This window comes from Mesoplodon mirus, assembly GCF_964341445.2.
Source record: "Mesoplodon mirus genome assembly, chromosome: 6".
Classification (NCBI taxonomy): domain Eukaryota; kingdom Metazoa; phylum Chordata; class Mammalia; order Artiodactyla; family Ziphiidae; genus Mesoplodon; species Mesoplodon mirus.
The window spans coordinates 121,072,206-121,144,294 of NC_138982.1; positions in this window are offsets into that span (position 1 = coordinate 121,072,206).

Sequence of the window (72,089 nt, forward strand, 5' to 3'; positions counted from 1 at the left end):
GGCTCTAAGCATGTGGGCTTCAGTAGTCGTGGCATGTGGGCTCAGTAGTTGTGGCTCGTGGGCTCTACAGCGTAGGCTCAGTAGTTGTGGCACACAGGCTTAGTTGCTCCCAGCATGTAGGATCTTCCTGGACCAGGGATTAAACCCATGTCCCCAGCATTGGCAGGCAGATTCTTAACCACTGCACCACCAGGGAAGTCCCACTGTCGTTAATCTTAATCACTGGTTGAGGTAGTATTTGTCTGTTTTCCCCACTGTAAAGTTAATCTTTTTCTCCCTTTTCATATTGTAGTATTTGGAAGTCACTATGTGAAACCCATACTTAAGAAGTAGAAAGTTATTTTCCATCTACTTAAGGACACAGTATCTACATCAATTATTTGGAATTTTTCTGCACAGAGATTTTTCTTTTTTCCTTATTTATTTATTTAATCACTATATTAGCATGGGTTCATAGATATTTATTTTATACGTTGAGTTTTAATTCAATACCACTTTTTTTGGTTGCTCGAATTTTTCTAGTTTTGGCCATTGGCAGCTCTTGGCCCGGGGATTTTTGACTTGATTATAAGAGACTTTCTGGCTGGCTGAACATATTTTATGTAAAACTTGAAAGTTGTTGGAAGCCAAACTTTTTCTGTCAGATTACAAAAGTGATGAAATCAAGTATGCAAAGAGAAAGGAAAGAATTAAGCAAATGTAGCTTAAAAAGCCAAAAAAGAGCTCAAAGCATATAGCTTTTTGCCCTCACTTCTTTTGTTAGACCTACATCCTGAGACCCTGGTTTCCCAGCCTGAGATTTTGTGTGCCTCCAGTTTTCGCAAACAAAATCATCTTTTTTTTTTTTTAATTCGATCTATTTCTTTGAAGAGTTAAAACAACTGCAGGAAGGTACTGCATTATCCAGGTGAGGGCACAGGTGACAAAATTTTGAGAAATAGGTATTAATGTGATCCCTTTGATAACTAAAGACCCACAGTTCAGTTGCACTTCCCTCAGTTCCTATCCTATTCTGCCATCCACAGTCTGTCCTGGAGGCCTCTGATGATGATGACTGCTACAAACATGCTTAGCTCTGCCCACCCTCAGAATTAATAAGGTCCAGACCGGGTGGTACATCAGGAGTCCTTTGCTTCTAAATTGAACTTAGAGCCCCTGGAGTCTAAATAAGCCCTTGCCAGAAGCTTCCAAGGTAACATGGAAAACCAGCACTGATCAAAGGACTCATAGCATGGGTCCCTCTCACTTGGATATCTCAGGAAAACTGATGCTGATGGAATTGGTCTGATGTAATCCGAGACTGCGTCTCCACTTAGGTCTCCATCTCCTGGTCTGCCAACACCTCTTCTGCTGCTCTGGTCAGTTTTACTGGAAATATTCCTACTACCTCCACTTCATCTCCTCCCACTCAACCCAACTTCTTCTTTTCTGTAATATATTTGGTCCCATTTTCTTCAATTCTTAGTGGAAAGTCCCAAAATATCACATTGGTCCTCGGTGTTCGCATATTAGACTCTACATTATGATGACAGTATAAGATTTGAAAAGAAATTTCATCTATTTCAACAAACTTTTAAGGTAGATATTATTCCTATCTCACAAACTAGGAAACGGTCATTCAGAGAGATTTGTTGACTTGTCTGACACAATATAAAATGAAGCTGGTGTTCAACTCCGGTCTTTGGATTCCAGGAATAGTGCTCATTCCACAATACCACACTGCATGCATTAACATGTTACTGTGTTAAACTGAAATCTTATACTTTGGTTGAAGGGAAGATACAGTGACCTTATGTGATAGCCTTCTTAGCATAGCAAAGAAAACCATCAGATCTGCAGGTATTACCAACACAGCATCCATCTAGATCATCATTTTACAGAAATGTTGAGAGCAAATTCTTCCTTTCACAAATATTTTGTAGTAGGTATGAGAAAGTTAAAGGATCAATCTGGCTTATTATTTTTAATAACATAATAACAACTGAAAACATGATTCCAACTCTATCTTCCTTAGATAAACTATAATTCAAAACACTGTTAGGTACTTTAGGAGTTGGACTGGATTTTGTTTTTAACTGGAAGTTAAAAGCCAGCTCCATCTAAAAGTTATATTAAGGGCTTTAGTACAAACTTGTCTGGACTGGGAGATTTACTAAAGGCCATTTATTTAATAGTTATGCATATTTCAAATAAAGTTGCTGAATTAGCATTCCATTGCTGTTCCAACAATTTCAGTGGTTTAAAACAATACAAATGTATTATCTTACAGTTCTGGAGATCAGGAATCTGACCCGGGTCTCAACAACCTAAAATCAGATGCTATGTTCCTTTCTGGAGTCTCTAGGGGAGGATCCATTTCCAAAGTCATTCAGGTTTTTAGCAGAATTCAGCTCCCTGTAATTGTAGGACTGACATCCTCATGTCCTTTCTAGCTGTCTGCTGAGAGCCCTTTCCTGCATTCCTTTGCTCTCAGTCCCCTTCCTCCATCTTCAAAACCACCAGTGGTGGGTGGAGTCTTTCCCAATCTTCAAATCTCTCCTCCTTCTGTCTTGTCTCTCTGACCCAGCCTGGAAATGTTCTCCACTTTTATATACTCATTAGATTAGAATGAGTCTCCACAGGTGATCCAGGACAATCTCCTCATTTCAAAGTCTATTGCTTTCATCACATCAGCAAAGGTTCTTTGGCCATGTAAGGTAACATATTCACAGGTTCCAGGCATTAAGGCATGAGCCTGTTTGGGGGCCATTACTCTGCACATCACAGCTGTACTATCACTGTAACTTTCAACCACATAGACTTTTAAACTTTTAAACTCCTCACATTTATTTGCTGTATTAAAATAAACAAAAATGTTTTAAACATTTAAACATTTCTTAATTCCCCCCCAAAAAAATGTATGCTGTGTACATAAAATTTAAGAAGTGAATTTATACAAGAATTTCATTCATATTAAATTTTCTAAAACATTTTCATGAACAACACATTTGATAAGTTCTGTTTGCCTTCTTTTCATTTCTTCATACAATCCTCCACTGACTTAATTTGATTTCAGAAGGATTTAGGGCTGCTTTCTCTCTTCTTGAATGTTGAAATTATGCTGTCACAGCAGTAGAATTCCTGAGGAATAAGAATCACTTGTGCTCTTTCTATATGAGGAAATTAAAATTGTAAATTTTACAATACCAGAGATTATTCCATCTTTGAACAATGACTAGTTAGCTTTCAGTAATGTTATCTCACTCCTACTCAACCTTAATAAAACATATAAAATACTGCTTAACTAACAATAATTGATTTTTCCAGTAATCAGTTACCCAGAAAATGTGTTATATAACTCTCTACTTCTCCTTTTCTTTGTCAATACTTAGTAACTTAGCAACTTAGCTCCTATATTAGAAAGGTGGGAAGAAATTAAAGGTACAACTGAAAATCAGTTGGTATTATTGTAATTCTTTAGTAGCTCTGGTAAAGGATGGATATTATGTTGCAATTCTAATATGTGGATTAAATGAAACAACTATTTCTTTTCTTGCTTTGTCTTCAACTCTCTTCCTCACAATCATGCACAAATAGCTTCAAATATCATGTCGATGCAGGTGACTCTAAAATCTGTACTGCCAGGCAGTCGAATGGCCCATTCTTCCCTTCCTAAAAGCTGTATTTGAGCACCCCTTATTAACTCAAACTCAAAACATCAGAAACGTTAGTCATCCATTTTACTCTCATTATAATTACTGTACTTAGAGAGTTGAAGAGGGAGAGAGCAAAGAAGGCTGGACAAGAACTCTTTGGTAGAATGTCTGAGAAATTCACAGAGATGAGGAATTTGCTCACATAGTATCGGAAAGTGAACCAGTTCCCTACAGCAGTGTTGACTTCTACACACAACTCAAAGAGAAAGAGAACTGAGATGAGGTCAGTGGTAAATTAGCAAACGGCTCTTCTAAAAGTAGTGACAATTCATCCTCCTGGAATAATATATGAGGGCTATTTGGGGAAAGATGGAAAGAATGGGGTGAAAAACAGGGAATGCAGCCAGAGTGATGGATTGATGCCCTCAAGATATAAATCTGATCATGTCTCCACCCTCCATCTCTTGAGATAGGGTTAGTTCACAACGCAGGCTACTGCCCTTGGAGTCTCCCACGTCCCGGGCAAATGCTCAATATTCTTAGCTTTATAGAAACATGGAACAACGTCTTTGTTCTTGATAATGTTTGATGAGATCTTTGTGCACCAGCAAGCTCTTTAGGCCTGCAGCAGTGGAGACAGTGCCAGAGAGTCCAGGCATTAGCCAATGGCATGGAGACTGCCACACTAGAGTGCAGCATGAAGAGCTGGTCTGCCTGTGAGCTCTCTAGGGAGGAAGACACACACAGCCAGCTTCATGGCTTCTACTCCCCCTGGTGCTGGCATCAGATCCAGGCAGGGGAAAGAGATACGGATAAGTAGTAAGTTAGCCACCACATGCAAAGATCTTAAAGTTCAGAGAACCTAGGGAATCAACTATTCTAGCAATGCATTGCACAATGCCTCCTTAATCATCCTGGAATTTCTCATTCCACTCTATCTGCTTGTATTTACCTATTGCTATCTAGTAAATTATCCCCAAATTTAATGGCTTAAAACAACAAGCATTTATTATCCCAGTTTCTGTGGGTCAGAACTTAGTTATGTGATTCTGGCACAGAGTCTCTCATGAGGTTGCAACCAAGACGTCAGCCAGAACTACAGTTGTCTGAAGGCTTGACTGGAGCTGGTTCACTTCCAAGCTCACTCATCACTCATACAGCTATTGGCCAGAAGTTTCAATTCTTTGCCATATGATACTTTCCACAGAGCATAAAGTAAGTGAGCTGAGAGAAAGAGCAACCACACACAAAAAAGTAAAATATATTATGTGACTCTCACAACCTCTGGGAAGGCCAGAGCATCAATCTTGGGAATTCCACAAGCAAAAACAGCACCCAAACCAATAGGACTGCCCCACTGGTGATCTCTCAGATGGCATTACTGGATACAGATACTGCAGTTCAAACCACTGATACCAAACACTAAAAACCAGAATCCCGGGCTTCCCTGGTGGCGCAGTGGTTGAGAATCCGCCTGCCGATGCAGGGGACACGGGTTCGTGCCCCGGTCCAGGAAGATCCCACATGCCGCGGAGCAGCTAGGCCCGTGAGCTATGGCCGCTGAGCCTGCGCGTCCGGAGCCTGTGCTCCGCAACGGGAGAGGCCACAACAGTGAGAGGCCCGCGTACCGCAAAAAAAAAAAAAAAAAAACCAGAATCCCACCACAGATTTCCCTAAAAGCCACATGCCACCATTTCCCTTAACAGGAAAGAGTGGATTCTGTATGGCACACAATACTCAAGGTGAATTCTTCCATGTAAAAATGTGAAGCACCTCATTAGTGAAGCCAGTACCTATGCCCCAAGTGCAAAAGGAAACTGGGAAAATTCATTTCTGATTTCTAGCTGGGGGAATATTACCCCCCAATATAATATGGAAAATTTCCCAAACTAAAATAGGGTACTCTAATGATGCTGACAAAAACAAAGCCTAAAAGGGTGTACTCCACTTAGTTTCCCAAAATCAAAAAATACCCTCTTCTATACTTAAAATTGCAAACAACAACAACAAACCTAATTCTTAACAGAATACCACTATCTTTCCTATAATTGAAAATGAAGGTATCTCCTTAACAAGGAATCAATTTTATAATTTCACCATATAAATATATACCATATGTATATATTTATATATGTATGTGTGTGTGTGTATATATATATATATATATATATATATATATATATATATATATATAAAATATCCGTGGTCTATGGATATTATCTTTAGATCTATATCATGATAATGTCCCCATAATGACATTCTGTAATCAGTGGACTAATTTGTAAAGTTACACACTACCAGCACAGCCTATATAAAATAGTAGAATATTTGTTGGAATAATGAAATAACTGAGAGAGCAAGGATAGAAACAGAAATAGATAACACAGTTCTACAACTGGTCATAAAGCTATGGTTGACAAGGTAAGACTTCCTCCACAGCATCTTCCATGCTCCTTTGTTCTAAGCCAGCATCTGGGGAAATAACCCAAACTTTATTCCGACTGGGTTGCACTCCTTGGTGCCTGAGTGTATGGGATTACTGCCATCTAACATGCATCTTTACCACTTGATGTGATACAGAGCAAAGTGACCTCCTGGGTTCAAGACACTTGTCTCACCCACTCCCAATATAGCAGCAGCCCTGGTACTTCTTTTTTTTTTTTTTTTCTTTTTTTAACATCTTTCTTGGAATATAATTGCTTTACAATGGTGTGTTACGTTCCGCTTTATAACAAAGTGAATCAGCTATACATATACATATATCCCCATATCTCCTCCCTCTTGCATCTCCCTCCAGCCCTCCCTATCCCACCCCTCTAGGTGGTCACAAAGCATCGAGCTGATCTCCCTGTGCTATGCGGCTGCTTCTCACTAGCTATCTATTTTACATTTGGTAGTGTATATATGCCCATGCTACTCTCACTTCGTCCAACCCTACACTTCCCCCTCTCCATGTCCTCAAGTCCATTCTCTAGGTCTGTGACTTTATTCCTGTCCTGCCGCTAGGTTCTTCAGAACCTTCTTTTTTTTTTTTTAGATTCCATGTATATGTGTTAGCATACGGTATTTCTTTTTCTCTTTCTGACTTACTTCACTCTGTATGACAGACTCTAGGTCCATCCACCTCACTACAAATAACTCAATTTCATTTCTTTTTATGGCTGAGTAATATTCCACTGTATCTATGTGCCACATCTTCTCTATCCATTCATCTGTCAATGGACACTTAGGTTGCTTCCATATCCTGGCTATTGTAAATAGAGCTGCAATAAACATTGTGGTACATGACTTTTTTTGAATTATGGTTTTCTCAGGGTATATGCCCACTAGTGGGATTGCTGGGTTGTATGGTAGTTCTATTTTTAGTTTTTTAAGGAAACTCCATACTGTTCTCCATACTGGCTGTATCAATTTACATTCCCACCAACAGTGCAAGAGGGTTCCCTTTCTCCACACCCTCTCCAGCATTTATTATTTGTAGATTTTTTGATGATGGCCATTCTGACAGGTATGAGGTGATACTTCATTGTAGTTTTCATTGGATTTCTCTAATGATTAGTGATGTTGAGCATTCTTTCACGTGTTTGTTGGCAATCTGTATATCTTCTTTGCAGAAATGTCTATTTAGGTCTTCTGCCCATTTTTGGATTGGGTTGTTTGTTTATTTGATATTGAGTTGCATGAGCTGATTGTAAATTTTGGAGGATAATCCTTTGTCAGTTGCTTCATTTGCAAATATTTTCTCCCATTCTGAGGGTTGTCTTTTCGTCTTGTTTATGGTTTCCTTTGCTGTGCAAAAGCTTTTAAGTTTCATTAGGTTCCATTTGTTTATTTTTGTTTTTATTTCCATTTCTCTAGGAGGTGGGTCCAAAAGGATCTTGCTGTGATTTATGACATAGAGTGTTCTGCCTATGTTTTCCTCTAAGAGTGTGATAGTGTCTGGCTTTACATTTAGGTCTTTTATCCATTTTGATATTTTAATCCAGGTACATTTAAGGTAATTATCGATATGTATGCTCCTATTACCATTTTCTTAATTGTTTTGGGTTTGTTATTGTAGGTCTTTTCCTTCTCTTGTGTTTCCTGCCTAGAGAAGGTCCTTTAGCATTTCTTGTAAAGCTGGTTTTGTGCTGCTGAATTCTCTTAGCTTTTGCTTGTCTGTAAAGTTTCTAATTTCTCCATCAAATCTGAATGAGATCCGTGCTGGGTAGAGTAATCTTGGTTGTAGGTTTTCCCTTGCATCACTTTAAGTATGTCCTGCCTCTCCCTTCTGGCTTGCAGAGTTTCTGCTGAAAGATCAGCTGTTAACCTTATGGGGATTCCCTTATATGTTATATGTTGTTTTTACCTTGCTGCTTTTAATATTTTTTCTTTGTATTTAATTTTTGATAGTTTGATTAATATGTGTCTTTGTGTGTTTCTCCTTGGATTTATCCTGTATGTGACCCTGTGCTTCCTGGACTTGATTAACTATTTCCTTTCCCATATTAGAGCAGTTTTCAAGTATAATCTCTTCAAATATTTTCTCAGTCCCTTCCTTTTTCTCTTCTTATTCTGGGACCCCTATAATTCGAATGTTGGTGTGTTTAATGTTGTCGCAGAGGTCTCTGAGACTGTCCTCAATTCTTCTCATTCTTTTTTCTTTGCTCTGCTCTGTGGTAGTTATTTCCACTATTTATCTTCCAGGTCACTTACCCATTCTTCTGCCTCAGTTATTCTGCTATTGATTCCTTCTAGAGAATTTTTAATTTCGTTTATTGTGTTGTTCATCATTGTTTGTTTACTCTTTAGTTCTTCTAGGTCCTTGTTAAACGTTTCTTGTATATTCTCCATTCTATTTCCAAGATTTTGGATCATTTTTACTATCATTACTCTGAATTCTTTTTCAGGTAGACTGCCAATTTCTTCTTCATTTGTTTGGTCTGGTGTGTTTTTACCTTGCTCCTTCACCTGCTGTGTGTTTCTCTGTCTTCTCATTTTGCTTAACTTACTGTGTTTTGGGTCTCCTTTTCACAGGCTGCAGGTTCGTAGTTTCTGTTGTTTTTGGTGTCTGCCCCCAGTAGCTAAGGTTGGTTCAGTAGGTTGTGTAGGCTTCCTGGTGGAGGGGACTAGTGCCTGTGTTCTGGTGGATGAGGCTGGATCTTGTCTTTCTGGTGGGCAGGTCCATGTCTGGTAGTGTGTTTTGGTGTGTCTGTGACATTATTATTATTTTAGGTACCCTCTGTGCTAATGGGTGGTGTTCTATCTTGTTAGTTGTTTGGCATAGGGTGTCCAGCACTGTAGGCTGCTGGTCGTTGAGTGGAGCTGGGTCTTAGCATTGAGGTGGAGATCTCTGAGAGACCTTTCGCTGTTTGATATTACATGGAGCCGGGAGGTCTCTGGTATACCAATGTCCTGAACTCGGCTCTCCCATGTCAGAGGCTCAGGCCTGATACCTGGCCAGAGCACCAAGACCTTGTCAGCCACACAGCTCAGAAGAAAAGGGAGGGAGGGAGAAAGAAAGAAAGAAAGAAAGAAAGAAAGGAAGAAAGAAAGAAGAAAGGTTATTAAAATAAAAAATAATTGTTAAAAAAATTAAAATGTAAAAAAAAAAAGAAAGAAAGAAGAGAGCAACGAAACCAATAAACAGAACCACCAATGATAACAAGCACTAAAAACTATATTTTTTAAAAAAACGGACAGACAGAACCCTAGGACAAATGGTAAAAGCAAACCTATACAGACAAAATCACACTCAGAAGCATACTCATACACACTCACAAAAAGAGAAAAAGGAAAAATATATATATATCGTCACTCCGAAAGTCCAGCACCTCAATTTTGGGGTGATTCGTTGTCTATTCAGGTATTCCACAGATGCAGGGTACATCCAGTTGATTGTGGAGATTTAATCCGCTGCTCCTGAGGCTGCTGGGAGACATTTCCCTTTCTCTTCTTTGTTCGCACAGCTCCTGGGGCTCTACTTTGGATCTGGCCCCGCGTCTGCGTGTAGGTCGCCTGAGGGCGTCTGTTCTTTGCTCAGACAGGACGGGGTTAAAGGAGCCGCTGATTCGGGGTCTCTGGCTCACTCAGGCTGGGGGGAGGGAGGGGTGTGGATGCGGGGCGAGCCTGTGGCGGCAGAGGCCAGCATGACATTGCACCAGGCTGAGGTGCGCCGTGCGTTCTCCCGGGGAAGTTGTCCCTGGATCACGGGACCCTGGCAGTGGCGGGCTGCACAGGCTCCCCAGAAAGGGGGTGTGGACAGTGACCTGCGCTCGCACACAGGCCTCTTGGCGGCGGCAGCAGCAGCCTTAGCGTCTCCTGCCCGTCTCTGGTGTCCTCGCTGATAGCCGCGGCTCGCGCCCGTCTCTGGAGTCATTTAGGCGGCGCTCTGAATCCCCTCTCCTTGCGCACCCCGAAACAATGGTCTCTTGCCTCTTCGGCAGCTCCAGACTTTTTCCCGGACTCCCTCCCGTCCAGCCGTGGTGCACTAACCCCTTCAGGCTGTGTTCACGCCGCCAACCCCAGTCCTCTCCCTGCGCTCCGACCAAAGCCCAAGCCTCAGCTCCCAGCCCCGCCCGCCCCGGCGGGCGAGCAGACAAGCCTCTCGGCCTGGTGAGTGCCGGTCGGCACCAGTCCTCTGTGCAGGAATCTCCCCGCTTTGCCCTCCGCACCCCTGTGGCTGCGCTGTCCTCCATGGCTCTGAGGCTTCCCCTCCCCCGCCCACCCGCAGTCTCCCCCCGCGAAGGGGCTTCTAGTGTGTGGAATCTTTCATCCTTCACAGCTCCCTCCCACTGGTGCAGGACCCATCCCTATTCTTTTGTCTCTGTTTTTCCTTTTTCTTTTGCCCTACCCAGGTATGTGGGGAGTTTCTTGCCTTTTGGGAGGTCTGGGGTCTTCTGTCAGCGTTCAGTAGGTGTTCTGTAGGAGTTGTTCCACATGTAGATGTATTTCTGATGTATCTGTGGGGAGGAAGGTGATCTCCACGTCTTACTCTTCCATCATCTTGAAGGTCTCCCCCCGGTCCCTTTTCACAACTAATTTTTCACTCTCAGACAACACTGCAACCCTGTATATTTGCCTATTTATTCAGTGGCATGAGCAGTCAAAATGGGCAGGTGTTGGTCTCAACTTCCAATTCAATGATACTATTGTTATGCCCTCTGGTGAAATATTCTTATTCGGGTGGGAAAACCTCAATTTCAAATCTGTAGAAACATATTTCGGTCTCTAGGTGTCTCTAGGAAGTCTTTCTTATTCTGGTTACTTAAACTTTCAGACAAATTAAGCCAGAATTATTGTGGGAATGGCAGCAAACTATTGTTAACAAAAAATTGATGTAAGCGTACGAGATACCAATCTTATTTGCACTCTTCATTCTCAGATCCATGTATTCTGACTTTAGGCCAAATATATATATAGAGAGAGAGACAGAGACAGAGACAGAGAGACAGAGAAAGAAAGGCAGACAGAGATGTAATTAAGGTTATTAATCAGCTAGCTGACCTTAAGATATGGAGATTTTCCTGGATTATTCAGGCCCAATGTAATTACATGAGCCCTTACAGCAGAAGAGGAAGACAGAAGAGTCAAAAGAAGAGATGTGACAGAGACATGCACAGAGAGATCTGAAGCATGAGAAGGACTCGAAGGGCCATTGTTGACTTCGAAGGAGGCCATAACCCAGGGAATGTGGGCAGCCTCTTGCATAATCCCAGCTGACAATCAGCAAGGAAATGGGGACCTCAATCCTACAGCAGGATGGAACTAAATTCTGCCAACAACCTGAACAGGCCTGGAAATGGATTCTCTCCTAAAGCCTCCAGAAAGGGACATGTCCCTGCCAACCTCCATCCTCACCCTCAGGGGTCATTTTTTTTAATTTTTATTTTCTATTGGAGTATAGTTGATTAACAATGATGCATTCGTTTCAGGTGTACAGCAAAGTGATTCAGTTATACCCATACAAGTATCCATTCTTTTTCAAATTCTTTTCCCATTTAGGTTATTACAGAATATTGAGCCGAGTTCCCTGCACTATACAGTAGGTCCTTGTTGGTTATCTATTTTAAATATAGTAGTGTGTACATGTCAATCCTGCCAACATTTTGATTTTAGCCTTGGAAGACTCTAACAGAGCACAAGCTGAGCCATGCTGTTCCTGGACTTTTGACCCAAAGAAACCCTGAGGTAACAAGCAGGTGTTGTTATAAGCCACTAGATCTATGGTAATTTGTTACGGCAGCAACAGAAAGCTAACACAATAAGGCATTTGGTAAGTCTCCAGAGTATTGGCACAGAGACAGCATCATCAGAGAAGGCAAGTGGAAATACAGAATAAATCATCTAGTCTACCAAGAATAAATTACTTCTCCTCTATGATTCTCTGTGTCCAATGTAATCAGCTAAGTGGCTGGCCGATGTCCTAGGCGTATAACATACAGCAGTTCAGAGTTGGTTGATGCAGGTAGCAAATTGGACACTCAACCATGACAGCTGCCATGTCAGTTACGGTATGAGAAAGTCTATTTCATTGTAGCCATGCATAATCTATGACCCTTGATTACAGTCACAATCTACCTTGTATATGAACCCATTAAGCAAGTACTGGGGTAACTAGAAAAAAATAGAATAACAATTCCTCTTGTCTACTCAATCACTGAGTTCCTCTTCTGCAGTGGGACACTTCTCATAAACATACACGTGGGGCATAAATCTTCCCATAATCCAAAAGATAGATCTACCTACCAGTTCCTTAAGTGTCCTAGTCACCAATCCTCTAGTGTTATTCCATATAACTCTCTGAAAATATTCTGGATGTAGAGTCATTTTGTCAAGCTATCTCTGCTCCTAGCAAATTGGGCAAGGAAATGTCCTTGTCCAAGTTTTGTACACTGGGAGGATTTCTCTTCCCCACTCTCCTTAGGGTTACCTCGAAGTCTGTAACTGGGCCAAAATCCAGTTCTGGCTGGTACATAGCCATCAGTAAATAGGCTCATTCTTTTTCTTCCTTATCAACTCATCTAAAGAAAGCTCCTCTGTGATCAGAGTTGAGGGGGAATGTGACTGTGCAGCATATTGGAAGTACAAACCACCTGTTTATTCAATTTAATTTGGTCTTCTGGAACTGAAATACACCCTCAACTTGATGTTAAAGGGCTGCTGAACCACCCAAGTGTATGGCTTAGGCTCAGATACCACCCAGTCCTTGTTGGGCAATGCAGGTCCTAGGAACACCTAGGGTGCCATGACCAGGAATTTAATCTCTATTAGGAGCAAGGAGAAAACCAAGAGCTTCTTCTCAAAAAAAAAACAGTTATCTGTCAAAGAGAGCATTACAATTCCCTTAGAAGTGCCAGCCATAGACTTCATTCATACAGATCTACCATGGATATTTGGATCCCCTGGGTCTTAAAAGACACAGCAGATCTGCTGACCCAGGTAAAGAGCCCTCTCTTGCTCTGGAGCCCATTCCAAGCTGTAATGGAGTCCATTTCAGGCTACTTGGTTAAAGGTTTGGGGTAGGTATATATGTCCCTTCTAAACTCTAGAGAAGACCACCAAGCATTGTGCTGGTTTTTTAGCAGTAAGGGAAGCAAATCTCACAAATATTGAAAAACAAACAGAACCAGATGTTTTGCTCATATCTATGCTCTGTCCAGCAAAGATTTCCATTTCACAAATCTGAGGGGAAAAATTAAATTTTTTAAAGTACAGTATCTAAAACTTTGATCTAGTGTCAATCTCTGTAAGGGAGAAATAAGTAAAAAAATATTTTAATGCAATAAAGTAGAGCTTAGTAATATTTATTCAGGGAGTTATCTTATTATCTAAGTTTTTAATCTCATGGACTATTGAAAAAGAGATTAAAAGTTTTAAATTTTTTCATTTCAGTTTTAATTTAAAAATACATCAATCCAGTTACTAAAGATCATAAATGTGTTTGGAACATTTGTTTTAAGTGTATTTAGAACAACTAGGTATGTGAATCTATTTCTTTGACTGCAAATTTTGTATCTAAATACAGATCAAATATTTGCAATGAAAATTTGGTGTCCAAATGGGTGGGTTCTGAGTATAAAACACTAGATTTTAAAGACAGTATAAAAATGTAAAATATTTTTAATCAATTACATGTTGAAATAATATTTTGGATATATTGAGATAAATATTTTTAAGAAATTTTTTAAAGAAAAATACAGAGATTAGTAAGGCACCTACATGAAGATGACTCAAACTCATAAAGCATTTCATATTTTTCCAGTACCTACCACAGTGTCTGGCTCTTTTTATAATCTCAATAAATGTTTCTTTGAATGACTGATGGGATCCTCATGAATGTGGTAGAGCAGAAATTGTGTGAACATTGGAGCCTAAAAACGTCTAGATCCAAATCTCATCTCTAATACTTATTAGCTCTGAGACTTGGGGGAAATTAGCTAGGATAAAAGGCCCCTCCAAAGATGTCCACCTTCTTGTCACTGGGACCTGGAAATATGTCACTTTATATAATAAAAGGGACTTCTGTAGATGTGATTATATTAAGGGTCTTGAGATGAAGAGATTATCTTGGGTTATCCAGGTGGGCCCATTGTAATGACAAGGTCCTAATAAGAGGAGGGCAGAAAGGTCAGAGTCAAACACAGAGCTGTAATGACAGAAGCAGACATTTGAGGAATGTGGCCCTGCTGAAGCCTTGATTGTAGGATTTCTGACCCCCAGAACTGTAAAAGAATACATTTGTGTTGTTTTAAACCATTTAAATTATGGTAATTAGCACAAATGAAAACTAATTCAGGCACTCTGAGCCTTAGTTTCCTTCTGGGGAAAACTGAAAGATATTTATACTGGGAGGATTAAACGTAATTTTAAAGCACTGGGCACATAGTAGGTACTCAATAAGTGGCAGCTGTTATGACACTCACTGTATTGTCAGAGGTGCGGCTTAGCATTGATTAAAACCCTGGGCTCAGAAGTCAGACGGACAGGTGTTCCTTTCCAGGCTCCACCACTGTTCGATTCTAGGTTTCCTCATTTGTAAAACAAAGTTGTGTAGGCTCATACCATAACACTGTTGTGAGGATTAATTAAAACATGTCATATGAAATACTGAGCCCCATGCCTGACACAAGGTTAGCCCATCATAAATGATGGCTACAATTACTAGTGCTTCTCCTACTACTACTGTTTGTTTTCACAATTTCATTACTGACGCACCCAAAACTATCTGTAATTTTAAAAGATGTCCTGTAATTTCCTGCTACCATACAACTATATCTTGCCATAGTCACTCACTCTGAACTTCAAAGACCAAAGTTGGCCTGGGGCTCAAATGGTAGCTCCATCCTGAGCTCACCTAGATTTAACCTTAACCATTAATTCCTCCCGTTTCATTCCAAGAAGAAAAAAATCTCTTTATTAAAATGACCAAACCAGGCTTCAGTAAACATTAACAAATACTAAAACCAATAATGCTTTTAGCTTTAGTAAACCAAACCCTTAAGATACAATTACATTTTTCTTTCTTGTCCTAAGTATGTCTTTACCAGCTTATTCTCAGCTGATCTTTATATATCAATACAAGCATTTCTGCCTGGCCTTTATATAATTTAAAATGTATATTCTATTGCTCTCATTTTGAAAGATCATGAAAAGTCCCTTTAAAAGCCCCTGTTTCAATACCCCTGTTATACTCATAGTAGTTATAAATTACAGTTATAAACTAAAGATAAAATATAATAAAAAATATAAATCAAAATGTTCAACATGCATAGCCATGACTTATTACTACTTTTAAAACACTAGTTTTAAAATGAGAAATTGAAAAAAAAAAGGGAATTACTTATTTTAATGAAGTTTTTTTCTGATAATATGTTCATCACCATCATTGTTACCATGAAAAATAAGAAAAAGGAAAAGAACATTCCACTCACGTGGAAACAATTCACTTTCTATTTTATTGTTTTGGCCGCTCCAGGCAGCTTGCAGATCTTAGTTCCCTGACCAGGGATTGAATCCACGCCCTCAGCAGTGAAAGTGCTGAGTCCTAACCACTGGACCACCAGGGAATTGTCATTCCTTTTCTGTTTTAGATGGAAGGTTAATGGGTGTGTATTCACAATATTTATATTTGTACGCATTCACATCACATGAGTTTATCAACATAGGAAATGTATTTTTTCAATGAACTAAATTTGAATTACTGTATATAAACTTCTTCAACCAAATGAGGACATTTCTGAGAGTAAAATGGGGCACTTTTAGTAATTATATCCGGAAATATATGTAAACTGGGACCGTCCTTTAAAGGGTTGCTTGGCTCTCTGGGTTTCAGGCTATCTTAGAACAGGAACCAGAAGAAGAAGGAGCCAGAAGCTTTTAGATACTCATCAGCATTCTTCCCATCCCCATGATTATCTTCTTTCATGCTCTGTTTCTGGCATAATTTCAAGTACATTTATTATTCAACATACTTTGCTTTAAAATCTATTACATGCTAAGTAATTTAGGGATTAATAATAATTCATAATTTTTCATCTTGCAAAACTGAAACTGTACCCATCAAACAACATCTCCTCATTTTCCCCTTCTCCCAGCCCCTGGCAACCATCATTCTATTTTCTGTTCCTATGAGCTTGACAAGTCTGATATTGAAAGAACACAATGCCTGTCTTTTCCGCTTATTTCCAAATGTCTAATGATTGCTCTGATAAGCAGAGCAGTATTCTATTTTCCCTTACACACTATTCTCTGATGTGAAGAAAGGGGCAGGAGACATGGCCACATGTCCACTGAGTGCCCACAATGTGGCCAGTCCATGTGAAGAGGTGCTCTCTGTGTGAAAGACACACCAGATTTCTAAGACTAAGGACAAAAAATTCATTAACTCATTAATGATCATTTTTAGTCACTATTTGATAGGTTAAATAAAATACATTATTAGAATTGATTTCACTTCTTTCTCTTTACTTTCTTAATGTAGCTACTATAAAATTTTAAATTACGTTAAAAAAAAACAACAAAAAAGAAAGGGGCAGGAGAGAGATAGTGGAGCTGAAGGAAGAGGGTGGAATCATTGGAAACAGTGCCGACTATATGCACTGTTCTAAATACATTTAACTTTATTGTCCTAACAACACTTTGAAGTAGATGCTATTTTTAGCCTCATTTTTCATAAGAAAATAGAGGCACAGCGAGGTGAAGTAACTTGCTCAAGACCACGAGGCTAGTAAATAGACTAGGTCCACAGAGTGGACACTCCGAACCAGCGCCGAGGGGTGGCCTCATCCACATCTTGTGGCCCAACAAGGATTTGTTTCCACCAGGTAGGTGGACATTGTGGAAGTGACCTGGGATTAAACCACTTCACCAGTGCTCAGCAAGCAGGCTGCCTATAAAGCATATGTTCATACGTTTAGGAGAAGAAACCAATGAAGAGAGAAAGGTTGAAGAACTAAAGGGGACAATAACTGATAGAGCAGAGTCTAGAGGTGAGGCTTCCATAGCCCAGATGAAAGGATTGCCTTTTACCAGGAAAAAGAACAAGAGGTAAGGATGCAAGTAACTTTTTGGACACACGTTGGAAACTGAAGTGGTTCACACCTAATGAAGCAGCAAGCAAAACCTGTGCTGAGGGGCTTCCCTGGTGGCGCAGTGGTTGAGAGTCCGCCTGCCGATACAGGGAACACGGGTTTGTGCCCCGGTCCCGGAAGATCCCACATGCCACGGAGCGGCTGGACCCGTGAGCCATGGCCGCTGAGCCTGCGCGTCCGGAGCCTGTGCTCCGCAACGGGAGAGGCCACAACAGTGAGAGGCCCGCGTACTGCAAAAAAAAAAAAAAAAAAAAAAAAAAAAAAAAAAAAAAAAGTGACAGTATTTCTTAAAACAGAGACCACATTTTTTAACCATATGAAACTATTTCATTTCAAGAGATGTGAGAATGTCATCACAGGGCAACAGGAAAAAAACAAGTATGTTTCTGTGAAGGAACTTTGAAACTATTCAATTTCCTATATCCACATAGAGGTTAAATGAGCTCTGAGTCATGTCGTATAAACATTACATAGCAGGTTCCAAATTATATTTAATTTCAGAAAATTGACATTTTATCAGTGTATTTCCTTCCCACATAAATCTCACTTGCTTACCAAAAAAAAAAAAAAAATAGAAATTTAGAAATATAGAAATTTTTCTCAGTCATTAGCTGGAAATATTTATGTTAGAGCTAATGAGATAATCAAATGCTTGTTTAAATACTTGAGCAACCTGACTGTGTATATAACTCTTCATTATTTTTGGTTGCTGTGAACTCTCAAAATACTGAGCATACCTGCTGGCTAGGTTTTCAGAAACATTTGTATTATCAGACGAGCTAAAACTATTTTAACTATGTTTGTAGAGATGTTGTGGCAGCCAGAATGCATAAGAGGAAAGCTTTTTCAAAACAAATAAAATTGCAGAGATAAAAAGAAGCAGCTGGTAGACCTCCCAGACCTCCCTCCTGCCTTAAGAAAATTTGCTAATATAAATATACCATTTTCAAAAATCTTTAGGAACGTAAACTACAACGGTTTGGTTGTTCATGTACCTCAATTCTTTTTTTTTTTCCTACCACTATAGAAAATTCCATGGAGTTAGGCTTAAGGCAAACTTCGAGTCTGATCATTATTACATCTCTACCTTGAAGCAGTCTGTCAAAATCTCTGAAACATCTTCATCTGTGCAATGGAAGTTCCCATTTCTGAAATGATTACAGATCATGCTTAGAAAGTGCAAAGCATATGGAAAGAGGAGTTACGCACATCACCCTGTATTTTAACCCTCACTTCATTATAATAGGGGGAGTGAACTTGGACAGATGACCTCCTAGAGCCACAGTCCTTCAGCAATAGTAAGTATACAATAATAACAACAACACCCAAAGGGCTTAGATGAGGGTCAAATGAGTTTATAATTTAAAACACGTTGTTCAACTATAAGTAGATAGGTAGATAGACCGATAGATAGACTGATAGATAGATAGATGATAGGTAGATGATGATGATAGATAGATGATAGATAGATGATAGATAGATAGATGATGATGATGATAGATAGATAGATAGATAGATAGATAGATAGATAGATAGGAGATAGAGAGGAATAAGATGCTGCAGAACACAGTTTGTACTCTCAGAAATTACCAGTGTAAGAGCAGAAACAATATGGATTCACAAATAACTGTAGCACATGGGAAGACTACAACTGCCAAAAAAGTAGTATATGGGAGCATCTATCTTTGTTCCTGATTTATTCTCAGCCAGTTCAGGCATTCTGGCCTCACTAACTTGTGTTTTTGAAAAAGAAATATTAGCAATCAGCATTGTTAGGTACAGCAGGACCACCTACACAATTTGAGGGGCCCAGGACAAAATAAAAGCAGGTCTCCATGTTAAAATTATTAGGAATTCCAAATGCTCAGTTTAAAATCTGAGCATTAAACCAAAGGCAGAGGCAGCTCTAAGGGCAAAGCCCTGTGCAATAACTCGAATCACAAGCCCACAGAGCCAAGTCTGGGTACAAGCAAGAGGCTGATTCTGGCTAATTTCAGCACAATCATTGAATTTCCAAAAAGGCTGCATACAAGGCTCAGAGCTGCACAGAAAGAACCATCATGAGAAACTACAGCCCTGTATTTATGTATTAAAGCTATCTCAGCCGCTGCCTTGACTACTTTGTGTTGCTGCTACTGTAGCCTGGGGAATTTAATTCTATTGCAACCACTATCGAGGCTAAGAGAAAATTCTCCATAGTCCCTGGCTTTCTATGGGTCAGTAGCTCCTGATTCAGTGTCTGGGGTAGAAACATCCGATTGACAGAGCCTAAGCCACGTGCCTGTTCTTCTAGTTGCAGGGGATATGGGAAAGCACGTAACTGGCATTTTCCTCAGATAGCAGCAGGTGGGCTATGCCTCCCTGCAGGCCACAGAAAGTAGGGAATTCCCCAAACATGAGATAGAGGGGATATGTACTAGGCAGCCAATAAAGATGACAAAAGTCCATTAGAGAAATAAAATAATTTCCTCCGGCAGATAAAGTTATGAAGTTTGGTGCACTGGTTTATTTCACACTGAAACTCACAAGTTTATCTTGTAACGGTGGCCCTGATATACCAGATGTGTACAATATATAAAATATATACATAGATGCTCTCTTCTTTACAGCTTCTTTCCATTAGAAACGACCTTAGAAGTCCCCAGTTTGTTCTCAGTATTTTCTCAAAGATAAGATTGATCTTAAGCCAGTCCCTTCTTCTGACCAAAATGATCATTCATGACTTGCAGCGATAATGCATTGTTTTTTGCTGCCCATTCATACACTTCAGGATTAGGATCTTTCACCCCAATCACTTGATTCTGGTGGAACTGCCCATCACCCTCCCATACCCCTATATTCATGTTAATGCCAATGAGACCCAGGCCAAACCAATTATAAAAACTCCTTTTCCTAGCCACAGTGGCCCAATACTTTAATGTGCACACCAACAACTAGGGATCTTTTTAATATGAAGATTCTGATCCAGTAGATGTGGGATCACCTGAGAGTTTGCATTTCTAACAAGTTCTCAGACGGTCCTCTGCTACTGACCTATGGGCAACAACACAAGCTAGGACCTTACTCTCTCCGGGGGGTCTGGGGTTATGCACTCTAATCAAACCAGGCCAGTTTGTCAACACAGAGAAAGCCAAGGCATGAGTGAGCAGATGGGAAGAAAGGGAATGATCACTTTGTCTCCACTTTGACCTACTTGTACCTGGTGCCAGTTCCTCCTCACAACAGTCACACAGGCCAATAAATCGACTTCCTGTTTACATAAGGCTGAGTTGGATTTCTTCACTTGCAATCAAAAGTATACATAGAGGGACATCCCTGGTGGAGCAGTGATTAAGAATCTGCCTGCCAATGCAGGGGACACGGGTTTGGTCCCTGGTATGGGAAGATCCCACATGCCGCGGAGCAACTAAGCCCGTGCTCCACAACTACTGAGCCCGTGTGCCACGACTACTGAAGCCCACGTGCCTAGAGCCCGTGCTCCGCAACAGGAGAAGCCAACGCAATGAGAAGCCCGTGCACTGCAACCAAGAGTAGCCCCTGCTCGCCGCAGCTAGAGAAAGCCCGCCTGCAGCAACAAAGACCCAACGCAGCCAAAAATAAATAAATAAAATAAATGTATTTTTTTTAAAAGTATACATAGAAAATAAACTTTCTTTAGATATAATCTAACATTGTCCAAGTTGCCCTGTACAAAGCCATTCCTCATTTGCTGCATTTGCAACCTACTTACTTTAAGGAATTTTGAATTCTGACTCAAGATTATAAGAAATAAGTAGGAACAAATAGATACTTGCCAAACTAGTTGTTGCATGTTTAAAATTCACTTAGTTTTCTATTAGAGTACTCATTATCTAAGTAAAGGCAATACAAAATCTTTTAAGGTTTTTCTTTGATCAATTAAGTAAAAAAATTGTATTCTTCAGAGATGTTTATTCCCACTTTACCAGCTTTCTGTAAGTGTTTCTCCACTGATTTTCTAGAGGTGAATATACCTCTGGAAGCAGGAAAAGGGGCGCAATACAGGTCCAATCTGTTGTAGGGTACAGTCATTTGCAGAGCTAAACTAGTAAATGACATGCTGTTGGGCCCTACAATTCCACCAAGCTCATGTATGTCTATCACCTACACCTATCCACAAAAGTGTAAACTAATTGTTTTTAATTCACGTTAAAGATGAGTTGAGATCATTTTGCATTTTGAAAATTAGGTTTTTTGTTAACTGCATTGTCGGTTAAATCAGTCTTCCTCTGTTTACATGGTATGAATTATTAATCACCCTTGAAGAATAGATGGGTGGCAATTCTGAAAACAAGGTTAAATAAATACTTGGAGACGTCTTCCCAGTGAAAAATGACTCATTGTTCTGAGAGGTGATAATGTCACAGTTCTCAGAGACAAAATAGATTTTCCCATTATAAGTGCAAACAGTAATTAGCAAATTCACAAAGCACGGTTGTTATCCTTTTATTAGAGCAACGTATTCTTAGTTCAAGCAGCAGTTTATTAAAATCTACATTTTGTGAGAGGCCAGGATAAATCAATTCAGCAAAACAGCTTTAGCGGCTCGTCTCTAACTCACAGTCTGTATATGCTTCTTCGTCCTGGAGACCTTGCCGGTTCCCTTGGACCGAGGTGAGGTTTTTTACGTGGACTCTCAAAGCACCCACTTACCCCATCATCCGCAGAACCGCCCCATACTTGTTCAGTTTTCTGAATCTCTCCCTGCCTCTTCCCAAACCCCTCTACACAGTTAAATGTTTAGCACAAAGTTAATGTTTTAAATATTTGCTTACTACGCAGACAGGAAAGTTGGAAGTTGCTACATTACAACCAATTTAATTCATTTAATGTGAGGAGTACCTTACGCTTGTAGGTTGCTAAGAGTAATGATGCAGTCTGCCTTGCGAAAATTTTATCCTTCATTGAGTTTCTTTTTTTTTAATGTAAAAACATGAATAGATTTTGTTTTTCCTATATAAAATAAAGCTACCCAATGCTGCTGAATTTGGCTAAAAAAATTCATGAGTGTTGTTCTTGCATTCCAAAAACTTCAAATCCAAAGTCATAACCAAGGATTTAACAGTATGAATGACGTTAAAAAACAGGTTGCGTATCTTTTAAACACTGTCCCAAGGTACAGGAAGGACTTGCGTTACAATTCTTTTCTGCCACTAAACTATATCAACAACTACCACTAGGGGGAGCTTCATCTCTTCTTATTTCCAGTGAACAGGCTGCTGCGTTGAAGGCACATACGGCAATATCCACTTTTCATTGTATGTACAGTTAATTTATCCTCAAATTTTGTATTAGGCCCTATATATCTGATATCTATAAGCCAACAATTTCATTTATGTTTATTGAAGACGATCCAATTTACTCTCACTTTCCTAGATGGAAGTTAATTCTACATGTAATTATTTTTCCATTTTCATGGCTCCATTGACATAAAAAGAAAAAAGTATGTTCATAACCAAAGGTAATAAACTTTTCCATTCCAAAAACAGATAAAAATTATGTATCTGCCTAAATAAATTAAAGGAAACAAATGTTATAAACTGTCTTTAACTTAATGATGAGCTTTCCAAACTTTGATAGTGCACAGCACACTCAGCGTTGCAGTAACTTCTTCATCGTGTCCCAGACAAAACAAAAAGCCCGTGGGCTTCCCTGGTGGCGCAGTGGTTGAGAGTCCGCCTGCCGATGCAGGGGACGAGGGTTCGTGCCCTGGTCCGGGAAGATCCCACATGCCGCGGAGCGGCTGGGCCCGTGAGCCATGGCCGCTGGGCCTGCGCGTCCGGAGCCTGTGCTCCACAACGGGAGAGGCCACAGCAGTGAGAGGTCAGCGTACCGCAAAAAAAAAAAAAAAAAAAAAAAAAGGTGGAGGAAGGGAAAATTTTGCACTCTGCCTAGGCTAGAACATCTATCTTCTCCTGCCCTCAAACATCAGGGCTCCTAGTTCTTGGACGTTCGGACTCGAGCTGAAACTTACACCATTGACTCCCTGGTTCCCAGGCCTTCAGGGCTGAACTAGAACTACACCACTGGCTTTCCTGGGCCTCCCCCTTAAAGACAGGCAAACCATGGGACTTCTCAGCCTTCATAGTCACGTGAGCCAACCCCTCACAATAAACCTATTTCTATATATCAATAGACATATACAGACGTATGTCCTATTAGCTCTGTTTCTTTGGAGAACCCTCATACACGCAATGTACACTCGAACTTCAGAATCAGATTATAAAGCATCAGCCTCATTTCCTGTTTCACTCGGTTATCATGTGCTATCTTCTTTTTACCACAGCAACTACTGAACACTCATCCTCATAAAGATACGACTTCTATAAAAGCAGTGTAGCATAATCAAAAGCTGAAAGTAAGCTACCTTGAGCTACTAAGTCACATGGTGGCCAACAGATGTTGCTGTGTTTCCAACAGACTTTTAAAATATCTCACCTGTGAGTTCAGGGCAGCCCCCTGGACAGCCTCGGTGCACCATTGGGAACCACAGACTTAATGACCTTCTTCTCAGAGATGAAAATTAAGGTTAAACATATGTTTGTAAGAGCTTTCTAGATATGTCAACAGTTTCTCTATTATTCGTACTACAGAGAAATTATGAAAGAAAAATAAGGAGGCTATTTCCATTCAGGGTATTGAAATAGAATCTTATTGTAAATGCCTCATAGAATGTAAAAATATTCTAAGGACAAAATATTTCTTCTCTGTCCATTTTAGCCAAACATCAGCTGCATAGGAAGAAAAAGAAATCCAAGAATGAAAAGACAAACTTAAAAAAAGTTCAGTTTGAAAAAAAATCAGTATCTAAGAAATAATTCCTTCAGGTTTATTTTCAAAAAAAGAGGGCTTCCCTGGTGGCGCAGTGATTGAGAATCTGCCTGCTAATGCAGGGGACACGGGTTCGAACCCTGGTCTGGGAAGATCCCACATGCCGCGGAGCAACTGGGCCCATGAGCCACAACTACTGAGCCTGCGCGTCTGGAGCCTGTGCTCCGCAACAAGAGAGGCCACGACAGTGAGAGGCCCGCACACCGCGATGAAGACTGGCCCCCGCTCGCTGCAACTAGAGAAAGCCCTCGCACAGAAACGAAGACCCAACACAGCCAAAAATAAATTAATTAATTAATTAATTAAATTTAATTTAAAAAAATTTTAAAAAGAAAATTTAAAAAAGAAAAACTTTTTATTCTCCTTTCCTAATATATAATGGCATTTCAGTATTGACCTGACATCTATGCCAAAAGATGACACAGTACATCCATTTCCTCACACATAGGAAGTTAGTCTTCAATTTAAAAAAAAAAAAAAATGCTCAAGTAATAAAAGGTCTTCCTGTGAATTGCATCAGATAGAAAAACAAAACCAAACAAAAATTTATTTTTACTTCTCCCTGAAACCCCTCTAAAATAACAAAAATTATTTTTTTAAGGGCATAATCCCACAAAAACAGCGGGAGCAGGGGAGGTAATGATAGCAGATGATTCTTGTCCACAAGATACCGGAAGATGGAAAGCTAATAACCTAGTGGTAAATGACTTAAGTTTCAGCTTTGTCTGCTCTGCTAAGTACCTGAAGAACAAAAAAGCCAACTAGAAGAAGCTGAATCGTGCCACAGAAACCCAGAACACTTCCCACAATAAAGAAATCAGGGGTTTCTGAAGGTGTTGGGTCTGCAAGTAGGGCTGAATATAGGAGAATCTGTTAAAAGTCTGAATAAAAAACTAACAGCCATTTTAGTTCCCTCCCTCTGTCCAGGCAGGCACATGACTACATATCACAGAAGACAGTAGGTTCCCTATTGATAACAGAGATATTCAATGTGTCTACTTGCTGAAGTGAGATCTCTAGTCCTCTTCCCACACTGGGCCCTCTGAGCCCTGAGAAAGCTGACTTATACTACATCATGCAAGATAGTGGAGAAGTCCTCTGGGGAAACTGTCTGGCCCTATAAGTAGGGACAGGCAGGAGTCCCCAGACCAGACAACCAGTTCTCGCCTGATGGCTCCACGATCAAACCTGACACTTGATGAGCTTTGCACGAACCCAGAGCTTCCAACCAACATTTTAGTGTCCCCACTCCTTAATTTATTTTGAAATAACTTATATTAAAATTTCCAAATTAGATCAAAGACCTCCTGCATTTTTTAATATAGATTTCCCAGACGTTAACATTTTACTGAATATTCATGATTGTCAACTCTCTCTTCACACACACCCCCACCCTGCCACATGTGTTTGTGTGTGTGTGTCTGTGTGTGTTTGTGTCTGTGTGTGTGTGTCCATGTATGTGTGTGCATGTCTGTGTGTGTTTGTGTGTGTCTGTGTTTGTGTGTGTGTCTGTGTATGTGTATGTGTGTATGTGTTTGTGTATATGTGTATGTCTGTGTGTCTGTGTGTTTGTGTATGTCTTTGTGTGTGTGTGTCTGTGTGTGTGTGTCTATGTGTGTGTAGGGGAGCATAACATACCCATTATCGTTAGTCATATTCTGAAGCTTTTAAAAGGAAGCTTCACACGTGATGTCCCATCACCCTTAAATAATCTAGTGTATATTTCCCCAAAACAAGGACACTCACACACTCAAATTTTGCCAACTGTCTAAAACTGCTTCTTTTCCTTTTCTCACCCAGGGGTGTCCCAAGGAATATGTATTGGATTTAGTTCTTATGTCTCTTCAGATCCTTTCAACCTAAAACGTTATTACTCAGTCTTTGCTGTGCTTACCAGTTTTTAAAGAGTACGGGCATCACATTCTATAGGATGATGCTCACAGTGTGTCTCAGGACCAGGTCATATATCTTTGACAGGAACACCATGGAAACCATGGTGTGCTTTTCTCAGTGAATCTCATCAGGGTTTTCAAACTTAGCAAAGAAAAAACAAAAACAAAAGCAAGTTCTAAGTCTGAGAAATTTCTAAACAGTACAAGAAAGACAACGAAGCCAGAGTTTACTATTGTAAAGAACTGGGGGCTTCCCTGGTGGCGCAGTGGTTGAGAGTCCGCCTGCCGATGCAGGGGACACGGGTTCGTGCCCCGGTCCGGGAGGATCCCACATGCCGCGGAGCGGCTGGGCCCGTGAGCCATGGCCACTGAGCCCGCGCGTCCGGAGCCTGTGCTCCGCAACAGGAGAGGCCGCACAGTGAGAGGCCCGCGTACTGCAAAAAAAAAAAAAAAAAAAAAAAAACTGAGGAGAGTCAGCGACTCTACCCTACTTGCAACCAACAGATTAGCCTGCCAGTTTCATGGACACCAGCAAAAGACACGAGACTCCTTTGTCAGAGGCAAAGGATTGTATTACTCACATAACAGCAAGCAGCACGAGTTTCATGGTCACTGTGGCCGCCTTGCCCTTCAAGTCTCATGGGGGTGACAAAGAGTGGCCTAGGTGGAGGCTGCACATGAGGTGGGTTTCAATCACAGCTGAGAAACTCTGAGTTTGGGGAACCCCAGTCTTTTATAATAGACTGAAAGCAAACATACATGACCTTTGCCCCAGAGAAAGAAATTATCATACTGAACAGTAAACAAACCTGTCCTCCACCCTGGAGGGAAACACTAGTGCTATCTTCCAAGGCTGTTCACTATCCGTACATCCTTGAAATGAAATGATCATCTCAAACACTACTGCCAGTGCCTCTGTTCATAAGATGTGCAGAAATGCAAAAGACCCATGGAGAAAAATCCAGAGCCACCTGCTATGTGACTCACTTCTCAAAACGGTTACACAGTCATAATGAAGGGAACGTTGGGTATTGACTTAACCCAAAATCGTGACTTAAATATATCAGGAATGGGGAGGAATGGAACTGTGTGTTGAGGAAGGCAGAATGACATAAAAGATAGTAAATCCTAATATTCTGTAATGGAAATAATTAGATGACATCTAAAATGGAAAATCAAGAAAGAGAAGTAAAAATGTGTTATTTTTTTTATAAAGGAGAAATAACCAAAATGTGGAATATGATATTGCCTCCCAGGTATAGTCTTCATGGGATGGGAAAGTTGGAGCAAGTTACTGGTTTTTTTTTCTCATCATAATAAGCTAATTGACATTTTAAACTATGTACATGATTATTTTCATAAAAATTAAAATATAATTTAAAAAGAAAGAGAGATTCTGGGGCACAAGAGTTTTATTATAACTATTAGATTATGGCTTGAGGAAATTTAATCTGCCTTAAATATCTCTAAGGACATAATAGGACGTAATAGGTCATGAAGTTGGCCTCCTTATCTTAACCAGATATTCACTGAAGGTCTATAGGACAACCCCCCAGGCCTGGTAAGAATGACTGGATTTCCACTCTAGCACTCTTTGGGCTCAGTGATTGTGTGCCCTCTTCAAAGGACACAGGGAGAGAGAAAATGACCTCATTGCTGGTATGGTGTCTGTAATCATCTCTACCAGCTGCTCTGGGCTGTATTCACAACAAAGGAAACTTGACTTCTGCAGCCCTTCAGGCTGTCAATTCTCAGGAGCCCATTCATCTGTGCTCAGCCATGTGGATGAGGGCAGGGGTGAAAGAGAATAAAGAAGGAAGCTAAGATGTTGGAATTTTATAAAGAGTCAAGTGTTATGCTATCTCACTTAATTTTTTCTTCCACCTATAGGTCATTGTACTGAAAAAAAAATCTAAAATTACAGAAGTGTATAAAGTAGAAAGTGGAAGTTCCCAGGCCCATGAATAGGAAGGAAGGAATCAAGAAAGAGGAAGACAGAATGCAGGGCTGACAGGACTCCACCAGATGATATAAATAGAGATCCCAGAATGACAGCTGTGCCCTGGCACAGATGACAACCAGTTCTAATTCCAGTTGGTCAAAAGCCCCTACAAGAAATTTCTTCAGGTACAATGTAATGTCTGGAGTACCTCAGATAATTAGCAAAGACGTGTTGAGTGGTTTCCAAACTGGGGCATGCGGACAGTGAGAGTAAACATCATTTATTACACTGGGATGGTGGTCACAGTGGTATGAACAAAAGAATACTCAAGGAAAAAAAGGTAATCATGATCTACTACATGGCAAACCTGTGAATATTCCTTATAGTAATGTGAACACTGAATAGTAACCCAAACAAAATGGCAAGGTAGTTGTGTGGAAAGATGAGTTCATGGAAAAGGTACACACAGGTGTGGTGGGAATTGGGAGAAGAAAAAGAACCAAATCCTTATCCCAAACAGTGAGAAACTGATAGATAATACATAAAAGCTGAAAAATCAAGAGATTTCTCCAAATAAGCATGTCATTTAGAGACAAAAAGGTAAATACAAAATTCCGAAGTTAAAATGAGTGAATATAGGTTCCTCTTGGGAGAAAAAGATGGGCAAGGAAGAAACAGAGGATTTCTGCTTTTCAAAATTATTTGTCCCTTTACACTTTATACACTTATATCTTTGATATAAATAAAAAGTTAAAAGAAGAGAGAGAGAACAAGAAAAGAAAGATGGAAGAGAAGAACGAAGGGAATGAGGGAGAGAGTAACATATCTACTTTTCACCTGGTAGAACTTAAAATATTAATAGAAATGTCAAGTCCAAACTACATTCAACTGGATTTTCCAAGGTATATTTATTTTGTTTTGGTAGGTTGCAGGCAAAGGGGTGGGCAAATGCTATACAAGCAATGATACTCAATATTCACAGGCATGAAAAAATTAGGGCAAACTGAGATGGTGCTGCAGCACGCCTTGGAAATATATATTCAGAAATGAGTTATTCAGCAGCATTTGTTTTCAAAGCCATGAACAGTGGGGTTTTGGGGGGTTTGTTTTGTTTTGTTTTGTTTTAATGTTCTTAGCTGAGTTTTCAGCTACCAGTAGACGTTATTGAGCAATCTGGAAAAGGAAATTGTGAAAATAAAAGGAAAAAAAATCCATCTACCCACACCTTGTCTTTCCTTGCTATGTTCTCGCAGTTGCTAATACTTCAGCCTAACAGATATTGCCTTTTACGAAGACACCCACTGCTTGATTGCAATTTGATTTTCAGAAATCTTAACCAACATGTTCTGATTAGCACTAAAGAAAATGTGGTGTAGATGATGCCTTCTCATCACTGACTCACCCCTTTCAAGAGTTTGGGAGAAGACTATTTTTTAATTTCCACCAATGGTATATTTTGTGCAAAGCCCTGTATGAAGGTTATTATCAGAGGCTGCTTCCTGGTAGATGTACATCCTTGGGGTCCCAAAACCCTCTGTTACAGGTCCACATTTTCTCACCTTCTCTGAGCGCATTTACTTATAAAGCCATGAAAAATTGATAGGTACAAAGAACCTCCGTTAGCACCAATTCCTAATAAGGATGTCAATAGCACTATTTTTTATAGGACTACATTATAAAACATTTACTAATGCAACTCAAATCCTTGAACTCAAAAACAGAAAAGCAACCTAACTTAATATCAACAATTACTGCAGACAGTGGACTGCTCAGAGAGCAAGCCCCTGTGCCTGCTAGCACAGCGGAGCTAGCATGGTAGGACGGGAAAAGAAGACATATCCTGGACTGAATTCTTACTCCATGAGTACCTAGCTATGTAATTTTTGAGATATTCAACCACTCTGAATGTCAGTGTCTTTATCTGTAAAATAAAGAAGGTAAGGCCTTCTTTACATATGCCCTACTGCAGTAAAGCACCTCACTTAAGGAGGACACTCAACATATACTAGAGCTCCCTTTCCTCTAATTTCTTGGGGCACGGGAAAGAGTGTGCTGCATCCTGCCTCCTTTTCCTTTTACAGGATCAGATTGCACACTCCCTCCCCTTATTTGGGATACAAGAAGAAAGTGAAGAAATTAGCCTATGAAAGACCACTTTCAATTCACATTTGATTTCAAACATCAGATCAACCCCTGGGTTCTGCTCTTTCACTTTTGAGTCTGGACTTCGTTCATCATTGGCGGAGAATTTTTTCTAGTGACATTAGTGGCAGTGTCAAATCAAAGGCTAGCTAGGGGCAACTGGATTGCTTTCCTGGGGAAGGGTCTCTTAACGGAGATTGCATGATAATGATAACTCATTGGTGTCCCTTTTCAGGAAAGCTGGCAGAAAAGGCAGTGAAGAAAAAACATAAACCATATAAGAGACACAGAATGGGGAGAATAAATTTTTTCTTATAAAGTAGCAGAAGTTTATAATCAGGAATTCCTCATCTTTTCTCCGTGGGTATTAGCTATAGTGTGATCTTGCACTTGTGTCGAATAGAATACAGAAAAACTTAGGACCGGGAGAAATGTTAGAGCTCCTTAGAAGATATAAGCCCAACTTACAGCCATGGAAACTGTTCACGGAAGTCAAGAGCCTTGTTCAACATAGTGAAGTTTTTTTTTAATGGATTCCATTTCTATCCATGCACTTTCCTCTTTAGTTTATGTAAGCAAATGTATATGAAAACTGCATTTTTGTGTGCTGTAGATTTTTGTCACTGTATTGTTCTGCTATTTAGGAACTAGCTAATATGCTTTACAATTATTTTAAGGAACTCTCACAAAAGTCATGCTTTCTATTTAGGTGAGACAGTTTAAGGGGTGCGTGTAATAGGAGAGGCTGGGTGCTTTGAGAATCCAAATAGAAAGTAAGAAAATTGTCTGACACCTTGTTGTTAACTCTAGAAACAAAAAATGAGACTGCTGCTTCCCTGCTTTGTACTGTTCTTAGGTTCTTCTCCGAATGCAGAAGTGTCAGAAAGGCTTTGCTAAAACCCAGAAAGCTGCTATGCAACCTACATGTGAAATTCTTTCTCCATACCTTGAATCCTGAGGATCTATAATCCCACTATTCAAGAAACAAACATGCTGTGTCCAGAGGAAGGAAAATATAACAGCAGACACCTGAATCCATCGTCAATCTATCTAGTTTTCCAGCTTGTCATGTCTCTTTGAATACTGTGTGAGGGAACCTCACAAATGGAACTGATTTACCATAAAATGTGCCTATTTTCCATTAAATCTTGCCAGTCGCTTCACTGTGGCACTGAAGTTACCAGTATTTCATCTGTTGACCCTGCAGGGCCACCTCTTGGTCTTGTTATCTGAGAAAATGAACCGTGCATAAGAGAGGCCTTGGAGGAAGATTCACATCAGTTATCTTTGCACAGTGCTTAAGCTAGAGATGTTAGCAGTTCCTTGAAGAGAGCAGCTTTAGTCAGACCCTTGGGGGAAATAGTGGGAAGTGGAACTTAGTTGAGGCGAGCATAGGGCAGGACATAAGAAGTCTGTTTTTAGAGGCTTAGTGGAACGGGTGAAGGAGTTAGAGCCCCATAAGTCCCAATTAAAATTCCAGAGCTGCTAAATATCCATTGCATAACCTTGATGAAGTCACTTAACCTTCAAAATTCACTTAATTTATATATAGAATGGACATACTATGAGTAACTCAAGGAGTTACTACAGGAACTAAATAAAAAACATATACATACATATTATGCTCGTCCCTGATGAGATCATCAGTGTGTACACAACAAATGCCAGCAATTTAATGATTATGATGCTGATGGTTATTCTAATCCAAGCACTGCCCTTTGCCAGCTGCATGCCCTTGGGTGAGGAATTCTGAGTTTCATTTTCTTCCATTGGAAAATAAGGAGAATAATATTTACTTTGCAGAATTATTCTGAGGACAAGAAATGGTGTGTGGAAAATATCCAGCCACAGTATCCAGCCTAGCACAGGTAGATTCTTGACAATTTGTCGTTCTCATTGTTTTCACTACCACCTATTATTTATACAGCAATCTGTGTAAGCTGTTTAAACATGAAAGAAGTCATGTTTCATATAAAGTTAACTTTTCTTGATATCATAAATTCATACACCAGTTCCTCTGATAAATACTTACTTAAGAGACAGAAAAAATTTCTGTTCCCTTTTTTTTAATAAATTTATTTTATTTTTTGCTGCGTTGGGTCTTCATTGCTGCATGCAGGCTTTTCTCTGGTTATGGCAAACAGGGGCTACTCTTCATTGTGGTGGGCAGGTTTCTCATTGCAGTGGCTTCTCTTGTTGGGAGCATGGGCTCTAGGTGCACGGGCTTCAGTAGTTGTGGCACACGGGCTCAGTAGTTGTGGCTCACAGGCTCTAGAGCGCAGGCTCAGTAGTTGTGGTGCACGGGCTTAGTTGCTCCACAGCGTGTGGGATCTTCCCAGACCAGGGCTCAAACCCATGTCTCCTGCATTGGCAGGCGAATTCTTAACAACTGCGCCACCAGGGAAGCCCCCAAAATTTCTCTGTTTCCTAAGTCCCTGTTCAAGCTCCCTTAGGCATAACCACCAAAAAGCTGTGGTTGACAATCAAATCAGTGCCCTCTACTGTGAGTTGGACTTATCAGAGCCACTGTGAAAGGGACACATGAAAACTTCCCCAGTTTATGCAGACATGCACCATCAGAAATTTGGTCAAGGCAGGAAACACAACCAGGATTAAAGTGCCCAGGGAACATTTTATGGTCTTTGGCCTGGACCTCCAGCGTGTCTTATTGTCAAATACTGGTTTATCAGTCAAAGAAGAATCAGCTTGGGCTTCCCTGGTGGCGCAGTGGTTGAGAATCCGCCTGCCAATGCAGGGGACACGGGTTCGTGCCCCGGTCCGGGAGGATCCCACATGCCGCGGAGCGGCTGGGCCCATGAGCCATGGCCGCTGAGCCTGCGCGTCCGGAGCCTGTGCTCCACAACGAGAGAGGCCACAACAGTGAGAGTTGTTATTTTCACCCTACCAATTCAACTCCCCTTGACATCTGTTGCTTACGGATCCCTCCACCAGAGCTGAAGTTGCCCTTCTGGAGGTCTCTCCAATGTTCTGGGATCCTAAAAGCCAATTTTGAACTTGTCCAATTTTTTCTCAACCAACCATATGTTTCTAAATAAGATTTATCAATTAGTTGATAAAGTTGAACCTCCCCCTTGGGGAAGTTAGGTCTCTTCACCAAGAGACTTAACTGTTCTATATGTCAGGTTAGTTGTCTCAGCCTGGGTTTTCCCCCCAAAAAGTAGAGCCTGTGTGATAGTGAAAGTAATTTGCAGGCAATAATCTTAAGGCACAAGAGTAAGGACTTGGCAGAGTGCAACTGACAAGAGAAAGATAAACCACAGTGTATTATCAACTGGTTGTCACCGTGGGCAAGTGGACCTTGCTCCTACTGAGAAGCCATGTGGAATGTGAGTCAGAGTTGTTCACCTGAGGGACGAAAGAGCAGATGACTGTCCTGTCTCCCATCTTCCACTGGTCAAGGGTTGAGATGTTTGTTTTGTTTAATTTATTTATTTTATTTATTTATTTTTGGCTGCATTGGGTCTTTGTTGCTGCGCACAGGCTCCCTCTAGTTGCAGCGAGCAGGAGCCACTCTTTGCTGCCGTGCGCAGGCTTCTCATTGCAGTGGCCTCTTTTGTTGTGGAGCACGGGCTCTAGGCATGTGGGCTTCAGTAGTTGTGGCACACGGGCTCCAAAGCGCAGGCTCAGCAGTTGTGGCACATGGGCTTAGTTGCTCGGCAGCATGTGGGATCTTCCTGGACCAGGGCTCGAACCCGTGTCCCCTGCATTGGCAGGTGGATTCTTAACCACTGCACCACCAGGGAAGCCCCAAGTTTGGAATGTTAGCACTGCCTCCCCTTTGGGTTTGTCCGCGCAGCAGAATGGCTGGACAGCTTCCCACAGGCATCTCCCCAGGGCTGTGGCAGGGAAGCCAGACAGAAAGTAACAGTTTCACAGCACACAGCTAAGACAAAGTGCAATCCGGTTTCACCTGCCACTGCTGGTAGCCATAGCAACGGCTGGAGTAAAAAGATCTACTCTAAGATAATGTAAAACAGGGAACAGAGGTGACCTTATTACTCTTGTGACAGCAGTGGCACGATTCACATTAATAATACTCCTCAATATTTTACTGAAGAGTATTTTATCTCACAAACTAAACAAAACCTCATTACTTCCATTCCAAAGCCTGAATCCTGTTTTGGTGGGACACATAGTTCTTTCAACAGTTAATGCATATTCCTAAAGCTTCCCATGGAGTCATCTCACAAACTGATTTTGAATTATATAATTTAAAAGTGAATTTTTAAAAACATTCATTGAACGGTTATGCTAGATCTTTCAAAGACAGGCACAATACAAAAAGAACAAAACATGGTATCTTCCCCTAAGGAGTTTGTAAATTACTCAGGTGAGACAGGAGGAGACAGGTAATTTAAAAGGTTGAATGATAACTAATAAGAACCTGCTATGTAAAAAAAACCAAATAAAATAAAACTCAAGTCAAAAAAAAAAAAGGTTGAATGAAGTTAATAGAGGGGGAAGGAGCAATATTGAACACATGCTGAATTTGTGGCAAATAATCAGCAGATAGTAATCAGGGCTACAGAATCCTACCCAGACATACAGAAACATGTTAGACTGATCTGACGAGGAAGGAAATAAACATGGATACAAACACACAGAAATGAAGGACAAAATAAAATTAATTTGTCTTTAATTTATCTCTGCTCCAAAGAAGAAAAGAGCTAACTCCAGAGGCCAAAAATAAAAACTTCCCCTGGAATCTAGGGCTAAGATTTTAATACCCATGAAATAATAGAGGATGTGGCTTCAGGGGGGTTAGAGGAGCTGGAGTTGAGCCCCCAAATAATAGTCAGAACGACAAAGAGCTTCTTAGCGTATGAAAAGTGGATCTAGAAAAATTATCCAACTAATTGAAGCAACAGGAAAAATCTTGACCTCTAAATACAAATTTAAACCACCTGTATAGTGCAAAATTTACAGACAAGAAATTAATATTATAACTTGTCCAGAGCATTGAAATAGCTAGCGCTCATTCAGAAGAGCCCTATCAGATCAAAACTGATCTTTTACATTCATAACCTAGGAATCACAGAGGTCCTCAGCAAAATTCTTCACTGCAAACAGGTCACTGTAAAAAAAATTATAATATGCATGAAGAAATGAACCAGCATCATGAGAATTAGCAAATGCCGCAAGCAGAAAAGTTGGTCGCTTTGAAAACCGTAAGTGGTAAAGCAATTTGAAAGAGACTCTAAAGTATGTTTGTATCACTCAACTTTTGCTACATGACAGAGCTCCCCAAAATTTAATGGCTTAAAACAACAACCACTTCAAATTTTTTGAGAGATATGACCTTTTTTATTCAATTTATTTAATGTAAAAGAAAACAAAACAGTTCACCATTTTTCCCACCCTCCATCTCTGACAACCACCAATCTGTTCTCTGTATTTATGAGCTTAGTTTATGTATGTATGTATGTATGTATGTATGTATTTGATTCCACATATAAGAGATATCATACAGTATTTGACTTTCTTGGTCTGACTTATTTCACTTAACATAATACCCTCGAGGTTCATTCTTGTCACAAATGGCAAGATTGTATTTTTTTTATAGCTGAATAATATTCCATTGTTGTGTGTGTGTGTGTAAATATATATATTACATTTTACTTATCCATTAATGGACACTTAGGTTATTTACATATCTTGGCTATTATAAATAATTTTATAATAAACATGACAGTGCATATATCTTTCTGAATTAGTGTTTTTATTTTTTCAGGTAAATACCCAAAAGTGGAACTGCTGGATTGTATGGTAGTTCTATTTTTTAATTTTTGAGGAATCTCCATACTGTTTTCCATAGTAGTTGCACCAAATTACATTCCTACCAACAGCGCACGAGGGTCCCCTTCTCTCCACACCCTTGCCAACACTTGAAGAGTATTTTATCTCACATAAATAGTCTTTTGACAATAGCCATTCTAACAGGTGTGAGGTCATATTTCATTGTAATTATGATTTGCATTTCTCTGATAATTAATGATGTACAGCATCTTTTCATGTACCTGTTGGCCATCTGTATATCTTCTTTGGAAAGATGTCTATTCAGATCTTCTGCCCATTTATTAATCAAATTGTTTGTTTATTTTTACTATTGAATTGTATGCATTCTTTATGTATTTTATATATTAGCCCCTTATCAGAAAAAAAAATGATTTGCAAATATCTTCTCCCATTCAGTAGGATTTGTTGATGGTCTCTTTTGCTGTGCAGAGCTTTCTAGTTTGAGGTAGTCCCACTTGGTTTTTTGTTTTTGTTTGTTTGCTTGCTTTTGTTGCTTTTACTTATGATGACAGATTCCAAAAAATTATCGCCAAGACCTAAGTCAAGGAGCTTACCACCTATGTTTTTTTCTAGGACTTTTATGGTTCCAGGTCTTACATTCAAGTCTTTAATCTATTTTGGGTTAATTTTGGTGTATGGTGTAAGATAGTGGTCCAGTTTTATTCTTTTGCATGTGGCTGCCCAATTTTCCCAACACCATTTATTGAGGAGACTATCTTTTCCCCAATGTGTATTCTTAGCCCCTTTGTCATACTAATTGACCATATACATGTGGGCTTATTTCTGGGCTCTCTATTCTGTTCCATTGATCTATGTGTTTGTTTTTATGCCAATACCATACTGTTGTAATATAGGAATATAACTTTGTAATATAGTTTGAAATCAGGGAGCATGATGCCCTGAGTTTCGTTCTTCTTTCTGAAGATTGTTTTGGCTATTCAGCGTCTTTTATGGTTGCATACAAATTTTATGATTGTTTATTCTATTTCTGGTGAAATTGCCATTGGAATTTTTTTTTTTTTTTTTGGCTGTACCATGCAGCTTGTGGGATCTTAGTTCTCTGACCAGAGATCGAACCCAGGCCCCCTGCAGTGGAAGCACTGAGTCCCAACCAGTGGACTGCTAGGGAATTCCCTGTGCCATTGGAATTTTGATAGGGATTACATCGAATCTGTAGATTGCTTTGGGTAGTACGGACATTTTTTTTTTTAATATTTATTTCTTTGGCTGTGCTGGGTCTTCACTGCGGCAGGCAGGATCTTTTAGTTGTAGCATGTGGGATCTAGTTCCCTGACCAGGCATCAAACCTGAGCCCCCTGCACTGGGAGCATGGAATCTTAACCACTGGACCACCAGGGAAGTCCCTCGTATGGACATATTAACAATATTAATTCTTCCAGTCCATGAGCACAGAATAGCTTTCCATCTATTTGTGTCTTCTTCAATTCCTTTCATTAACATCTTGTAGTTTTCAATATACAGTGGCCTTTCACCTCCTTGGTTAAATTTATTCCTAGTTATTATATTCTTTTTGATACAATTGTAAATGTTACTGTGTTCTTTATTTCTGATAGTTCATCATGAATGTATAGAAATGCAACAGATTTCTGTATATTGATTTTGTATCCTGCCCTTTGACTGAATTCATTTATTAGTTCTAATAGATTTTTTTGGTGGAATCTTCAGGGTTTTCTAAATGCAATACCATGTCACCAGCAAATAGTTATAGTTTTACTTCTTCTTTTTCAATTTGGATGGCTTTTATTTCCTTTTCTTGCCTAATTGCTTTGGTAGGACTTTGAATGCAATGTTGAATAAAAGTGGTGAGAGTGGGTAAACTCGTCTTGTTCCTAAACTTAGAGGAAAAGCTTTCATCTTTTCACCATTGAGGATGATGTTAGCTATGGGTTTGTCATACATGGTCTTTATCATGTTAAGTTACATTCCTTCTATACAAGCTCTGTTGAGAGTATTTTTTATATAAATGGATATTAAATTTTGTTAAATGTTTTTTCCGCATGTATTGAGATGATTACGTGCTTTTTATCCTTCATTTTATCCATGTGATCTATCACATTGACTGATTTATGAATGTTGAAACATTTGTGAATGTTGTATTCCTGGAATAAATCCCACTTGATCATGATCTTTTTCATATATTGTTGAATTCTGTTTGCTAATATTTTGTTGAGGATTTTTGCATCAATGTTCCTCAAGGATATTGGCCTATAATTTTATTTTCTTGTGGCATTCTTTTTTTTTTTTTTTTTTTCTTTTTTTTTTTTTTTGCGGTATGCGGGCCTCTCACTGTTGTGGCCTCCCCCGTTGCGGAGCACAGGCTCCGGATGCGCAGGCCCAGCGGCCATGGCTCACGGGCCCAGCCGCTCCGCGGCATATGGGATCCTCCCAGACCGGGGCACGAACCCGTATCCCCTGCATCGGCAGGCGGACTCTCAACCACTGCGCCACCAGGGAGGCCCCTCTTGTGGCATTCTTGTTTGGTTTTAGTATCAGTGTAATGCTGGCTCATAAAATGAGTTTGTAAGAGTTCCCCTCTTCTATTTTTTGGAAAAGTTTGAGAAGGATTTGTATTATTTCTTCTTTGAATGTTTGGTAGAATTCACCAGCAAAGTCATCTATTCCTGGACTTTCATTTGTTGGAAGGTTTTTGATTACTGATTTAATCTCCTTAATAGTAATCAGTATGTTCAGATTTTCTATTTCATCATGATTCAGTTTTAACAGGTGTATGTTTCTAAGAATTTATCCATTTCTTCTAGGTTGTCCAATTTTTTGGTGTATAATTGTTCATAGTAGTCTCTTATGGTCCTGTGTATTTCTGTGGTATGAGCTGTAACAACTCTTTCATTTCTGATTTTATTTGCATCCTCTTTTTCTTGGTGAGTCTAGCTAAAGGTCTGTCAATTTTGTTTATCTTTTCAAAGAACTAGCTCTTAGTTTCATTTCTCTTTTCTATTGTCTTTTTAGTCTTTATATCATTTATTGCTTCTCTTTTTTATTTTCTTCCTTCTACTAGCCTGGGACATCATTTGTTCCTCTTTTTCTAGTTTCTTGAGGTATAAAGCTAGGTTATTTGAGACTTGTTTCTTTTTTTAATACTTATTTATATACTTATTTATTTGTTTTTGGCTGCAATGGGTCTCAGTGTGGCAAGTGGGATCTTCACTGAGGTATGCAAGATCTTTCATTGCAGCACACAGGCTTCTCTCTAGTTGTGGTGTGCAGGTTTTCTCCTCTCTAGTTGAGGTGCACAGGCTCCAGGGTGCATGGGCTCTGCAGTTTGCAGCACACAGCCTCTCTAGTTGAGGCGCACAGGCTTAGTTGCCCCATGGCATGTGGGATCTTAGTTCCCTGACCAGGGATTGAACCCACATCCCCTGCACTAGAAGAGGGATTCTTTACCACTGGACCACCAGAAAAGTCCCAAGACTTGACTTGTTTCTTGATGCAGGCATTTATCCCTATGAACTTCCCTCTTAGAACTGCTTTTGCTGCATCCCATTAATTTTGGTGTTACATTTCTATTTTCATTTGTTTCAAGGTATTTTTTTTACTTCTCTTTTTATTTCCTTGACCCATTGGTTGTTCAGTAACATGCTGTTTAATCTTCATGTATTTGTGAATTTTCCAGTTTTCTTTGTGTAATTAATTTCTAATTTCATACCACTGTGGTTGGAAAACATACTTGATATGATTTCACTTCTCTTAAATTTATTAGACTTGTTTTGTGACCCAACATATGATCTGGGAAAATGTTCCATGTGCACTTGAGAATAATGTGTACTGTGTTGCTTTTGATGTTCTGTAAATATCTGTTAAGCCCATCTGATCTAATGTGTTGTTTAATGCCAGTGTTTCCTTATTGATTTTCTGACTGGATGATTTATCTATCGATGTAAGCAAGGTATTAAATTCCCCTACTATTATTGTATTGCTTTCTATTTCTCCCTCTAGGTCTGTGCTAGGTTTTTGCTTTGTGGTTACCATGAGACTTACATATAACAACTTATATCTATAACAGCCTATTTTATGTTGACAGAAAGTTTGATCCCATTGTAAAGCTCAATGTCATTACCTCCCCCATGTTTTATGTTTTTGATGTCACGTTTTACATCTTTGATCTTGTGTATCCCTTAACTAATTATTGTAATCATAGTTATTTTTTCTACTTTTATCTTTTAACCTTCATACTAGCTTTATAAGTGATTAATCCACTACCTTTAGTATATATTTACTTTTCCAATGAGAATAATTCTTTCATACATGTTCTTGTTACTAATTATTGCCTTTTCTTTTCAGCTTAAAGAAGTCCCTTTAACATTTCTTGTAAGGTCAATTTACAAGATGATGATGAACTCATCATCATGGTGATGAACTCCTTTAGCTTTTGCTTATCTGAAAGACTCTCTCTCCTTCATTTCTGAATAACTTTACTGGATAGAGTATTCTTGGTTGGAAGTTTTTTTCTTTCAGCACTTTGAATACATGGCACCATTCCTTCAGGCCTGCAAAGTTTCTGCTGAAAACTCTGCTCATAGTCTTCTGAGAGTTCCTTTGTATGTAACTATTTGTCTTTTCTCTTGTTGTTTTTAAGATTCTCTCCTTGTCTTTAACTTTCAACATTTTAATTATAATGTATCTTAGTGTGGGTCTCTTTGAGTTCCCTTTATTTGGAACTCTCTAAACTTCGTGGATCTGGATATCTGTTTCTTTCCCCAGGTTAGGGAAGTTTTCAGACATTATTTCTTCAAATAAGATTCCTGCCCCTTTCTTTCTCTCATCTCCTTCTTGGAGCCCTACAGTGCAAATTTTAGTCCATTTGATGTTGTCCTATAAGTCTCTTAAACTATCTTCATTTTTTTCATTCTTTTTTCTGTTTTTCTGCTCTGATTGATGAGTTCCACTGACTTTTCTTTGAGTTGAATGAGGCTTTCTTCTGGTTAATCTAGCATGTTTGTTGAACCCCTCTGGTGTGTTTTTCAGTTCAGTTATTGTATTCTTCAGCTCTGTGACTTTTATTTGGTACTTTCTTATATTTTCCATCTCTTCATTGAAGTTCTCACTATGTTCATTTGTTCTTCTCCCCAGCTTGGTGAGCATCTTTATGATCATCACTGTGAACATTTTATCAGGTAAGTTACTTATCCGCATTTCATTAAGAGTTTCTCCTAAGGATTTATCTTGTTCTTTTGTTTGGAACATATTCCCATTTCTTCATTGTATTGATTTTCTGTATTGGTTTCTAATCAGTAGATGAAAAAAACACCTCTCCCAGTCTTGAAGGAGTGGCCTTTGGTAAAAGATGAACCTTGTCATTCAAACCTGCCTCACTCCTGGTTGTCTCTCAAACCTTTTTTTATTATATTTTGATAGCTCCCAATCGTTGATGTTGTGCCCAAGACCTGTCAGTGTGCCAAAGGTGAGAAGCTCAGACCCAGATTCAGGCTGACTGAAATCCAGACACTCAGGCATCGGCTTTTAAAACTGTGCAAATAGGGACTTCCCTGGTGGTCCAGTGGTAAAGAACCTGCTTTACAATGCAAGGGACACAGGTTCGATCCCTGGTCAAGGAACTAAGACCCCACATGCCACGGGGCAACTAAGCCCATGTGCCACAACTGCTGAGCTCGTTTGCCTCAACTAGAGCCTGCATGCAGCAAACTACAGAGCCCACGCGCTCTGGAACCTGCCTGCCACAACTACAGAGCCCACGCACACTAGAGCCTATGTGCCACAACTAGAGAAGAGAAAACCCACATGCCACAACTACAGAGACGCCCGTGCACCACAACAAAGCACCTGCGCACTGCAACGAAAGATCCCACATGCCTCAGTGAAAATCCTGCATGCTGCAACTAAGACCCAATGCAGCCAAAAATAAACTTAAATAAATAAATTAATAATAAATAAATCTTTTTTTAAAAAGTATGCAAACATACACAGTCCTGTGGGACCACAGGTATATGCCCCACTAGCCACCAGAGCCAGGAAATCTGGAGGTGTCCCCTGGAGGTGTAGCAGTTTCAAAAATCAGAGCTCCACATGAGTGTATAAGCTCTCTTCTGGATGATACTAGCAAACTGGAGGAAGGCAGAGGGCAGCGCCAAGATGGCATCCACAGTCTACATTCCTTGAGAGCAGTTTCATAGGACATTAGTATGTGCCAAACCTGAAGCCTGTCCCCTAGGCTGAAACTCCAGGACAAGAAAAAACACCTTCTTTGCAGAAAGACTATGTGCCTCAGTCCATTGTCTGTGCAGTGCCCTGGGGGTAGTAGTGTGCCAAGAATCATTTCTCCAATGCCACAGCCTCAATTTTGTGTTCAACAATTAGAGTGGTTCTTCTAGGCTGGGCTGAGCTGGGCTGATCTCAGGTGGGCTCGTTCATGTGTCCATAATCATCTTATGAATTGGTTGGGTCTGGCTGCTTTGTGGTGGTGTTGGCTAAGATAGATGGGATTCCTGTCTCCCCTTTCCATATGGTCTCCCATATAGAGCATGCCAGTGAGAGTTTGTTCCCATGATAATTTAAGGGTTCCAAGAAGGTAAGCAGAATTGTGGAAAACCTCTTTCACCTTCTGCCACAGTCTACTGTCCAAAGCAAGTCACAAGGTCGGTCCAGATTCAATGGTTGGAGACAAAGGCTCCATGTCTTGATGGAAGGAGAAGAATCTGTGATTGTTTTTGCAATGTGCCATATGATAAAAAAAAAATTTAATAAAAGAAGAAATAGAAGCTAAAAGAGTTCAGTATGCAGAAACAACTGGCAAATTTGAGAAATAGAATCTTCCTCAAGTGTCAGAGTAGAAGACAAGGGATCCAAATACCTCATTCATCATTAGGTTCTTCCCTAAATTCACAGCCTCTATTTGCAGGATTATCCTCCAATTTCAACCAAAGCACTGCATCTCCCATGGATACTTTTGCTTCTGAGATTTCTTTTGTCTAGAATTTATTTCCCTCCCTTTCTACCAAACGGATCAATATTTCCTTTCAAAATTCTATTTATTCCAAATATCTCTTCTTCCATGAAAAGTAATAACAATGGTAATAATATTTAATACTGGTAATAATATTTATGATTCCTTAGCATATGCCAGCCACTGTTCTAAGTATCCCTCTTATTCCTACAACATCTCCCCAAATACCATTAAAGAGGAAAACCCAGGTCTCTCTGACTCAAAATTAATGCTCTTAATCTTTGCATTAACTACTCTCTAAAGTATTATTTCTCAGTGTTCCTAAACAGGTGTGATTTCTCTCAGTTTGGGCTTTGTATTTATCTTTAAAGCAGACTGACAGTAGCAAGTATTGGTGAAGATGTAGAGTGATGGTAATACTCAGGCACTGCTGATGGAGCTGTAAACCTGTACAACCACTTTGGAAGACAGTTCGCAATTCTCTCTAAGGTGAAGGTACACAAGCCCTATGACTAGAAATTCAAATACTAGGATGTACCAAATGAATTTATGCCACATACACCAAGAAACAGATCCAAGAATGTCCACAGCAACAAAGACCCAATGCAAGTAAAAGTAAATAATAAAAAAAAAAAACATAAGGAGGATGTTACCATAATAATTAGTAGAGTAGTTTCCTGCATATGGGAGAGAAGAAGTAATAATTAAGAGGAAGCATTTGGGGACCTTCTAGGTTCCAAAAATGTCTTACTCCATAGCCTTGCTGGTGGTTTCATGAGCATTCACTAAACGATAATCCATTACACTATACAGTTTTATTTTCTGCACATCCCTAAATGCATGTTATAATTCACAATAAAAACATTTAAAGAAAAAATAACAAAGGGATTTCATTAACTCCTATGACATGAAGGCCATAGGTAAGTAGTTTACCACTTACCTATGGCAGTTAAGGGGAGGATAAGTAGAGATTCAGACCACAGGATCATTCGAAGAAGCTTTGGCCAGGCCAACAGGAAGTCCTCAAGACAAAGTCGCCCTATAGAGGAATCCTGCTTCTTGCAGGAACTGACCTGCCTTAGTGTCCCTGGCATGCTGTCATGGGCGGAGGGCAGCTTGTGGAAAGTGTGGCCTTTGCAGAAATGCAATGATGGATTCAGAGGCCAGCAGCTGGGGCTATCTACAAATTACATACCTTACAGCAGGAGATCTGAGCAGCACATTTCCAAGGCTGTTGCATCTACCAAAGAGATGTAAATTGTGAAAACTCCAACATAGCAATGCAAATAAATGATACAAAACAATTTGAATTGCAAAATTACTAATAATGTTATAATAATAAATGTTATATTAATAAATTTTTATGATCATTCTACTCAGGAAATCCTTGAATATTTATGAAATGGTATGGAACACTATTTTTCTACTTTGAAGACTAAGGAAACAAGACTTCATACCCACTCAAATCTACCTGAGAGTAGCAACTCATAAGGCGATTTCAATTCCGAAAGCCCTAAGAAGCCTGTTGAGCGCTTCTATTAAAAGCACTTGGACACACAAGAAATAGCTACACGTGGAACAACTCCTACAGAACACCTACTGAACGCTGGCAGAAGACCCCAGACCTCCCAAAAGGCAAGAAACTCCCCACATACCTGGGTAGAGCAAAGCAGAGAGATTCCCGCACAGAAGATCGGTGCCGAGCGGCACTCACCAGCCCGAGAGGCTTGTCTGCTCGCCCGCCGCGGCGGGCGGCGCTGGAAGCTGAGGCTCGGGCTTCAGTCAGAGCGCAGGGAGAGGACTGGGGCTGGCGGCAAGAACTCAGCCTGAAGGGGGCTAATGTGCCACAGCTAGCTGGGAGGGAGTCCGGGAAAACTCTGGAGCTGCCGAAGAGGCAAGAGACTTTTTCTTCCCTCTTGGTTTCCTGGTGCGCGAGGAGAGGGGATTAAGAGCGCTGCTTAAAGGGGCTCCACAGACGGGCGCGAGTCGCGGTTGAAAGCGCGGAGCCCAGTGACGGGCGTGGGACGCTGGGGCTGCTGCTGCCGCCGCCAAGAAGCCTGTGTGCGAGCGCAGGTCACTGTCCACACTGCCCTTCCGGGAGCCTGTGCAGCCCACCACTGCCGGGGTCCCGGGATCGAGGGGCGGCTTCCCTGGGAGAACGCACGGCGCAACGTCACGCCGACCTCGGCCGCTGCAGGCTCGCCCCGCACTCCATGCCCCTCCCTCCCGCCCGGCCTGAGTGAGCCAGAGTCCCCGAAGAGGCTGCTCCTTTAACCCTGTCCTGTCTGAGCGAAGAACAGACGCCCTCCGGAGACCTACACGCAGAGGCGGGGCCAAATCAAAAGCTGAGTCCCAGGAGCTGTGAGAACAAAGAAGAGAAAGGGAAACCTCTCCCAGCAGCCTCAGAAGCAGCGGATTAAAGCTACACAATCAACTTGATGTACCCTGCATCTGTGGAATACATGAATAGACAACAAATCATCCCAAATTGAGGAGCCAGGAGTCAGTGCTGTGCCTCTGAGGTGGGAGAGCCAACTTCAGGACACTGGTCCACAAGAGACCTCCCAGCTCCACATAATATCAAACGGCGAAAATCTTCCAGAGATCTCCATCTCAACACCAGCACCCAGCTTCACTCAACGACCAGCAAGCTACAGTGCTGGACACCCTATGCCAAAAAACTAGCAAGACGGGAACACAACGCCACCCATTAGCAGAGAGGTGGCCTAAAATCATAAAAAGTCCGCAGACACCCCAAAACACACCACCAGACGTGGACCTGCCCACCAGAAAGACAAGATCCAGCCTCATCCACCAGAACACAGGCACTAGTCCCCTCCACCAGGAAGCCTACACAACCCACTAAACCAACCTTAGCCACTGGGGACAGACACCAAAAACAACAGGAACTACGAACCTGCAGCCTGCAAAAAGGAGACCCCAAACACAGTAACATAAGCAAAATGAGAAGGCAGAAAAACACACAGCAGGAGAAGGAGCAAGATAAAAACCCACCAGACCTAACAAATGAAGAGGTAATAGGCAGTCTACCTGAAAAAGAATTCAGAATAATGATGGTAAAGATGATCCAAGATTCTATTTCCCAGATCCAAAATCTTGGAAATAGAATAGACAAAATGCAAGAAACAGTTAACAAGGAACTAGAAGAACTAAAGATGAATCAAGCATCGATTAAAAACACAATACATGAAATAAAAAATACTCTAGATGGGATCAATAGCAGAATAACTGAGGCAGAAGAACGGATAAGTGAGGTGGAAGATAAAATAGTGGAAATAACTGCTGCGGAGCAAAATAAAGAAAAAAGAATGAAAAGAACAGAGGACAGTCTCAGAGACCTCTGGGACAACATTAAACGCACCAACATTCGAATTATAGGGGTTCCAGAAGAAGAAGAGAAAAAGAAAGGGACTGAGAAAATATTTGAAGAGATTATAGTTGAACACTTCCCCAATATGGGAAAGGAAATAGTTAATCAAGTCCAGGAGGCACAGAGAGTCCCATACAGAATAAATCCAAGGAGAAATACGCCAAGACACATATTAATCAAACTGTCAAAAATTAAACACAAAGAAATCATATTAAAAGCAGCAAGGCAAAAACAACAAATAACACACAAGGGAATCCCCATCAGGATAACAGCTGATCTCTCAGCAGAAACTCTACAGGCCAGAAGGGAGTGGCAGGACATAATTAAAGTAATGAAAGAGAAAAACCTGCAACCAAGATTACTCTACCCAGCAAGGATCTCATTCAGATTTGATGGAGAAATTAAAACGTTTACAGACAAGCAAAAGCTGAGAGAGTTCAGCACCACCAAACCAGCTTTACAACAAATGCTAAAGGAACTTCTCTAGGCAAGAAACACAACGAAGGAAAAGACCTACAATAACGAACCCAAAACAATTAAGAAAATGGGAATAGGAACATACATATCGATAATTACCTTAAATGTAAATGGACTAAATGCTCCCACCAAAAGACACAGATTGGCTGAATGGATACAAAAACAAGACCCATATATATGCTGTCTACAAGAGACCCACTTCAGACCTAGAGACACATACAGACTGAAAGTAAGGGGATGGAAAAAGATATTCCATGCAAATGGAAACCAAAAGAAAGCTGGAGTAGCAATTCTCATATCAGACAAAATAGACTTTAAAATAAAGACTACTAGAAGAGACAAAGAAGGACACTACATAATGATCAAGGGATCGATCCAAGAAGAAGATATAACAATTGTAAATATTTATGGACCAAACATAGGAGCACCTCAATATATAAGGCAAATACTAACAGCCATAAGAGGAGAAATCGACAGTAACACAATCATAGTAGGGGACTTTAACACCCCACTTTCACCAATGGACAGATCTTCCAAAATGAAAATAAATAAGGAAACACAAGCTTTAAATGATACATTAAACAAGATGGACTTAATTGATATTTATAGGACATTCCATCCAAAAACAACAGAATACACATTTTTCTCAAGTGCTCATGGAACATTCTCCAGGATAGATCATATCTTGGGTCACAAATCAAGCCTTGGTAAATTTAAGAAAATTGAAATTGTATCAAGTATCTTTTCTGACCACAATGCTATGAGACTAGATATCAATTACAGGAAAAGAGCTGTAAAAAATACAAACACATGGAGGCTAAACAATACACTACTTAATAACGAAGTGATCACTGAAGAAATCAAAGAGGAAATTAAAAAAATACCTAGAAACAAATGACAATGGAGACACGACGACCCAAAACCTATGGGATGCAGCAAAAGCAGTTCTAAGAGGGAAGTTTATAGCAATACAATCCCACTTTAAGAAACAGGAAACATCTCGAATAAACAACCTAACCTTGCACCTAAAGCAATTAGAGAAAGAAGAACAAAAACATCCCAAAGTTAGCAGAAGGAAAGAAATCATAAAAATCAGATCAGAAATAAATGAAAAAGAAATGAAGGAAATGATAGCAAAGATCAATAAAACTAAAAGCTGGTTCTTTGAGAAGATAAACAAAATTGATAAACCATTAGCCAGACTCATCAAGAAAAAAAGGGAGAAGACTCAAATCAATAGAATTAGAAATGAAAAAGGAGAAGTAACAACTGACACTGCAGAAATACAAAAGATCATGAGAGATTACTATAAGCAACTCTATGCCAATAAAATGGACAACCTGGAAGAAATGGACAAATTCTTAGAAATGCACAACCTGCCAAGACTGAATCAGGAAGAAATAGAAAATATGAACAGACCAATCACAAGCACTGAAATTGAAACTGTGATAAAAAATCTTCCAACAAACAAAAGCCCAGGACCAGATGGCTTCACAGGCGAATTCTATCAAGCATTTAGAGAAGAGCTAACACCTATCCTTCTCAAACTCTTCCAAAACATAGCAGAGGGAGGAACACTCCCAAACTCATTCTACGAGGCCACCATCACCTTGATACCAAAACCAGACAAGGATGTCACAAAGAAAGAAAACTACAGGCCAATATCACTGATGAACATAGATGCAAAAATCCTCAACAAAATACTAGCAGACAGAATCCAACAGCACATTAAAAGGATCATACACCATGATCAAGTGGGGTTTATACCAGGAATGCAAGGATTCTTCAATATACGCAAATCAATCAACGTGATACACCATATTAACAAACTGAAGGAGAAAAACCATATGATCATCTCAATAGATGCAGAGAAAGCTTTCGACAAAATTCAACACCCATTTATGATAAAAACCCTGCAGAAAGTAGGCATAGAGGGAACTTTCCTCAACATAATAAAGGCCATATATGACAAACCCACAGCCAGCATCGTCCTCAATGGTGAAAAACTGAAACCATTTCCACTAAGATCAGGAACAAGACAAGGTTGCCCACTATCACCACTCTTATTCAACATAGTTTTGGAAGTTTTAGCCACAGCAATCAGAGAAGAAAAGGAAATAAAAGGAATCTAAATTGGAAAAGAAGAAGTAAAGCTGTCACTGTTTGCAGATGACATGATACTATACATAGAGAATCCTAAAAATGCTACCAGAAAACTACTAGAGTTAATCAATGAATTTGGTAAAGTTGCAGGATACAAAATTAATGCACAGAAATCTCTGGCATTCCTATATACTAATGATGAAAAATCTGAAAGGGAAATCAAAGAAACACTCCCATTTACCATTGCAACAAAAAGAATAAAATATCTAGGAATAAACCTACCTAAGGAGACAAAAGACCTGTATGCAGAAAATTATAAGACACTGATGAAAGAAATTAAAGATGATACAAATAGATGGAGCGATGTACCATGTTCTTGGATTGGAAGAATCAACATTGTGAAAATGACTCTACTACCCAAAGCAATCTACAGGTTCAATGCAATCCCTATCAAACTACCACTGGCATTTTTCACAGAACTAGAACAAAAAATTTCACAATTTGTATGGAAACACAAAAGACCCCGAATAGCCAAAGCAACCTTGAGAACGAAAAACGGAGCTGGAGGAATCAGGCTCCCTGACTTCAGACTATACTACAAAGCTACAGTAATCAAGACAGTATGGTACTGGCACAAAAACAGAAAGATAGATCAATGGAACAGGATAGAAAGCCCAGAGATAAACCCACGGACATATGGTCACCTTATCTTTGATAAAGGAGGCAGGAATGTACAGTGGAGAAAGGACAGTCTCTTCAATAAGTGGTACTGGGAAAACTGGATAGGGACATGTAAAAGTATGAGATTAGATCACTCCCTAACACCATACACAAAAATAAGCTCAAAATGGATTAAAGACCTAAATGTAAGGCCAGACACTATCAAACTCTTAGAGGAAAACATAGGCAGAACACTCTATGTCATAAATCACAGCAAGATCCTTTTTGACCCACCTCCTAGAGAAATGGAAATAAAGACAAAAATAAACACATGGGACCTAATGAAACTTAAAAGCTTTTGCACAGCAAAGGAAACCATAAACAAGACCAAAAGACAACCCTCAGAATGGGAGAAAATATTTGCAAATGAAGCAACTGACAAAGGATTAATCTCCAAAATTTATAAGCAGCTCATGCAGCTCAATAACAAAAAAACAAACAACTCAATCCAAAAATGGGCAGAAGACCTAAATAGACATTTCTCCACAGAAGATATACAGACTGCCAACAAACACATGAAAGGATGCTCAACATCTTTACTCATTAGAGAAATGCAAATCAAAACTACAATGAGATATCATCTCACACCAGTCAGAATGGCCATCATCAAAAAATCTAGAAACAATAAATGCTGGAGAGGGTGTGGAAAAAAGGGAACACTCTTGCACTGCTGGTGGGAATGTGAATTGGTACAGCCGCTATGGAGAACGGTATGGAGGTTCCTTAAAAAACTACAAATAGAACTACCATATGACCCAGCAATCCCACTACTCGGCATATACCCTGAGAAAACCATAATTCAAAAAGAGACATGTACCAAAATGTTCATAGCAGCCCTATTTACAATAGCCTGGAGATGGAAACAATCTAAGTGTCCATCATCGGATGAATGGGTAAAGAAGATGTGGCACATATATACAATGGAATATTACTCAGCCATAAAATGAAATGAAACTGAGCTATTTGTAATGAGGTGGATGGACCTAGAGTCTGTCATACAGAGTGAAGTAAGTCAGAAAGAGAAAGACAAATACTGTATGCTGACACATATATATGGAATTTAAGAAAAAAAAATGTCATGAAGAACATAGGGGTAAGACAGGAATAAAGACACAGACCTACTAGAGAATGGACTTGAGGATATGCGGAGGGGGAAGGGTAAGCTGTGACAAAGTGAAAGAGCGGCATGGACATATATACACTACCAAACGTAAGGTAGATAGCTAGTGGGAAGTAGCCGCATAGCACAGGGAGATCAGCTCGGTGCTTTGTGACCGCCTGGATGGGTGGGAGGGAGACGCAAAAGGGAGGGGATATGGGAACATATGTATATATATAACTGATTAAATTTGTTATAAAGCAAAAAATAAATAAATAAATAGGTAAAATAAAATAAAAATAAAAATAAAAGTACCGAATAATAACAATTTACTACTATTTAGCTAAATGCTAAATGTCATTTAGCACAAAAAAAAAAAAAAAGCACTTGGGGGACTTCCCTGGTGGCGCAGTGGTTGAGAGTCCACCTGCCAATGCAGGGGACATGGGTTCGTGCCCCGGTCCAGGAAGACCCCACATGCCACGGAGCAGCTGGGCCCGTGAGCCATGGCCACTGAGCCTGCGCGTCCGGAGCCTGTGCTCCGCAATGGGACAGGCTACAACAGTGAGAGGCCTGCGTACCGCAAAAAAAAAAAAAAAGAATTTAGTCACAGAGAGTTAAAGGAAAACAGTGAACAGACACGTCACTTGGGGCTCTCTTGGGGCAGCTGATTACGAACGCTTCAACAGCTAATCCCCTTGCCATTAGCTGGTGAGCATGGGGGCCCCTGTGGAACCCCTGCTCTGGTAAAGTGCATCTCAGAAAATGGCTAGTTTGCAAGCTGCCAGGGCCAAGCCAGCATCTGTCAGTCCCCATGAGAACAGACCAGAGAAAGCAGGCACTGAGGGGTTGGGAACACAGGGAATGCACGTGGATCTAATCAATGGTTAAAACACCAGAGCTGGCAAAACTTGGTGAGGTCAAGAATATCCATGGAAGAGTCTTTCTCCACTAAGTCTTGGGGGCAGGGGAGGGGGCAGCACCTCTTCCTTTGAAACAGAAGCAGAACTTGGAAAGATGGAGAAAGAGGCTGCAAAGTTGGAGATAGGACTATGTGAGATAAATTATATTGGTGGCTTCTATTTTCTATGTGAAGCAAGCAGCCAGGACATGTTAAGAATGAGGGAGTGAGAAAATGGACAGAGGTTTAAAGAGTAGGTAAATATTTTGAATGGTCAACATCAGGGAAAAGTATGGAAAAAAAAAAAAAAACTAAATGGTACTTAGGTCTGGATGAATTGAAAATAACAAACTTAAATGGATTCAGTCTACATACTTTTTCTCCAGCAACACCTTGCCCAGAAGTACTGGCTGTAAAAATAACAATCAGATCATTCAAAAGCTAAGAACTATTAAAAACTAGTAGAAGGCCAAAGGGGAGAGAGAAGGAGAGAAGTAGGGTGCTGATAAGAGGGTAATAAATAGGGACATGGAAGCATAGGTTCTGGGCCAGTTCATGAAGGAAAGTGAAACTAAGAAGGAACTGAACAAATGGGAAATCAGGAAAGAAGCCAGAGCTGAAAGGGTATGATGGGGTGGAAAGCAGGATTAGTTGAAAGGAAGGAAGTGGGACAGGTGGGAGAAGTTACAGGGGTAGAACTTCATGGGTCAAAAAACTGAATAGGGTTTCCCTGGTGGCGCAGTGGTTGAGAGTCCGCCTGCCGAAACAGGGGACACGGGTTCGTGCCCCGGTCCGGGAAGATCCCACATGCTGTGGAGCAGCTGGGCCCGTGAACCATGGCCGCTGAGCCTGCGCGTCCGGAGCCTGTGCTCCGCAACGGGAGAGGCCGCAACAGTGAGAGGCCCGCGTACCGCAAAAAAAAAAAAAAAAAAAAAAACTTAATAGCAAATAAGATAATGTAACTTCAGAAATGAGTGCTGGGGAAGAATGGAGGTAAAGGTCATCAGAGTAGGGATCCATGATCCGTGATGTAAGGATGCTGGACGCTACACAGGAGGATATTAAAGATACCCAGGACGATGGCGGGATTGCAGTAGAGAAGACACATCCATCAGGTGTCAATTTCCTAAGTAAGTATAGAACGATGACCTAAGAGTCAGGGGATGAGTGGGGAAGAAAGCAGCAGAGCTGAGATGCATGGTTCTAAGAGGAGGAATGACATAACACAATAAAGTAGAAAAGGAATGCAAAAAAAAATGTTTAAACATTTTGGTTTAAAGAAATGTTTTAATTATCATAACTGGAAGTCCATAGGTGAAATGGGCTTCAGGGGTGGTTGCTTCCAAGGCTCAGCCATGACATCAAGACTTTGGTTCTTTCCGTCTTTATTCTCAGCCCAGAGCTTTAACCTGACTTAACTTTGAAGATTTAAGATGACTTCCAGTACATTCCTAGCTATGTGCTCCCTGCTCACAATCAGCCAGAGATAAAGAGACTGATTTCTCATCCAGCACTTTCAAAAGGAAGAGAGAACCTTCCGAAACACCTCCTGGAAACATCTTCTTGCATCTCATTGACTAGAATGGGGTCACATACCACTTGTAAACCAGTCACTAGCAAGAAAACAGCACTTCTTTTAGACAAGACATGCCCAATTCTTGGGCTGAGTTCAACTCTCCTTATGGCATTTTTGTTTCTCAATAAAATAAGAGGGACTTCCCTGGTGGCACAGTAGTTGAGAATCTGCCTGCCAATGCAGGGGACACAGGTTCAATCCCTGGTCCAGGAAGATCCCACATGCTGGGGAGCAACTAAGCCTGTGAGCCACAATTACTGAGCCTGCACTCTAGAGCTTGTGAGCCACAACTACTGAGCCCATGCGTCACAACTACTGGAGCCCACGCACCTACAGCCTGTGCTCCACAACAAGAGAAGCCACTGCAATGAGAAGCCCATGCACCGCAACGAAGAGTAGCCCCCGCTCGCCGCAACTAGAGAAAGCCCACATGAAGCAACGAAGACCCAATGCAGCCAAACATTGTTAAATTAATTAATTTAAAAATTAATTAATTAATTAAATGAGTGGGGTTTTTAATTAATTAATTAAATAGGAGCAGCTGTTGGAGAGTCTACCATGACCTCCCTTACTCACATGCATCTGTGACATTTCCTCAGCATCTTCCCTTAAATAAGTAGGTCCAGAATGGGTAGCAAACAATGACTTCAATTTTCTGAATAAACAAAGTTTTGGCTTGTTATTAAAGAATCAGGTTTGCATTGGTGCCACTTGACACACTATTCAATTCATAATATTCACAAGGGGGCCTTCCCTGGCAGTCCAGTGGTTAGGACTCCACACTTCCACTGCAGGGGGCTCGGGCTCAAACCCTGGTCGGGCATGCCACGTGGCACAGCCAAAAAAAAAAAAAATGGCATAATGTTCACATGGGACCAGAATCCTCACAATTGCAAATGAAGATAAGTGCTACAAGCACATTTCTTTTCTGTCTTATCAAACTGCAGCAACCCTGTGGTCTCTTGCTGAGGCTCCAGGACAGTCTTCATGCTCCTTCTGCTAAGACCAGAGATTCTCCTCCAGCTACACATCCTAAAGGTCATATTGCTCCAGAGTTAGGGCTCTAAGTCCTACCTGCTGAAGCTGGAGACCATGAATGGTACTTGGGCTGGAAGTCCTGACGGACTACTCTAGCAGCACAGAGGCAATGCGGGCATACAGACAGGTGGGCAGGCTGACCAATGCCAATCAATAGAAATTCAAGACTTAACACTATCCTATTTAAAAACATTCAATGGCTCCCACACACAAAACAATGTCCCAACTCCTTAGAACTACATAAAGGACTACTTACATGCAGGCACAACCAATGGTACCAGCTGCATTGCCCAATTTACATTCCAACTACATTCTTGACATCCTTGAACACTCTTTGATATCTCTATGTTTTTGAAGATTCTTCTACTAAGAATTCCTTCCCCTCCTTTGAGAGTTAACTGTCCATCATATGTTATTGGTACAACTCACTATGTTAACACACTTAGCCAAACTTCACAACAATGGCCAAAGAGTTGATGCTTTAAAAGTTCAGCATTTTCTGATTTTCTTATCTCAGTATTTTAAAAATTGTAAGTAGTTTAGTACATCTTTGTGAATAAATCGCTGAATTGCTCATTTTCAGTAAGGAATCTCATGTCATGGAACCATGACTTCAGATAGATGGAAATGATTGACACAGAGACAAGATGCTAAAGGAAGTGAAGTGAGGCAAACCAGTAGGGCAGGATGGAAGTGTCAAAACTCATTGGCCAGTGTACATATTTAAAATGTGTGGACAGTTTTCTTGGAGGCCAAACCCACTGGATGGCTTGTTTTGAAAATAACAGCATAAACTTCTTAAGCAATTGTTTTATGGTGTGTAACACATGTATAAAACTGCTGCATTAGGACAACTGGTCACTGTGTTTAATTTGCTAATGAAACAGAAATGACTTTTTTCTTTATGAGGAAATCTTAAATGCTGTTCCCAGGCTGAGAGAGCACTGAGTCAGTCATGCCCGCAACATTCTTTTTCTGAGAGCACACAACTCCCATCTGACTCACAGCTGTTCTTATCTGGTCTTGTTCTTTCCAAATGACATCATCCTTTTCACTATTAAGAAATGACATGTATACAAAACTACAGTAATCAAGACAGTATGGTAATGGCACAAAAACAGAAATATAGATCGATGGAGCAGGATAGAAAGCCCAGAGATAAACCCATGCACATATGGTCAACTAATCTATGACAAAGGAGGCAAGGATATACAATGGAGAAAAGACAGTCTCTTCAATAAGTGGTGCTAGTAAAACTGGACAGCTACACATAAAAGAATGAAATTAGAACACTCCCTAACACCATACACAAAAATAAACTCAGGGGACTTCCGGGTAAGATGGCGGAAGAGTAAGACGCGGAGATCACCTTCCTCCCCACGGATACAACAGAAATACAGCTACACGTGGAACAACTCCTACAGAACACCTACTGAACGCTGGCAGAAGACCCCAGACCTCCCAAAAGGCAAGAAACTCCCCACATACCTGGGTAGGGCAAAGCGGAGAGATCCGCACACAGAGGATCGGTGCCGAGCGGCACTCACCAGCCCGAGAGGCTTGTCTGCTTGCCCGCCGGGGCGCGCAGCGCTGGAAGCTGAGGCTCGGGCTTCGGTCAGAGCGCAGGGAGAGGACTGGGGCTGGCGGCGAGAACTCAGCCTGAAGGGGGCTAATGTGCCACAGCTAGCCGGGAGGGAGTCCGGGAAAACTCTGGAGCTGCCGAAGAGGCAAGAGACTTTTTCTTCCCTCTTGGTTTCCTGGTGCGCGAGGAGAGGGGATTAAGAGCGCTGCTTAAAGGGGCTCCACGGACGGGCGCGAGTCGCGACTGAAAGCGCGGAGCCCAGTGACAGGCGTGGGACGCTGGGGCTGCTGCTGCCGCCGCCAAGAAGCCTGTGTGCGAGCGCAGGTCACTGTCCACACCGCCCTTCCGGGAGCCTGTGCAGCCCGCCACTGCCGGGGTCCCGGGATCCAGGGGCGGCTTCCCTGGGAGAACGCACGGAGCACCTCGGGCTGGTGCAACGTCACGCCGACCTCTGCCGCTGCAGGCTCGCCCCGCACTCCGTGCCCCTCCCTCCCTCCCGGCCTGAGTGAGCCAGAGTCCCCGAAGAGGCTGCTCCTTTAACCCTGTCCTATCTGAGCGAAGAACAGACGCCCTCCGGCGACCTACACGCAGAGGCGGGGCCAAATCCAAAGCTGAGACCCAGGAGCTGTGAGAACAAAGAAGAGAAAGGGAAACCTCTCCCAGCAGCCTCAGAAGCAGCGGATTAAAGCTCCACAATCAACTTGATGTACCCTGCATCTGTGGAATACATGAATAGACAACACATCATCCCAAATTGAGGAGCCAGGAGTCAGTGCTGTGCCTCTGAGGTGGGAGAGCCAACTTCAGGACACTGGTCCACAAGAGACCTCCCAGCTCCACATAATATCAAACGGCGAAAATCTTCCAGAGATCTCCATCTCAACACCAGCACCCAGCTTCACTCAACGACCAGCAAGCTACAGTGCTGGACACCCTATGCCAAACAACTAGCAAGACAGGAACACAACGCCACCCATTAGCAGAGAGGTGGCCTAAAATCATAAAAAGTCCACAGACACCCCAAAACACACCACCAGACGTGGACCTGCCCACCAGAAAGACAAGATCCAGCCTCATCCACCAGAACACAGGCACTAGTCCCCTCCACCAGGAAGCCTACACAACCCACTAAACCAACCTTAGCCACTGGGGACAGACACCAAAAACAACAGGAACTACGAACCTGCAGCCTGCAAAAAGGAGACCCCAAACACAGTAACATAAGCAAAATGAGAAGACAGAAGAACACACAGCAGGAGAAGGAGCAAGATAAAAACCCACCAGACCTAACAAATGAAGAGGTAATAGGCACTCTACCTGAAAAAGAATTCAGAATAATGATGGTAAAGATGATCCAAGATTCTATTTCCCAGATCCAAAATCTTGGAAATAGAATAGACAAAATGCAAGAAACAGTTAACAAGGACCTAGAAGAACTAAAGATGAATCAAGCATCGATTAAAAACACAATAAATGAAATAAAAAATACTCTAGATGGGATCAATAGCAGAATAACTGAGGCAGAAGAACGGATAAGTGAGGTGGAAGATAAAATAGTGGAAATAACTGCTGCAGAGCAAAATAAAGAAAAAAGAATGAAAAGAACAGAGGACAGTCTCAGAGACCTCTGGGACAACATTAAACGCACCAACATTCGAATTATAGGGGTTCCAGAAGAAGAAGAGAAAAAGAAAGGGACTGAGAAAATATTTGAAGAGATTATAGTTGAAAACTTCCCTAATATGGTAAAGGAAATAGTTAATCAAGTCCAGGAGGCACAGAGAGTCCCATACAGAATAAATCCAAGGAGAAATACGCCAAGACACATATTAATCAAACTGTCAAAAATTAAACACAAAGAAATCATATTAAAAGCAGCAAGGCAAAAACAACAAATAACACACAAGGGAATCCCCATCAGGATAACAGCTGATCTCTCAGCAGAAACTCTACAAGCCAGAAGGGAGTGGCAGGACATACTTAAAGTGATGAAGGAGAAAAACCTGCAACCAAGATTACTCTACCCAGCAAGGATCTCATTCAGATTTGATGGAGAAATTAAAACGTTTACAGACAAGCAAAAGCTGAGAGAGTTCAGCACCACCAAACCAGCTTTACAACAAATGCTAAAGGAACTTCTCTAGGCAAGAAACACAACAGAAGGAATATACCTACAATAATGAACCCAAAACAATTAAGAAAATGGGAATAGGAACATACATATCGATAATTACCTTAAATGTAAATGGACTAAATGCTCCCACCAAAAGACACAGAGTGGCTGAATGGATACAAAAACAAGACCCATCTATATGCTGTCTACAAGAGACCCACTTCAGACCTAGAGACACATACAGACTGAAAGTAAGGGGATGGAAAAAGATATTCCATGCAAATGGAAACCAAAAGAAAGCTGGAGTAGCAATTCTCATATCAGACAAAATAGACTTTAAAATAAGGACTACTAGAAGAGACAAAGAAGGACACTACATAATGATCAAGGGATCGATCCAACAAGAAGATATAACAATTGTAAATATTTATGCACCAAACATAGGAGCACCTCAATACATAAGGCAAATACTAACAGCCATAAAAGGAGAAATCGACAGTAACACAATCATAGTAGGGGACTTTAACACCCCACTTTCACCAATGGACAGATCATCCAAAATGAAAATAAATAAGGAAACACAAGCTTTAAATGATACATTAAACAAGATGGACTTAATTGATATTTATAGGACATTCCATCCAAAAACAACAGAATACACATTTTTCTCAAGTGCTCATGGAACATTCTCCAGGATAGATCATATCTTGGGTCACAAATCAAGCCTTGGTAAATTTAAGAAAATTGAAATTGTATCAAGTATCTTTTCTGACCACAATGCTATGAGACTAGATATCAATTACAGGAAAAGAGCTGTAAAAAATACAAACACATGGAGGCTAAACAATACACTACTTAATAACGAAGTGATCACTGAAGAAATCAAAGAGGAAATTAAAAAATACCTAGAAACAAATGACAATGGAGACACGACGACCCAAAACCTATGGGATGCAGCAAAAGCAGTTCTAAGAGGGAAGTTTATAGCAATACAATCCCACCTTAAGAAACAGGAAACATCTCGAATAAACAACCTAACCTTGCACCTAAAGCAATTAGAGAAAGAAGAACAAAAACATCCCAAAGTTAGCAGAAGGAAAGAAATCATAAAAATCAGATCAGAAATAAATGAAAAAGAAATGAAGGAAACGATAGCAAAGATCAATAAAACTAAAAGCTGGTTCTTTGAGAAGATAAACAAAATTGATAAACCATTAGCCAGACTCATCAAGAAAAACAGGGAGAAGACTCAAATCAATAGAATTAGAAATGAAAAAGGAGAAGTAACAACTGACACTACAGAAATACAAAAGATCATGAGAGATTACTATAAGCAACTCTATGCCAATAAAATGGACAACCTGGAAGAAATGGACAAATTCTTAGAAATGCACAACCTGCCAAGACTGAATCAGGAAGAAATAGAAAATATGAACAGACCAATCACAAGCACTGAAATTGAAACTGTGATAAAAAATCTTCCAACAAACAAAAGCCCAGGACCAGATGGCTTCACAGGCGAATTCTATCAAGCATTTAGAGAAGAGCTAACACCTATCCTTCTCAAACTCTTCCAAAATATAGCAGAGGGAGGAACACTCCCAAACTCATTCTACGAGGCCACCATCACCTTGATACCAAAACCAGGCAAGGATGTCACAAAGAAAGAAAACTACAGGCCAATATCACTGATGAACATAGATGCAAAAATCCTCAACAAAATACTAGCAAACAGAATCCAACAGCACATTAAAAGGATCATACACCATGATCAAGTGGGGTTTATTCCAGGAATGCAAGGATTCTTCAATATACGCAAATCAATCAACGTGATACACCATATTAACAAATTGAAGGAGAAAAACCATATGATCATCTCAATAGATGCAGAGAAAGCTTTCGACAAAATTCAACACCCATTTATGATAAAAACCCTGCAGAAAGTAGGCATAGAGGGAAATTTCCTCAACATAATAAAGGCCATATATGACAAACCCACAGCCAGCATCGTCCTCAATGGTGAAAAACTGAAACCATTTCCACTAAGATCAGGAACTAGACAAGGTTGCCCACTTTCACCACTCTTATTCAACCTAGTTTTGGAAGTTTTAGCCACAGCAATCAGAGAAGAAAAGGAAATAAAAGGAATCCAAATTGGAAAAGAAGAAGTAAAGCTGTCACTGTTTGCAGATGACATGATACTATACATAGAGAATCCTAAAGATGCTACCAGAAAACTACTAGAGTTAATCAATGAATTTGGTAAAGTTGCAGGATACAAAATTAATGCACAGAAATCTCTGGCATTCCTATATACTGATGATGAAAAATCTGAAAGTGAAATCAAGGAAACACTCCCATTTACCATTGCAACAAAAAGAATAAAATATCTAGGAATAAACCTACCTAAGGAGACAAAAGACCTGTATGCAGAAAATTATAAGACACTGATGAAAGAAATTAAAGATGATACAAATAGATGGAGAGATGTACCATGTTCTTGGATTGGAAGAATCAACATTCTGAAAATGACTCTACTACCCAAAGCAATCTACAGGTTCAATGCAATCCCTATCAAACTACCACTGGCATTTTTCACAGAACTAGAACAAAAAATTTCACAATTTGTATGGAAACACAAAAGACCCCGAATAGCCAAAGCAATCTTGAGAACGAAAAATGGAGCTGGAGGAATCAGGCTCCCTGACTTCAGACTATACTACAAAGCTACAGTAATCAAGACAGTATGGTACTGGCACAAAAACAGAAAGATAGATCAATGGAACAGGATAGAAAGCCCAGAGTTAAACCCACGGACATATGGTCACCTTATCTTTGATAAAGGAGGCAGGAATGTACAGTGGAGAAAGGACAGTCTCTTCAATAAGTGGTGCTGGGAAAACTGGATAGGGACATGTAAAAGTATGAGATTAGATCACTCCCTAACACCATACACAAAAATAAGCTCAAAATGGATTAAAGACCTAAATGTAAGGCCAGACACTATCAAACTCTTAGAGGAAAACATAGGCAGAACACTCTATGACATAAATCACAGCAAGATCCTTTTTGACCCACCTCCTAGAGAAATGGAAATAAAGACAAAAATAAACACATGGGACCTAATGAAACTTAAAAGCTTTTGCACAGCAAAGGAAACCATAAACAAGACCAAAAGACAACCCTCAGAATGGGAGAAAATATTTGCAAATGAAGCAACTGACAAAGGATTAATCTCCAAAATTTATAAGCAGCTCATGCAGCTCAATAACAAAAAAACAAAGAACCCAATCCAAAAATGGGCAGAAGACCTAAATAGACATTTCTCCACAGAAGATATACAGACTGCCAACAAACACATGAAAGGATGCTCAACATCTTTACTCATTAGAGAAATGCAAATCAAAACTACAATGAGATATCATCTCACACCAGTCAGAATGGCCATCATCAAAAAATCTAGAAACAATAAATGCTGGAGAGGGTGTGGAAAAAAGGGAACACTCTTGCACTGCTGGTGGGAATGTGAATTGGTACAGCCGCTATGGAGAACGGTATGGAGGTTCCTTAAAAAACTACAAATAGAACTACCATATGACCCAGCAATCCCACTACTGGGCATATACCCTGAGAAAACCATAATTCAAAAAGAGACATGTACCAAAATGTTCATAGCAGCCCTATTTACAATAGCCCGGAGATGGAAACAACCTAAGTGTCCATCATCGGATGAATGGATAAAGAAGATGTGGCACATATATACAATGGAATATTACTCAGCCATAAAAAGAAATGAAATTGAGCTATTTGTAATGAGGTGGATAGACCTAGAGTCTGTCATACAGAGTGAAGTAAGTCAGAAAGAGAAAGACAAATACTGTATGCTGACACATATATATGGAATTTAAGAAAAAAAAAATGTCATGAAGAACGTAGGGGTAAGACAGGAATAAAGACACAGACCTACTAGAGAATGGACTTGAGGATATGGGGAGGGGGAAGGGTAAGCTGTGACAAAGTGAAAGAGCGGCATGGACATATATACACTACCAAACGTAAGGTAGATAGCTAGTGGGAAGCAGCCGCATAGCACAGGGAGATCAGCTTGGTGCCTTGTGACCGCCTGGAGGGGTGGGATAGGGAGGGTGGGAGGCAGACGCAAATGGGAGGGGATATGGAAACATATGTATATGTATAACTTATTAAATTTGTTATAAAGCAAAAAAATAAAATAAAATAAAATAAAATAAAATAAAATAATAAATAAACTCAAAATGGATTAGAGACCTAAATGTAAGGCTAGACACTATCAAACTCTTAGAGGAAAACACAGGCAGAACACTCTATGACATAAATCACAGCAAGGTCCTTTTTGATCCACCTCCTAGAGAAATGGAAATAAAAACAAAAATAAACAAATGGGACCTAATGAAACTTAAAAGCTTTTGCACAGCAAAGGAAACCATAAACAAGATGAAAAGACAACCCTCAGAATGGGAGAAAATATTTGCAAATGAAGCAACTGACAAAGGATTAATCTCCAAAATATACAAGCAGCTCATGCACCTCAATATCAAAAAAAACAAACAACCCAATCCAAAAATGGGCAGAAGAAATAAATAGACATTTCTCCAAAGAAGATATACAGATTGCCAACAAACACACAAAAGGATGCTCAACATCACTAATCATTAGAGAAATGCAAATTAAAACTACAATGAGGTATCACCTCACACTGGTCATAATGGCCATCATCAAAAAATCTAGAAACAATAAATGCTGGAGAGGGTGTGGAGAAAAGGGAACCCTCTTGCACTGTTGGTGGGAATGTAAATTGATACAGCCAGTATGGAGAACAGTATGGAGCTTCCTTAAAAAATTAAAAATAGAACTACCATACAACCGAGTAATCCCACTACTGGGCATATACCCTGAGAAAACTATAATTCAAAAAGAGTCATGTACCACAATGTTCATTGCAGCTCTCTTTACAATAGCCAGGACATGGAAGCAACCTAAGTGTCCATCAACAGATGAATAGATAAAGAAGATGTGGCACATATAAACAATGGAATATTACCCAGCCATAAAAAGAAACAAAATTGAGTTATTTGTAATGAGGTGGATGGACCTAGAGACTGTCATACAGAATGAAGTCAGAAGAGAAAAATAAATACCGTATGCTAACACATATATATATAATCTAAAAAAAATGTTTCTGAAGAACCTAGGGGCAGGACAGGAATAAAGACGCAGACATAGAGAATGGACTTGAGGACACGGGGAAGGGGAAGGGTAAGCTGGGACGAAGTGAGAGAGTGGCATGGGCTTATATATACTACTAAATGTAAAATAGATAGCTAGTGGGAAGCAGCCGCATAGCACAGGGAGATCAGCTCGGTGCTTTGTGACCACCTAGAGGGGGGGGATAGGGAGGGTGGGGGGGGACATGCAAAAGGGAGGAGATATGGGGATATATGTATATGTATATCTGATTCACTTTGTTATAAAGCAGAAACTAACACACCATTGTAAAGCAATTATACTCCCATAAAGTTGTTAAAAAAAAAATGACATATACTTTAGCTTTACATCTTAGGGTGTCCAGCACTGTAGCCTGCTGGTCGTTGAGTGAAGCTGGGTGCTGGTGTTGAGATGGAGATCTCTGGAAGATTTTTGCCGTTTGATATTATGTGGAGCTGGGAGGTCTCTTGTGGACCAGTGTCCTGAAGTTGGCTCTCCCACCTCAGAGGCACAGCACTGACTCCTGGCTCCTCAATTTGGGATGATGTGTTGTCTATTCATGTATTCCACAGATGCAGGGTACATCAAGTTGATTGTGGAGCTTTAATCCGCTGCTTCTGAGGCTGCTGGGAGAGGTTTCCCTTTCTCTTCTTTGTTCTCACAGCTCCCGGGTCTCAGCTTTGGATTTGGCCCCGCCTCTGCGTGTAGGTAGCCGGAGGGCGTCTGTTCTTCGCTCAGGCAGGACAGGGTTAAAGGAGCAGCCTCTTCGGGGACTCTGGCTCACTCAGGCCGGGCGGGAGGGAGGGGCACGGAGTGCGGGGCGAGCCTGCAGCGGCAAAGGTCGGCGTGACGTTGCACCAGCCCGAGGCGCGCCGTGCGTTCTCCCAGGGAAGCCGCCCCTGGATCCCGGGACCCCGGCAGTGGCGGGCTGCACAGGCTCCCGGAAGGGCGGTGTGGGCAGTGACCTGCGGTCGCACACAGGCTTCTTGGCGGCGGCAGCAGCAGCCCCAGCGTCCCACGCCCGTCTCTGGGCTCCGCGCTTTCAGTCGCGACTCGCACCCGTCTGTGGAGCCCTTTTAAGCAGCGCTCTTAATCCCCTCTCCTCGCGCACCAGGAAACCAAGAGGGAAGAAAAAGTCTCTTGCCTCTTCGGCAGCTCCAGAGTTTTCCCGGACTCCCTCCCGGCTAGCTGTGGCACATTAGCCCCCTTCAGGCTGAGTTCTCGCCGCCAGCCCCAGTCCTCTCCCTGCGCTCTGACCGAGGCCCGAGCCTCAGCTTCCAGCGCTGCGCGCCCCGGCGGGCGAGCAGACAAGCCTCTCGGGCTTCTGAGTGCCGCTCGGCACTGATCCTCTGTGTGGGGATCTCTCCGCTTTGCCCTACCCAGGTATGTGGGGAGTTTCTTGCCTTTTGGGAGGTCTGGGGTCTTCTGCCAGCGTTCAGTAGGTGTTCTGTAGGAGTTGTTCCACGTGTAGCTGTATTTCTGGTGTATCCGTGGGGAGGAAGGTGATCTCCGCGTCTTACTCTTCCGCCATCTTACCCGGAAGTCCAGAATAATCATAAAAAGAAGGTGAATAGTAGCAGACACCAATGATCAAGCTTTGCCATATAGAACCCCAGTTGAAGCTGCTATGGCAGATGTGGAATCTGACGTCCCACAGCACTCCACTCGCACAAGTCACAGGTAGAGAAAGCTGGCCTTTAGCTTTACATCTTAAAGTAAGGTTCACTGCTGTATTTAAAGATCATGTGACTTCCGGGTAAGATGGCGGAAGAGTAAGACGCGGAGATCACCTTCCTCCCCACGGATACACCAGAAATACAGCTACACGTGGAACAACTCCTACAGAACACCTACTGAGCGCTGACAGAAGACCCCACACCTCCCAAAAGGCAACAAACTCCCCACATACCTGGGTAGGGCAAAGCGGAGAGATTCCCGCACAGAGGATCGGTGCCGAGCGGCACTCACCAGCCCGAGAGGCTTGTCTGCTCGCCCACCAGGGCGGGCGGCGCTGGAAGCTGAGGCTCGGGCTTCGGTCAGAGCGCAGGGAGAGGACTGGGGCTGGCGGCGAGAACTCAGCCTGAAGGGGGCTAATGTGCCACAGCTAGCCGGGAGGGAGTCCGGGAAAACTCTGGAGCTGCCGAAGAGGCAAGAGACTTTTTCTTCCCTCTTGGTTTCCTGGTGCGCGAGGAGAGGGGATTAAGAGCGCTGCTTAAAGGGGCTCCACAGACGGGCGCGAGTCGCGACTGAAAGCGCGGAGCCCAGTGACAGGCGTGGGACGCTGGGGCTGCTGCTGCTGCCGCCGCCAAGAAGCCTGTGTGCGAGCGCAGGTCACTGTCCACACCGCCCTTCCGGGAGCCTGTGCAGCCCGCCACTGCCGGGGTCCCGGGATCCAGGGGCGGCTTCCCTGGGAGAACGCACGGCGCGCCTCGGGCTGGTGCAACGTCACGCCGAACTCTACCGCTGCAGGATCGCCCCGCACTCCGTGCCCCTCCCTCCCGCCCGGCCTGAGTGAGCCAGAGTCCCCGAAGAGGCTGCTCCTTTAACCCTGTCCTGTCTGAGCGAAGAACAGACGCCCTCCGGCGACCTACACGCAGAGGCGGGGCCAAATCCAAGGCTGAGACCCAGGAGCTGTGAGAACAAAGAAGAGAAAGGGAAACCTCTCCCAGCAGCCTCAGAAGCAGCGGATTAAAGCTCCACAATCAACTTGATGTACCCTGCATCTGTGGAATACATGAATAGACAACACATCATCCCAAATTGAGGAGCCAGGAGTCAGTGCTGTGCCTCTGAGGTGGGAGAGCCAACTTCAGGACACTGGTCCACAAGAGACCTCCCAGCTCCACATAATATCAAACGGCGAAAATCTTCCAGAGATCTCCATCTCAACACCAGCACCCAGCTTCACTCAACGACCAGCAAGCTACAGTGCTGGACACCCTATGCCAAACAACTAGCAAGACAGGAACACAACGCCACCCATTAGCAGAGAGGTGGCCTAAAATCATAAAAAGTCCGCAGACACCCCAAAACACACCACCAGACGTGGACCTGCCCACCAGAAAGACAAGATCCAGTCTCATCCACCAGAACACAGGCACTAGTCCCCTCCACCAGGAAGCCTACACAACCCACTAAACCAACCTTAGCCACTGGGGACAGACACCAAAAACAACGGGAACTACGAACCTGCAGCCTGCAAAAAGGAGACCCCAAACACAGTAACATAAGCAAAATGAGAAGGCAGAAAAACACACAGCAGGAGAAGGAGCAAGATAAAAACCCACCAGACCTAACAAATGAAGAGGTAATAGGCAGTCTACCTGAAAAAGAATTCAGAATAACGATGGTAAAGATGATCGAAGATTCTATTTCCCAGATCCAAAATCTTGGAAATAGAATAGACAAAATGCAAGAAACAGTTAACAAGGACCTAGAAGAACTAAAGATGAATCAAGCATCGATTAAAAACACAATACATGAAATAAAAAATACTCTAGATGGGATCAATAGCAGAATAACTGAGGCAGAAGAACGGATAAGTGAGGTGGAAGATAAAATAGTGGAAATAACTGCTGCAGAGCAAAATAAAGAAAAAAGAATGAAAAGAACAGAGGACAGTCTCAGAGACCTCTGGGACAACATTAAACGCACCAACATTCGAATTATAGGGGTTCCAGAAGAAGAAGAGAAAAAGAAAGGGACTGAGAAAATATTTGAAGAGATTATAGTTGAACACTTCCCCAATATGGGAAAGGAAATAGTTAATCAAGTCCAGGAGGCACAGAGAGTCCCATACAGAATAAATCCAAGGAGAAATACGCCAAGACACATATTAATCAAACTGTCAAAAATTAAACACAAAGAAATCATATTAAAAGCAGCAAGGCAAAAACAACAAATAACACACAAGGGAATCCCCATCAGGATAACAGCTGATCTCTCAGCAGAAACTCTACAGGCCAGAAGGGAGTGGCAGGACATAATTAAAGTAATGAAAGAGAAAAACCTGCAACCAAGATTACTCTACCCAGCAAGGATCTCATTCAGATTTGATGGAGAAATTAAAACGTTTACAGACAAGCAAAAGCTGAGAGAGTTCAGCACCACCAAACCAGCTTTACAACAAATGCTAAAGGAACTTCTCTAGGCAAGAAACACAACAGAAGGAAAAGACCTACAATAACGAACCCAAAACAATTAAGAAAATGGGAATAGGAACATACATATCGATAATTACCTTAAATGTAAATGGACTAAATGCTCCCACCAAAAGACACAGATTGGCTGAATGGATACACAAACAAGACCCATATATATGCTGTCTACAAGAGACCCACTTCAGACCTAGAGACACATACAGACTGAAAGTAAGGGGATGGAAAAAGATATTCCATGCAAATGGAAACCAAAAGAAAGCTGGAGTAGCAATTCTCATATCAGACAAAATAGACTTTAAAATAAAGACTACTAGAAGAGACAAAGAAGGACACTACATAATGATCAAGGGATCGATCCAACAAGAAGATATAACAATTGTAAATATTTATGCACCAAACATAGGAGCACCTCAATACATAAGGCAAATACTAACAGCCATAAAAGGAGAAATCGACAGTAACACACTCATAGTAGGCGACTTTAACACCCCACTTTCACCAATGGACACATCATCCAAAATGAAAATAAATAAGGAAACACAAGCTTTAAATGATACATTAAACAAGATGGACTTAATTGATGTTTATAGGACATTCCATCCAAAAACAACAGAATACACATTTTTCTCAAGTGCTCATGGAACATTCTCCAGGATAGATCATATCTTGGGTCACAAATCAAGCCTTGGTAAATTTAAGAAAATTGAAATTGTATCAAGTATCTTTTCCGACCACAATGCTATGAGACTAGATATCAATTACAGGAAAAGAGCTCTAAAAAATACAAAGACATGGAGGCTAAACAATACACTACTCAATAACGAAGTGATCACTGAAGAAATCAAAGAGGAAATTAAAAAATACCTAGAAACAAATGACAATGGAGACACGACGACCCAAAACCTATGGGATGCAGCAAAAGCAGTTCTAAGAGGGAAGTTTATAGCAATACAATCCCACCTTAAGAAACAGGAAACATCTCGAATAAACAACCTAACCTTGCACCTAAAGCAATTAGAGAAAGAAGAACAAAAACATCCCAAAGTTAGCAGAAGGAAAGAAATCATAAAAATCAGATCAGAAATAAATGAAAAAGAAATGAAGGAAAAGATAGCAAAGATCAATAAAACTAAAAGCTGGTTCTTTGAGAAGATAAACAAAATTGATAAACCATTAGCCAGACTCATCAAGAAAAACAGGGAGAAGACTCAAATCAATAGAATTAGAAATGAAAAAGGAGAAGTAACAACTGACACTGCAGAAATACAAAAGATCATGAGAGATTACTACAAGCAACTCTATGCCCATAAAATGGACAACCTGGAAGGGATGGACAAATTCTTAGAAATGCACAACCTGCCAAGACTGACTCAGGAAGAAATAGAAAATATGAATAGACCAATCACAAGCACTGAAATTGAAACTGTGATTAAAAATCTTCCATCAAACAAAAGCCCAGGACCAGATGGCTTCACAGGCGAATTCTATCAAACATTTAGAGAAGAGCTAACACCCATCCTTCTCAAACTCTTCCAAACAATATCAGAGGAAGGAACACTCCCAAACTCATTCTACGAGGCCACCATCACCTTGATACCAAAACCAGGCAAGGATGTCACAAAGAAAGAAAACTACAGGCCAATATCACTGATGAACATAGATGCAAAAATCCTCAACAAAATACTAGCAAACAGAATCCAACAGCACATTAAAAGGATCATACACCATGATCAAGTGGGGTTTATTCCAGGAATGCAAGGATTCTTCAATATACGCAAATCAATCAATGTGATACACCATATTAACAAGTTGAAGGAGAAAAACCATATGATCATCTCAATAGATGCAGAGAAAGCTTTCGACAAAATTCAACACCCATTTATGATAAAAACCCTGCAGAAAGTAGGCATAGAGGGAACTTTCCTCAACATAATAAAGGCCATATATGACAAACCCACAGCCAACATTGTCCTCAATGGTGAAAAACTGAAACCATTTCCACTAAGATCAGGAACAAGACAAGGTTGCCCACTATCACCACTCTTATTCAACATAGTTTTGGAAGTTGTAGCCACAGCAATCAGAGAAGAAAAGGAAATAAAAGGAATCCAAATTGGAAAAGAAGAGGTAAAGCTGTCACTGTTTGCAGATGACATGATACTATACATAGAGAATCCTAAAGATGCTACTGAAAAACTACTAGAGCTAATCAATGAATTTGGTAAAGTAGCAGGATACAAAATTAATGTACAGAAATCTCTGGCATTCCTGTACACTAATGATGAAAAATCTGAAAATGAAATCAAGAAAACACTCCCATTTACCACTGCAACAAAAAGAATAAAATATCTAGGAATAAACCTACCTAAGGAGACAAAAGACCTGTATGCAGAAAATTATAAGACACTGATGAAAGAAATTAAAGATGATACAAATAGATGGAGAGATATACCATGCTCCTGGATTGGAAGAATCAATATTGTGAAAATGACTCTACTACCCAAAGCAATCTACAGATTCAATGCAATCCCTATCAAACTACCACTGGCATTTTTCACAGAACTAGAACAAAAAATTTCAAAATTTGTTTGGAAAAACAAAAGACCCTGAATAGCCAAAGCAATCTTGAGAACGAAAAACGGAGCTGGAGGAATCAGGCTCCCTGACTTCAGACTATACTACAAAGCTACAGTAATTAAGACAGTGTGGTACTGGCATAAAAACAGAAAGATAGATCAGTGGATCAGGATAGAAAGCCCAGAGATAAACCCACGCACATATGGCCAACTTATCTTTGATAAAGGAGGCAGGAATGTACAGTGGAGAAAGGACAGCCTCTTCAATAAGTGGTGCTGGGAAAACTGGACAGGGACATGTAAAAGTATGAGATTAGATCACTCCCTAACACCATACACAAAAATAAGCTCAAAATGGATTAAAGACCTAAATGTAAGGCCAGACACTATCAAACTCTTAGAGGAAAACATAGGTAGAACACTCTATGACATAAATCACAGCAAGATCCTTTTGGACCCACCTCCTAGAGAAATGGAAATAAAAACAAAGATAAACAAATGGGACCTAATGAAACTTCAAAGCTTTTGCACAGCAAAGGAAACCAGAAACAAGACAAAAAGACAACCCTCAGAATGGGAGAAAATATTTGCAAATGAAGCAACTGACAAAGGATTAATCTCCAAAATTTATAAACAGCTCATGCAGCTCAATAGCAAAAAAACAAACAACCCAATCCAAAAATGGGCAGAAGACTTAAATAGGCATTTCTCCAAAGAAGATATACAGACTGCCAACAAACACATGAAAGAATGCTCAACATCATTAATCATTAGAGAAATTCAAATCAAAACTACAATGAGATATCATCTCACACCAGTCAGAATGGCCATCATCAAGAAATCTAGAAACAATAAATGCTGGAGAGGGTGTGGAGAAAAGGGAACACTCTTGCACTGCTGGTGGGAATGTGAATTGGTACAGCCACTATGGAGAACAGTATGGAGGTTCCTTAAAAAACTAAAAATAGAACTACCATATGACCCAGCAATCCCACTACTAGGCATATACCCTGAGAAAACCATAATTCCAAAAGAGACATGTACCAAAATGTTCATTGCAGCTCTATTCACAATAGCCCGGAGCTGGAAACAACCTAAGTGTCCATCATTGGATGAATGGATAAAGAAGATGTGGCACATATATACAATGGAATATTACTCAGCCATAAAAAGAAACGAAACTGACCTATTTGTAATGAGGTGGATAGACCTAGAGTCTGTCATACGGAGTGAAGTAAGTAAGAAAGAGAAAGACAAATACCGTATGCTAACACATATATACGGAATTAAAAAAAAAAAAATGTCATGAAGTACCTAGGGGTAAAACGGGAATAAAGACACAGACCTACTTGAGAATGGACTTGTGGATATGGGGAGGGGGAAGGGTAAGCTGTGACAAAGCAAAAGAGAGGCATGGACATATATACACTACCAAACGTAAGGTAGATAGATAGTGGGAAGCAGCCGCAGAGCACAGGGAGATCAGCTCAGTGCTTTGTGACCGCCTGGATGGGTGGGATGGGGAGGGTGGGAGGGAGGGAGATGCATGAGGGAAGGGATGTGGGAACAGATGTATATGTATGACTGATTCACTTTGTTATAAAGCAGAAACTAATAAAAAATAAAAAATAAAAAAAAAAGATCATGTGACAAATAAATGCAAAATGTAAAGCTGTCTCCCTATTCCATTCCAAATCCCAGCTTTAGGGACTTCCCTTGAGATCCAGTGGTTGAGACTCCATGCTCGCAATGCCGGGGGCCCGGGTTTGATCCCTGGTCAGGGAACTAGATCCCACATGCATGCCACAACTAAGAGTTGGCATACCACAACTAAGGAGCCCACCTGCCGCAACTAAGACCCAGCTCAACCAAATAATAAATAAATAAATAAATAAATAAATAAATAAATAAATAATGAAAACAACAGCAGTAAATCTCAGCATTAAATAACAGATAGGCCAGAGAGAAAAAGGAAGAACAAACAGTTAGTGAGTCCATATTATGTACCAAGCAAGGCTTCTAGATTGTAACTTCCCCAGAGTTGAGATTGTATCTTAGTCATCTCTATCGTGCTAATACCTAGCACAACTCCTGGCACCTATGCAGTTGCTCAATAAACACTTATTTACTGAAACAATCTAAATCCATTCTAGATGTTGTCCTATTTAATCCTCAAACCACCCTCTGAATTTGGAAGTATTTTCTTCATTTAATAAAGAGATTAAGTAATTGGTCCAAGGTCACACTGAAAGGCCTGATTACAAACCAAGAATGTAAGACATCTTAGAAGTCATATAGAAAAATGCAACTTTTAATAGATG